This window comes from Phoenix dactylifera, unplaced genomic scaffold, assembly GCF_009389715.1.
Source record: "Phoenix dactylifera cultivar Barhee BC4 unplaced genomic scaffold, palm_55x_up_171113_PBpolish2nd_filt_p 000090F, whole genome shotgun sequence".
Lineage (NCBI taxonomy): Eukaryota > Viridiplantae > Streptophyta > Magnoliopsida > Arecales > Arecaceae > Phoenix > Phoenix dactylifera.
This window is the reverse complement of record NW_024067679.1, coordinates 1,510,647-1,571,594: the sequence shown is the minus strand read 5'-3', so window position 1 is coordinate 1,571,594 and position 60,948 is coordinate 1,510,647. Positions and strand designations below refer to the sequence as shown.

General features: G+C 40.7%; 2 protein-coding genes across 3 annotated transcripts; one reads left to right on the top strand and one right to left on the bottom strand.

The window, feature by feature from the left end:
- The first annotated feature begins 24,773 nt into the window (after positions 1 to 24,773).
- Positions 24,774 to 28,726, top strand: LOC103698037 (binding partner of ACD11 1-like). 2 transcript variants are annotated; one of them, XM_008779991.4, is made up of 6 exons: positions 24,774 to 24,915; positions 26,800 to 26,903; positions 26,992 to 27,067; positions 27,512 to 27,595; positions 27,694 to 28,258; positions 28,556 to 28,726. In XM_008779991.4, the coding sequence occupies exons 1-5, from the start codon at positions 24,910 to 24,912 to the stop codon at positions 28,255 to 28,257; spliced, it is 834 nt and encodes a 277-aa protein (XP_008778213.1). In that variant the 5' UTR covers positions 24,774 to 24,909; the 3' UTR covers position 28,258; positions 28,556 to 28,726. The 2 variants fall into 2 exon arrangements, with proteins under 2 accessions (XP_008778213.1, XP_008778212.2); XM_008779990.4 differs by lacking the exon at positions 28,556 to 28,726 and having other exon boundaries at positions 24,799 to 24,915; positions 26,786 to 26,903; positions 27,694 to 28,440.
- Positions 28,727 to 36,126: 7,400 nt separating this feature from the next.
- On the bottom strand, positions 36,127 to 44,488 carry LOC103720060. Its single transcript, XM_039116416.1, has 14 exons — positions 44,451 to 44,488; positions 44,304 to 44,400; positions 44,094 to 44,207; positions 42,686 to 42,790; positions 39,668 to 39,751; positions 39,012 to 39,127; positions 38,805 to 38,906; positions 38,610 to 38,723; positions 38,394 to 38,450; positions 37,223 to 37,289; positions 37,081 to 37,134; positions 36,710 to 36,784; positions 36,595 to 36,630; positions 36,127 to 36,396 (listed from the first exon to the last, which is right to left on the bottom strand). Exons 1-14 carry the CDS (start codon positions 44,486 to 44,488, stop codon positions 36,277 to 36,279), a joined length of 1,179 nt encoding a protein of 392 aa, XP_038972344.1. The 3' UTR covers positions 36,127 to 36,276.
- Between the last annotated feature and the right edge of the window lie 16,460 nt (positions 44,489 to 60,948).

Genomic DNA, 60,948 nt, shown 5'->3' with positions numbered 1-60,948 from the left:
AAACACGCTTCTGCTTTCCGAGAACACAATCCTCACAGAAGTCCATCTCAACACTCCTGAGACCCTGCAACTTTTCCAACTGGTGCATCACCTCCAGTCCCTGATAACTCATGTGCCCAAGTCTACAATGCCATAACTTGGTGTCCACATCTGCTGCAACAACTCCAATAGAGTTCTCCGTGCTGTTGGTGACATAAAGTGTCCCAACCTTCTTGCCACTAGCCACCGTCAACGAACCTCTGGATATCTTCCACTGATCAGCTGTGAAAGTAGCCTTGTACCCCTGGCTCGCCAACTGTCCAACAGAAATCAGATTTCTCTGCAGTTGAGGTACGTGCCGTACGTCCTCAAGCTCAAGTGAAGATCCAGAAACCAACTTCACTTCCGCGCTTCCCCTTCCTTGTATGGTGCAAGGCTCTCCATCCCCTAGGTAGACTTTGCCAAAGTCTCCCTTCTCATATCCTCCAAGAAGCTTCCGTTGGGATGTAGCATGGAAAGACGCGCCCGAGTCTATCACCCAAGACTCGTCACAGGTAGACAAAGATAGAACGAGGGCATCCATATCACCGTCTTCAGCAAGATTTGCCAGATCCTTGCTGACTCCTTCGGTGTGGTCGCCTTGCTTCCCTTTAGGAGATTTGCAATCCCTCCTAAAATGCCCCGTCTTCCCGCAGTTCCAGCACTTCGCTCCCTTGTTCTGAGGTGCTCGAGACCTGCTGGATCTCGACTTCGAGTCGCTTCGAAATCGACCGTCCTTCTTTTGTCTTCCCCGGTCAGAGGTGTTTAGTGCACTTCCAGACGACTCCGTAGCTCCAGAAGATTTCCTTCTTGCTTCTTCACTCAGAAGCACTCCCACAACGTCATCAAAAATCAACTTCCCCGTTGCCGAAGAGTTGCTCACCGCCATCACCAGGCCCTCCCAGCTATCAGGCAATCCGGAGAGGATTAGCAATGCCCGAATCTCATCGTCAAAACTAATCTCCACTGACTCCAACTGGGCCGTGAGTCCATTGAACTCGTTGAGGTATTCTGCTACGCTGCCGCCATTTTTCATACGAAGATTAAACAACCTCTTCATGAGAAATACCTTGTTTGATGCTGAGGGTTTCTCGTACATCCGCGACAATGTTGCCATCAACTCCATCGTCGTCTTCTCGTTTTTGATGTTGAATGCCACTTGGGATGCAAGTGACAATCTGATGGTGCCGAGCGTCTTCCGATCGAGGACCTCCCAGTCTTCATCGGACATCTTCTCTGGTTTCTTTGCTCTACCTCCAAGAGGTAAATAGAGATCCTTCTGGTAAAGGTAATCTTCTATTTGCATCTTCCAAAACCCGAAGTTCGTGCCATTGAACTTCTCAATTCGCAACTTCCCTTCATCCGCCATTGCAGAATAACCAATAGCTCTGATACCAATTGTTGTCGGCGCCCCACGCCGGAACCCACTCACACCAGCGCCGCCACCGACGTCGGACAAGCAAGAGAGATACAAACGGATAAGCACTCTCTCGCTCCCTCGACTCCGGACTCAAGGATCACCTCTTCGCTCCGCCTACGAAGGGCAAAAGATTACCCCGTGGTATCAGTAGGGTAAAACACTTGAGCACCGCAACGGATTATCAAAGATCAAAGGAAGAAGAAGGAAGAAAATAGCAAAGCAAACACAAAGATGTAACGAGGTTCGGCTACAAATAGCCTACGTCCTCCACCACTCCAAATCTCAATAAGGATGAACTGATTACAGAGATAGCACACACCCGAACGATCACAAGCGATCGATCTACAAGAGATTCACACAGAATTCCCTTTGCACAAGAAGTAGGATCCCAATCCTCTTCTTCTCTAGAACCCTAGCCTCACAAACAAGAGTATCTCTCAAATATACGGCCAATCACTTTAACCCTAGGACTCTCATGAGTCCTATATATAGTCTCAAGACCTTCAGATGATCATAGCCGTCGAAACGCCAACAAAACACCAAAAGAAACTCATCCGTATGATTTCCCGCGAGCCCGAGTCGACTCGGCTGAAGTCCGAGTCGACTCTGGCACGTCTGAACAACTTCCAGTTTAACTGGCACGATCTCGAGTCGACTCCACTGTATCTCGAGTCGACTCGACGATGCTCCGAGTCGACTCGACTGTAGTTCGAGTCGACTCTGACAGTCCAGACAGAAACATGTTTTTTTGCGGCTTTCTCCTCTCGGGTCGACTCGACAGACCTCGAGTCGACTCGACTGTTCCCGAGTCGACTCGACTGTAGCTCGAGTCGACTCCGACAGTCCACCAGACGAAACTATTCAGAATTGATTCTCCTTCAATTCTCTTCATCACTAAAGGTCTCCACATACCCCAACACCCTATTCCTGAGGGGGAACCCTCTCGCGCATTGCGATGGACAGATCGCATGCGTCCGGGGACCCTACACAGGATGGGGTTTCGAAAGGTAGAGGGGACCTGGGTTAGGAAGTCTTCCACCTCCACACATACCACCAGACATTCCCCTAGTCCTGAGCCAGACTCAGATTATCCTGACTTTCCCTCCACTTCTGCTCCTACCACCTCAGCCGGACCCTCCTCCTCAGCTCCTCAGCCCATGGAGGTCCGGATCGCTCCTGAGCAGCTCCGGGAGTTGCGCCAGGAGATAGTTAGAGACCTGCGGGATGATCTACTTCGGGAGCTCCGAGGTTCAGTGCCTGCTCCCTCTCCTGCACCATCTTCAGCGTTGGTCCCTTTCTTGACAGCCGTGACTGAGATGACGGCCCATGTGCGGGAAGAGATCGACAATGTACGGTTCCTGGTCCAAGCCCAGTTCCATAGCATGAGCGAAGTCTCGAGCACCACTCGAAAGATGCGCGATAACGTCCGACAGGATATGGGCACCACTACCCAGGGGGCCGAGCGCTTGGCGAATGTGCTCATCGACAAGCTGGACACACTTCAGAAGTCGGTGACCGAGCTCGATACGACACATAGCAGGGCCACCTCGGCCATTATCCGATAGCTCGAGCACGTCACCAATGCAGTCACACTACTTGCAGAGCGCATGCCCCGGGGACCCGCATCCTCCTCGAGGAAGCCTTAGATCATTTTGTGTTATTTTGACATGTACTTTTTTGCTTTACTTATTGTATTCTAAAATGCATTTACATACACATCAATACAATGAGTAGACATATTCTCTTCAATTGTGTGCAATTTGATCTCTAAGTGATTGTTTGTTCTGCTTACCTCCTTTTTGATATGATGACAAAAAGGGGGAGAAATATTTAGTAGATATGTAAATGGAATCAACATAAAAGAACTCAAAATGAGAATCAAAAATTAAAACATAATTTGTTCTTAGTGGATTTGGTACCTCGAGGCTCATTATCTCTCTGTTGGGGCTCCTAATGGAGTAATCTCCAGAATCTATTCAAGGGATATTCGGAGATTAGCTGAATCCTACTCAAGAACAAATTGACAGATTTTTCCTCTAAAAACCAAAAATTTCAGTTCAAAAACTTCAATACATTAAAAGAAAATTCAGAGAATCAAAACAAAGTTGAATGCATATGTTGAGGGGGAGAATCTGAATTTTTAAGAAAGCTAAATCATTAAATATATATAAGCCAAACAATTGATTGCATGATATGAAGGCTTATATAATTTCAAATGAAAGGGGGAGCTTTAATTCCAAAATTTATTGTTTCACACCTTTCAAGCTTGGATAAATTAAATAACCAGACACTTGAATTCATTTATGGATTTTATTTTCTTGTTTATTGAGCAATTTACTTTACATATACTCAATGTTTTGTCATCATCAAAAAGGGGGAGATTGTGGAGTGATTGATCATAACCCTATTTGATTTTGATGAGCTCAAAGCATCTGAGTATATCTCTTGTTTACTAATGAATTCAATTGAGTGTTTCAGTGAAAATCTTGTCTAAAGTGTTTCTAGACTTGGTTCATAATATTTTGGATAAGTTAAGAAGTCAGTTTGAACCAAAGTCTGAGACTCGAGTCGACTCCGGAGTATTACGAGTCGACTCCAAGCGTATCAGAATCACTGACACGGGCTCGAGTCGACTCCGGATCATTACGAGTCGACTCCGACTGAGAACAGACAGACGAGCAGAAAGCATCAACTCAAAACCTGTCAGCGAGTCGACTCCTGAAGTGCGCAAGTCTCCGATGTTTACCGAGTCGACTCCGGAGTAGTATGAGTCGACTCCAAGGAGTTACAGACAGAAAAGTCAGAGAGCAAATTTCGACCCTGAGATTCGAGTCGACTCCTGTGGAACGCGAGTCGACTCCGATGGTTGGTAGGTCGACTCCAAAGAAAGCGAGAGTCGACTCTCAGTGGTTCACAAGGCAAAAGTCAGAGAGCAGTTTTCGGACTCTGAGATTCGAGTCGACTTCCGCAATGCGCGAGTCGACTCCGAGACAGCGCGACCCCAAAAAGACAGAAGACCGAATTATTGTCTCTGAGAGCCGAGTCGACTCCCAGACAGCTCGAGTCGACCCCAAGGCAGCGCTACACCAAAAAGGCAGAAGGCCATGTTTCGGAAACTGAGAGCCGAGTCGACTCCAGAACAGTCCGAGTCGACTCCAAGACTGGACGAGTCAAAAGACAGAAGATCGGGAGTTCGGGCTCTGAGCGCCGAGTCGACTCCCAGGATTGTCGAGTCGACTCGAGTGGGCCAGATTGAAAATTGGCTCCGTGGACTTCATGGGATGAGCCGACTCCGAAAATGCCAAGTCAGCTCCAGAAGTTGGCGAGTCGACTCCAGGTCAAGTCGAGTCGACTCCCAGTCGAAGAGGCCACTTTAATTCAAATCCGGAACAGTTGCCGAGTCGACTCCAGAAAAGCATGAGTCGACTCTCGCTACAGCCGAGTCGACTCCTGATTGCGCGAGTCGACTCCGACCCCCAACGGACATATTGTCAGATTGTGCAGAGTGTGCAGAACGGGCAGAAAAAGGTGTCTAACGGCTAGTTTCCGTGGGGGATGGCTTAAATAGCCACAGAGGACTGTAGCAAGGTAGGGAAGCACCATTCCATTCAGAGAAATCAAGCATTCATTCTCTGCATACTTGTCTTCAACGAAAAGAAGGAAGAGCGCCATTAACTCCATCCAACTTCCTCTTTCCAGCATTTTAAAGAAGCCTCCTCCTGCATTCAAGTCGACCAGACATTCCAGAGGAGACTCAAAGTTCAAGAAGCCCTACTCTACTCCAACTCAAAAGTGTTTGAGGGCTCTTAACTCCTCTCTAGTTTATATTGTAGCAAATCTGCTTTTTAAGAAGCTCAGTTTTTCTGTTTGTTTCTTATTCTTTCCATATTGTCTTTGCTTGGTTCAATCGGGGGATTGAATCAAGGGTGTAGAGGTTGGTTGGTGAGTCGAGTGTAAAACCAACGTGTAAGGGTTCGATTGTGATCCCGGAAAAAAAATCGAGGTGGTTCTAGTCGGTGAGCCAGGAAAAACCGACCGAGTTCGTTGTGAGCTCGTAAAACAACAAGTTTGGTTGTGAGCTTGTAAAACAACCGGCTGTAATCCGAGGGGTTATAGTGAATTCCCAAGTGAGACTTGGGGAGTGGACGTAGGAGCAAGGGTTAGCTCCGAACCACTATAAAAGCCTTGTGTTTGTGATTGTGTGTCTCTTTCTTTTACTCTCATTTCATTCACAGCACATAGCAATTAATTAATCATCTTGGTAAAGCATTAATTAGTCATCCACAACGTTTTAATTGCAAAATTATTTTAAAACCCAATTCACCCCCCCCCCCCCTCTTGGGTTGTCTATCTGGGCAAGTCCAGTGCATCCATATTGGAGCCTTTGGGGTTCAATTCACCCCAGATTGGCTTATACGGTTAATTAGCCTGCTAATTGGTCAATATGCTTAATCCCAAGTTTAATTGGGTCAATGTGGCCCATTTGTGCCTAAACCAGGATCAGCCCGAGGTCAATTGGACTCAATTAGTTGAATTGGGCTTGAATTGGGCCTGATTTATATTCAATTGAGTCTGCTCAGGTCCACAACCTTAATTGGGTTCAGAGCAGGCTTAAATTGGTTTCAATTGGGTTCAGATTTCATCCACTTCGTTGTTTGGGTTCGCCCAAACAGATTGGGCTCGGTTTAATTGGGCTTACTTAACCCAATTGGGCTTTCAGGCCTAACGGTTGCGGGTTTGAATCCGGATTCGACCTGCAACCCGCTATCAATATTTTTTTCTCTTTACTTTTTCCTTTTTTTTTCTCTTTTTTTTTTCTTTTGGGCTGAACGGGTTGCGGGTTCGGATTCGGATCCGACCTGTGAACCCGTTATCAGGGTTTTTCTCCCCCCTTCCAGAGGCTTCCGCCTCTTCATCTCCCTTGCCTCCCTCTCTCCTCCGGCTCTCTTTCTCCTCTTCTCTCCTTCGTTCTCACCGGAAGTCCTGGGGGTTCCGGCCAATTTCTTGGCCTCCTCCTTTTCCTCCGGCCGAATCCACGGCCTATTCCTCCTTCCGACCTTTCCCTCTCCTTCTCTCCCTTTCTTTCTTTCTTTCTTCTTTGTTTTCGCTGAACCCTAGCTTGCGGCCCTTCGTCCCCCCACTGGAACCCACTGTCTCCTCCCCTTCTTCTTCCGCAGGCGACCGGGGACATGAGGCTCCTCCCGATCCACCGACCAAGGCGGGGTTTCCCCCTGGTGCACCGGCGGAAAGGAAGGCCGGCCCTTCCTCTCTCCGTAGTGATGCCGGAGAGGGGAAGGGGGCTTGGAGATGGATCGAGATCTGGGCTATACCCGAGAGCTTCCACCCGCTCCTTCCACGGCGAGGCATGGTCGGAGAGGATGAAGCCTCAAGGTCCGGTGAATTCTTTTTTTTTTCCTTCTTCCCTTCTTCCTTTTCTTCTTCTTTTTTTTCGGTCCTTCCCTCCGGCACCACCACCTCTTGCCGGAGAGGAGGCGGTGGTCCTGCCGGGGTTGGCGGCCTTGTGGCCACGCCGGTTGCCGGCTCGACCTGACTGGCGGCCTGGGGCTGCCCCCCGAGCCCTAGGGTAGCCGCAGCCTAAGCTGCGGTGCCCTGCTCATCTGCAGGCCGAGCCCGACTGGGCTCGGCTCGAGTGGCTGTGAGTCCGGCCCGGTCTGGCCCGCGGCCTGTGAGTCCGGCCTGTGGCTTTTTCTTCCTTCCGCCAATCTCCTCCTCTCTGTTTCACTGTTGAAACAGAGAGGAGAATACCCCACAGAGGGGTTTCTTTACTTCTATTAAATTCTAACCCTAAAAACCCCTTACCTTGGTCAGTTGCAGTCGGGCAGTGCTTCCTCCCTAGTAGTCCCTCCTTTCTCAGAGCTTTAGGGCTCCTTTGCCATCGGCTCCAGGGCTTCGACTCTCTCTTTCGTTCAGTGTTCTAGGGGGTCTGTGACTTGGGGTTGCCGACAGAGGCTTAAATAATTTGTATAAGGGATGAGACCTCCTCTAAGAGGTCCCATCCTCTCCTTCCCTCCTTGCTTCGAGACTGACAGCCGCCCCCCCGGTCTCAGGCGCGCCGGAATCGGCTGCCAGCAGGGGGGTTGAGGTGGCGGCTCCAGGTTCTGCATGGCTGGGGGTCCCTCAGTGAGGTCCCATCCCCCTGCCCTCTTAGCTCCGGGAGCTTCCAGCTGCCCCCCCTTGCTCTACCGTTGCGTCTGGCCTTGCCACGTGGGGCGTGATGTGGCCCTCCCCTGTCGGCCAGTTGTGGCCTTATCCTTTCTCTTCTCAGCATGAGGTGGCAACCTCTTCCCGGTTGCCACTCTGGTAGCACTGCCCACAGAAAAATTTGGGCCCAAACCCCTAACTGGGCCTATTTCTTATTGGGCCCAGTAGGTTTTGGGCCCGGACATTACACATCTCCCTTTGAAGAAATGAAGAACCTCATGTCTGATAACCTCCTTACTATCAACCACTAACCCACTGATGTCCTTGATTCTCTACAAACAATTCCTTTGTCTTCTAATTATAGTGGATTGGTGGAAGAACCTAGTGTTCATATCCCCCTCCTTGATCTATTGTGCCTTCGACTTTTGTTGCTAAACGATCTCATGCTGCCCCAGTAAGGAGTGGTAATCAACCATGCACCTCATGAGGTCTGCTAGCTCATTGGAAGATAATCCGCCACCCTGTGCCTCTCGAGCCTGGAGATTGGCAATAGAGGCCTCAATTTCTTCCAACCACCTAAAGATATCACCCATCTCCACTCGATTCCAACTCTCGAGCCTTACTTGTAAGCTCTAGCTTACGGGTGACCCTATACATTGGGTCGCCTCATACCGAAACCACCCAAGCATCTCGTATAATGTTCCAAGAGTAGGGGTAGGAGAGCCAAATCTTCTCAGATCAGAAGGGACAACGATAGACATTAGTAGCATCGGTACTAATCAATAATAGATAGTGATCAAAAGCAATTCGGGACAAGTGATGCACCTAGTTATTAGGGAACTGTTCGATCGAAGTGGCTATGGCAAGGGCTCTATCAATTCTCTCCCAAATTCTGGTGTAACCTAGCCAATTATTGCACCAAATGAACCTAAGCCCCGTGAAACCCATATTAACAAAACCATTCCCCTCAATGAACTGCCGAAATTCCCTAGTCCCTATCTTTTCCAAGAAGGTTTTGCCACCCCTATTCTCCTACGGTCCTAGGATACAGTTGAAGACTCCAGCCACCATGGTAGGAATTCCTTGCATGACCAAGCCGGAAACCTCATTCCACAAAAGTTTTCGTTCTCTATACTCGGCCTCCATTTGGCAGAGTTTTTGGTAAACTAGAAAGCACTTTCTGACTATCTAAAAGTACTTTTGAATGGAATAGAAGTGTTTGTAAAAAAAATTTGGAAGCTGGTTTAGCTTTGCTAGAAAGTTGAAAACGTTTGCTAGAAAGTTGAAAACTTTTACTCGAAAGAAGCTCCAAAATGAAGCATCTTTGGAAAAGTAATTTTAGCACGCACTAGAAAGCTGTTTTAGTTTTTTTTTCCAAAACTTAGTTCCTAAAAATATTATATAAATAAAATATTAATATATAATGATGATAATGATAATATTTTATACTGAAATATTGTATTATACTATAAATATAATATTCTATTACATTATATCATAATACATTGATATGTTATGTTATAAAATATCAAATTATGTTAATTATTATGCTATAGTATATAATATTATATTAACTATATTAGAATAATATTATATTATATTACAATAATATTATACTATATAATATATTTATATATTATTACATATTATGCTCTATTGTATAATACTATGTAATATTTTTTATGATCATTTTGTCATACTAAAAGTATTTTCTCAGTTTGGTTGTCAAATACATATTAAAATTTTATAGCACTTTAGAAATATATTACCCATCGACAAATAGCTTTTTATAAAAGCTCTACTTCAAAAAGTTTTACTATTGAAAGCTCTACTTCCAATAGCTTTGCCAAATAGGGCCTCATTGCTAGTATACACCACCAACAAGATCCCAGAAGACCTATTCGGTTCAGTAATCACTACCACCATCAGCTGATTACACATGTGAAAGGCATCAATTGCCACACATCTTACACACCGCAAGACAATGATACCCCGGACAGCCTGCAGGCCTCCACATCATTGAGGCGCCAAGTAGCTCGGAGCTGATGCGCGATGAAAGAAGACTTCCATAGGAGAGACGCATTTCAGAACACACAAATGTCAGGATCATGCAATTGGACAAATTTTACGAAAAGAGCCCATGGAGGAGTAATAGCTTCATCAGAATCACAGGGTCAATCGGGCAGCACCAGCCCCCTCACCACTCGTTTCCGCACACTGCACCTCCCGCAAGGCTCTATCACCCCCCTCCTCATCAGTCCCGCCGCTGGCCAATGCCGCCTTTATCTGCCTCCCCACAACACCATGATCAGAGGTGTCAACAGGCGGGGGAGAGGGCAGTCGCGGCTTCTCTGGCTGAAGCCCAGCTTCCCTAGTAACAGGGGACCTGGGTGCCTCTAGAGAGGGGGGCACAACACCTGCATCCAGGACAGGGCAGTCCAATCCCGCCGAGCAGAAGCCCGGCTCCGACACCGGGGGTGGGGGCAGCGCCGGAGAGGATAGACACAAAACCTCCCCTGCCCCCGCAAAAGTAGGTGCCATCTTCGGAGACTGGTATCGTCATGCCCCTGACTCGAGATCGCGAGCCGGGGGTCCGCGCCAACCGCCGCACACCCGTAGGAAACTCTCCTCACGAGCATACAAGGCATCTAAACCAAATATCTCAATTATATAACCAAAATAATTCAACTGAAATAAATGCAATCTTATTCCATTAACTGACACAAATTATAAAGTCTCACAGTTCTAAATACGCAGCGGAACAATAAAGATAGAACATTAATTTAAATAAAACCTAATCTAAGATAACTTGTGCCATAATCCTTTTATTCACTCTCCCATATTGTAAAATCCCGGATCGAGCTAATTCTTCGAATCTGTAAAAACAGTAAGAAATCATGTAATGAGCTAGACAACCTAGTAAGTAATAAACACCTTAAATAGTCAATTCGTATAATAACATAAAATATAAATTACAAATTTCGATGAATCAACATAATAACATAATCAATTCATTTTTAAACACAAATTTATTGAAATATGTATCTTTCAAATATCCATAGGCATAATCGTAAATCTGATTCGAAACAAATTACATTCATCTCAACAGCCTTTAACTACGACCACACTTATATCCTGTGGCTAGGCCAGAAATAGAACCGCATTTATATCCTGCGGAGTGGGCCAGAATACCGCATTTATACCCTGCGGAGTGGGCCAGAATACCACACTTATACCCTGTGATGGAGCCAGAATTGCCAATGCATAACCCCCAATTGGCAGGGTCCAGAACATAGTCAAGCTGAGAGTTCCAAATCTAATACACATCAAAATTCTTTTGTAACATAATAGATATATCATAATCCGATCTAAATATGCATATACGATGCAAAAACAGTAAATATATCCGAAAAATATTATTCCAATTCATATATCTATTTTTCATTCAAATCATCATCTCGTAAAATTCATAAATCACATATAAATTCATTGATAATTTATTCGATGCAAAAATTATATCATATAAATGAAGAGTCTAGAGAAGGTTCGATATACGATTTTATCCGATTTCTATTTTATTTATTATCCCTGATCCGGAAGTCACCTTTTCTTCTCCTTGGGCAGTACCTCCCAACAAGATTGATCCGTTTGGATCATTACTTACATGGAACGCGATCCACAACAAATCCAATTAATCTCATAAATGTCTCGCAGAACCTAATATCCAAAAATCATATTATTTTTAAAATTCATCACAATATATATAAAACTTAAATTTTAACATTCTTCCAGGGCCGACCTTGCCGAAGTGTCTAGCACCTCGGGTTCGGATTCGGATTCGGGTTCATACCCGTAAACCACCCTCTTCCTTTTATTTATTTATTATTATTATTATTATTATTATTATTATTATTATTATTATTTTCTTTCTTTCTTTCTTTTTCTTTCTTTTCTTTTCTTTTTTTCTTCTCTTTTCTTTTCTTTCCTTTTCTTTTCTTTTTCCTTCTTCTCCCGAAGCTTCCTCTCCTTCCTTTTTTTTTTTCGTTTTCTTCTTCTTCTCTTCTCCTCTTCTCCCGCGACCATGGAGGGGAAGGCGTGACCCCATGCAGAGGCTCGAAAGGGGCGGTGGCCAGAGGCCGGCGGTGCCTACGGCTGGTCGGCGGTGCCCGCGACTTGCGGTGGTCGGCCCTCTCTCCGTCCCGTGGAGAAGAGAGGGCTCGGAAGGGCGGCGACTGACCCTCTCTTCTTCCTATGGAGGAGAGAGAGAGCTCAAGAGAGAAAGAGTCCACGGCCGAGACCTGCAGCGTTGGCGATGCTCGCGGCCGCACACGGGTAAGTCCCCTTTTCCCTCTCTTCTTCTTTCTTTCTTTCTTTCTTTCTTTCTTTTTCAAATGGTTTAACAAAGAGATGAAGCTAGGAACCTTACCTCAGCCCCGACGAAGATCCGGCGGCTTTCTTGTTCTCCGGCGGCAAAGGAAGTAGCGGAAGACCACCCGAACCGAAGAGGAGCGGGGCTTCAGCGGCTCTCTCTCCCTCTCTCTCGGCTGGTAGCCCAAAGAAGAAGAACCCAAACTAGGAGGACGTGGCGTGGCGGCTCTTCTTCGGATGGCTTCAAGGGAGGAGGAGAAGCCTTAAAAAAACCAAAGGGCCGGCTTCTTCGGAACGATCATCACGCGCCCTCACGTGTGACACATGTGAGGCCGAATCTGGTGGCTGGGCCGGTCAAGTGGACCGAGCCCAGTTTTCGGTTCTCACATCCTTCCCCACTTAAAAGAAATTTCGTCCACGAAATTTTCGTACATGCAGTTCAAGAGTAGAGAATACTTCTTCCAAATCAAGTCATAACACTTTTCAAATCAAAGTCATCTTGTTTGATCAATATCAAATAATTCCATTCGCCACACTTCCTCTGCACACACTGATTTAAACCTCAATATACCCGTATCAAGTCTAGATTTTTTTTTTCTTCTAGAATTACTTGTTTACTGGCACATTCATTATTATGTCTTCATCCGTGTGAACATTTTTGAAATTTAAAAATTCATATTTTTCTTTTGACAATTAATCAAAAAAAAAACATTATGTAATTATTTAATCCTTTCTAGCAGCATAATGAGTTGTTTAACAAAGAGCAGTGGGCATGGCTAAACAATAAATAGAAATAAATGTTGGGACTAGATTAATACCTGTCGTTAACACCTTAGAAGCTTGTGCATCTTGCTGTGTAAGTGCAAATACTCTTTCTTGAGTCTTTGGTCCCTGGCTTCCTTCCATTGCTTGAGTAGGTCTATTCTTGTTTCTTTGTGGGCAGTTTGCAATTTTATGACCTATCTTACCGCATCTAAAGCAGGCACCGGTGTTCCAATGGCAATTCTTGTCAGCATGAGCCTTACCACATCTAGAATATTTATTGATATTCATCTGCTTAGGGTTGTCACTCGTTGATTTCTTGTTTGAACTTTCGGCGTTTTCATTGCTCTGCCCCTGAAATTCATTCGATATGTTCCTCTTCTTTTGATTTCTTTTCATTTCCAACCGTTCATCATTAACTTCCCTTTCAATTATTAAAGCCTTATTTACCACAACTGCATAGGTAGTCAATTCATAAGGTACCACTTATTTTCTAATTTCAGTCTTTAGTCCCATCTCAAATTTATGCGCTCGATCTAGCTCATCCTCAACTAACTTTGGAACAAATTTGGCTAGCTCGGTAAATTTAGCTTCGTATTCTGCAACAGTCATATTCCTTTGCTTTAGATGAATAAACTCCTGCTCTTTTTGCGTCCTTACACTCTGAGAAAAATATTTATCATAAAATGTTTCTCGAAATTTTTCCCAAGTGAGTGGCTCCCTATCCTGCTCATATTTATGTTCCAACATCTGCCACCAGTTGAATGCCTCACCTTGCATCATGTATGATGCAAACAAAATCTTTTTATCATCCTGGCATCTCAAGACAGCAAATACTTTTTCCATCTCTGTAAGCCAATTGTCTGCTTCCAACGATTCTGTAGTCCCCTTGAAAGCTAGAGGAGCCAGCCTCTTAAATTCAGCTATACTGCTACGCTGTTCACACTGTTCACCTCATCCTTGCTGTGGTTGTGTCTGGGGCAACTGCGCTTGTTGTTGGAACAACTGCTATTGCACCTGCTGTTGCATCTGCATAAGCCCACTATGGTCTGCATAACCTGGCCTAGGCCCGGTTCTTGTTGTCCTGTCTGAGTATCACTAGCAGGATTGGCGACTCTCTCCTGCTGAGGGGTGTTAACAACTTGTTGGAGTGTGCTGTCATTTTGCGGGTTGGGTGCCTTATTAGTAGCTCTGCGAGTAGTCTTTCTCATCCGACGTGGAGGCATCTTGACCTATGTCTATCAGATAGCAGCATGCCAATAATAAGCTTACCAGTTCATTACAAGTAGATAGAATGGTTGCTACAATCATCATAAACTAACGTCCCAATGTCCCTAGTGTCTACCCACCTACACTCATATCATGTCAGATTTTTTTATCTCATAATTTATCCAATTATGCTCTGATACCATATAAGTTGTTGATGAGAGCACAAAATTATGATCTACACATCACTTAAATTAGTATTATTGCTAACAAATAATGATAGAAGTGCTGTATTAATATTATATTTTTGTAGGGTGCAGGTGATCGGAAATCAAGCTAAAATGCACATTGGGTCCAAAAATATGCATCACTGCAGGTGATCAGCCAACCGCTTGTGTCAACCCCAGTTGCACACTAGAAGGAGGTCAAGTTCAGCTGTCCACTTCATCGCAGCTTCAGTCTTCTACGAGCCCAGCATGTGATCTCTCATCGCGTCCGTGCAACCTCCCAGCACCCAAATCTCATCCTGCGGCCAGCATTTCGAGTCCATCTTCTCTGCATATGATCAGCAGTCGACCGCGCATCCTTCGATTCATTCATCCACGCGTCCATCCGACTCCCAGCAAAGGCTCTGCCAACAGTTATCCCGAAATCCCAGCGTCCGCGTGCAACCCCCTTCCTTCCCGTCTCCTCCGCGTGCAACGATCCAGCTTCTTTGAAGTTCCAGCGCGTGTGATCAGCTCCCGGCCGTCCATGGCGATTCCACCGCGATCCAGCCTCTCCCAGACATCCCGCGTCCGTGATCTCAGCGTCCGCATCCCAGCTCTTTCGTTCGTGAGCGTCTCAAGCAACCAATCGTCCGCGTCCGTGACCTCCCAGCGTCCGCGTGCACCCCCTAGCAGGCCACGTCCGTCCAAGTCCGCTTCTCCCGAGATCCTAGCTTCTGCGATCAGCCTTCCTCCCTTACCGAAGATCCCGCATCCAAGCATCCGTTGGCGATCGAGAGAGCCCAAGTTTCCGATCCATTTGCTCTTCACGCATCCCAGCCGTTCAGCATCGCATGAAGCACCTCTCTTCAGCCGTCCACGTTCGAGCTCCTCACGAACGCACGCTTCTTCCGCCTCTTCCCAGCGATTTTCCAGCTTCCGAATCCCAAAAATCACGTTCCACCTTCGTCTCCGCTTCATCCATCCGTGCATCCCATCATCCCAGCCGTCCGTGTCACGCTCATGTCCACGTATCCCGTGGGATCAGGGATCCATCGCAAGGGTATAAATGAGGCTTCTGCTCGGCTGGGGGGGGCTCATTCTCTCCCATTCGAAAAACAGAGCCTCAACCCCTGTCATTGAGAGAAAAGAAGAGAGGGAAACAGGGCCTCCCCTGTTTCCGAAAAGAAAAGAAAGAAAGGAAAAGGGGAGAATGAAAGGGGGACTCATTTTTAAAATGATTGGCTGATTCCTTAGGTGAAGGGTGATGGAGGAACCTTTGATATATTGCTTTCTTTGAAGTAAATTCTGAACCTTTGCTCTTATTGATTTATATATTTGATGTGTTATGGGTTCTTGCATAACTATTTTGTAGATAGATTTTTAATGGTTTATGTTTATTGGTACATGGACTGCTTTAGTATTTGATTTGTCGTTGATGTAATAGGCACGATGAATGCTTAGAAATAGAGTTCATATGTCCATAAAATATATTTCATATTTTGACCTATTCTACTCTTACATCCTTAATCAAGAATCGCAGGATTTATTCTTGAATGCAATATTATCAAGGGGGATTCCGGATCCCTAACCATTTCTATTTGATTGAACTTTGTTCATAGATCTATTATTCTCTGTTTTTAATTTCTGAAAATCAAAAAATCATCTTAATCCACATATTTATTCAACTGAAAATTATATCTAAAAATTACGCTAATAATCTATAGATCGTTCCCTGAGGATTCGACCTCGGACTTCCGAGATTTTACTACTTGTGCGATTCTCCTGCACTTGGGAGAACAATTTTATTATTTTTGCATCAGTTGTCACGCCCCAGAACCGAGATCGCGAGCCGGGGGTCCGCGCCAACCGCCGCACATCCGTAGGAAACTCTCCTCACGAGCATGCAAGGCATCTAAACCAAACATCTCAATTATATAACTAAAATAATTCAACTAATATAAATGCAATCTACCTCCATTGACTGACACAAATTATAAAGTTTCACAGTTCTAAATACGCAGTGGAACAATAAAGATAGAACATTAATTTAAATAAAATCTAATCTAAGATAACTTGTGCCATAATCCTTTTTTTCGCTCTCCCATATTGTAAAACCCCGAATCGAGCTAATTCTTCGGATCTATAAAAACAGTAAGAAATCATGTAATGAGCTAGACAGTCCAGTAAGTAATAAACACCTTAAATAGTCAATTCGTATAATAACATAAAATATAAATTACAAATTTTGATGAATCAACATAATAACATAATCAGTTCATTTTTAAACACAAATTCAATGAAATCCGTATCTTTCAAATATCCATATGCAAAATCGTAAATCTGATTCGAAACAAATCACATTCATCTCAACAGCCTTTAACTACGACCACACTTATACCCTGTGGCTAGGCCAGAAACAGAACCGTACTTGTACCCTGCGAAGTGGGCCAGAATACTGCACTTATATCCTGCAGAGTAGGCCAGAATACCACACTTATACCCTGTGGTGGAGCCAGAATTGCCAATGCATAACCCCCAATTGGCAGGGTCCAAAATATAGTCAGGCTGAGAGTTCCAAATCTAATGCACATCAAAATTCTTTTGTAACATAATAGATATATCATAATCCGATCTAAATATGCATACATGATGCAAGAATAGTAAATATATCCAAAAAATATTATTCCAATTCACATATCTATTTTTCATTCAAATCATCATCTCGTAAAATTCATAAATCACATATAAATTCATTGTTAATTTATTCGATGCAAAAATAATATCATATAAATAAAGAGTCTAGAGAAGGCAGTTCATTACTTACATTAAACGCGATCAACAACAAATCCAATTAATCTCACAAATTCCTCGTAGAACTTAATATCCAAAAATCATATTTTGTTTTTAAATTCATTACAATATATATAAAACTTAAATTTTAACATTCTCCCAGGGCCGACCCTGCCGAAGTGTCTAGCACCCCGGGTTCGGGTTCGGATTCGGGTTCATACCCGTAAACCACCCTCCTCCTTTTATTTATTATTATTATTATTATTATTATTATTTTCTTTCTTTCTTTTTCTTTCTTTTCTTTTCTTTTTCTTTTTCTTTTCTTTTTTTCCTTCTCTTTTCTTTTCTTTCCTTTCCTTTTCTTTTTCCTTCTTCTCCCGAAGCTTCCTCTCCTTCCTTTTTTTTTTTCGTTTTTTTCTTCTTCTCTTCCCCTCTTCTCCCGCGACCATGTAGGGGAAGGCGTGACCCCATGCCGAGGCTCGGAAGGGGCAGCGGCCAAAGGCCGGCGGCGCCTGCGGCCGGTCGGCGGTGCCCGCGACTTGCGGTGGTCGGCCCTCTCTTCGTCCCGTGGAGAAGAGAGGGCTCGGAAGGGCGGCGACTGACCCTCTCTTCTTCCAATGGAGAAGAGAGAAAGAGAGCTCAAGAGAGGAAGAGTCCGCAGTGGGGACCCATAACGTCGGCGATGCTCGCGGCCGCACACGGGTATGTCCCCTCTTCCCTCTCTTCTTCTTTCTTTCTTTCTTTCTTTCTTTCTTTTTCAAATGGTTTAACAAAGAGATGAAGCTAGGAACCTTACCTCAGCCCCGGCGAAGATCCGGCGGCTTTCTTCTTCTCTGGCGGCAAAGGAAGTAGCGAAAGAGTACTCGAACCGAAGAGGAGCAGGGCTTCAGCGGCTCTCTCTCCCTCTCTCGGCTGGTAGCCCAAAGAAGAAGAACCCAAACTAGGAGGACGTGGCGTGGCGGCTCTTCTTCGGATGGCTTCAAGGGAGGAGGAGAAGCCCTAAAAAAAACCAGGGGGCCGGCTTCTTTGGAACGATCATCACGCGCCCTCACGTGTGACACACGTGAGGCCGAATCTAGTGGCTGGGCCGGTCAAGTGGACCGAGCCCAATTTTCGGTTCTCACAGGTTTACCACCGACAGCTCAACCGAACCTTGGCTGGGAACCACCGCTGCATCATCAGCCGCCCGCCGGGAAGTGCCAACGTCACTGCAAATCGGGGGGAGTGGACTCTCCACACCATCAGGATCAACGCCTGGTCGAACAGAAGACGCTAGCCCTTCTCCAAATCAGAGTCCACAGTTTAAGCGGTTCGTTTCAATTTGACATACATTTCAGAGAGCCGACAATCGAACGATTGGTTGTTCATTTACCTTATATGAATATAGTTATCCACCATGAGAAACAAAATTTGCTGTTTATTTTATCTAGAAAAAAATCTGAAAAAAATATGTTTTTTTTTTTTTTTGACTGAAAACGGGTTTTCATACAACACGCGTACGAATACACCCAATAAAGTCAAAAAACACTAACTCACGGAGAGCCAGTGGCAGCTCCCCCTCTCCCACCCAAAGGGTGTATCCTGAATGATGAGCCGCAAAGACAGCCTCCCAATTGGCTGCCCCATTAGCTTCTCTGAATACATGTTTGGTCTGGACGGCCACCCCAACCCCACGCATCATCCCTATATCCCGAACCAAGAGGTGGTCTGTGCCCTCAGCCCCTCCTGGATCCAACTAATAACTGTGGCCAAGTCGCCCTCCAAGACAATTGAGCCAGCCTACAATACATGCCTCGCATATCGAAGACCCGCTCAGGCAACTTATATAGATCTGTCGTCAAAAAGAAGAACTCACCACAAACTAAAAGTGTAGAGGGAATTGCTGAAGCCTCTGGCACGATGTGATATCGTCACTCTCCCCTCCCTTCTGCAACCGAATCCAATGCAAGGTAGGCAATGGGCAAACCACTCTCTTTTGGGAGGATAATTGGCTTTGTGAGGCTCCATTGAGATCTCTCCTTGCTAGCCTTTATCAAGCATGCAAAAATAAACCCCCTCTTTTTTTTTGATTTTAGGATAGCTGGCTGGAAGCTAAAAGTTCCTTCAACCTTGTTGCAAGTGGCATAGGAAGAGTTTCAAAAGCTTGCATCCCTTCTATCTGATTTTTGCCTTACCTCTGAGCTAGACCAGTTGATATGGAAGCATGATAGTAAGGGCCTTTTACCAATTCCTAAGCAAGTAGGGGTCAAGTGGAAGCATGCTGTTTCTCTTTGGAAATCAGAGTTGGCAATGAAATTTAAATACTTCCTGTGGCTTTGCTTGCTTTATAAGCTCAATACAAGAGACAATCTTCATAGGAAATTATGGATCATATCTTTGTCGAATGCCCTTTTACATTGAATATTTGGACTGCCATTTGTCAACAGTTAGGAGTGTGTGGACCTCTTGATTCATTCACAGATCCTTACTCTTGTAGGAGAACGAAATCCTTTGCAAAGTATATGCAATTACCCATCTTCACGCTTATTGCGACCATTTCTTAGGTATTCCTTGATAAAGCCTTCTCTGTTGCATCCAGTGCATTGAAAGGCATTACTTTCTTAAATGACTGGTTGTTGCTCTGCCATCACAAAGATTAAAAGTCACTGATGTGCAATATCTGGCGAGTGCAACTTTGCAAAGGGTTGAAATCGATCTTAAGGAGACACACATGGATATCCCATTGAAAACAACCCCTCTTACTGGCATTGATTTCCTCTTCAGGCTGGACTTCTCCTGAATTGCACTCATCATCTAAGCTGCAGTGTCTGACTCGCACGACGCCTATCTTAAAATCCATGCTCTCACACCACTTGCTTATCCCTTCTCGTTGAGGTTAGGATCCCTTGTTCACTCTACTGGCCCATGTTAGCCGAAGGTCTCCTTTATTTAAACACCTTTTCTTCTCTTTGGACTCTCCACCGATAGTCATCAGCTCTTCTTCTCTCTCTTTCTTCCCCTTGAACTCACGGTTGCCCATCTTTATGTTTGCTCAAAATCAAGGTGCCGAACACTACTAGAGCCGAAGTAAGGCTCTAGTCTTCCTCCCATTTTTTTTTTCTTCTTCCCATGACCTAGAATCAAGGTGGTCGATCGAGCAATCGGCCGATAATCGATCGAAAATCAGACCCCCAATTTTTCCCCTCTTTTTAGCTGGAGTTTTCTTCTATTCCGGCCATCGGAACCACCGTTTCTTGATGTCGAGGCCTTGGTTGAGTTGCTCGGCCTCCCTACCTTCATCCCTGGTCGGAGCCGAATCTCCAGCTGCCGGCGAGTGGGCTGGAACTTGAGAATCACCGATCCAAGAAACTCCTCTATTTGGCCCTATTTTGGGTTGATTTTTGCCGGCCGACCTCCGTCGCCGACCACCTTCCACTGCCCTCCATCACCTTCGGTTGCCACCACGTCGAACCACCATGACTACGGCTACGGTCGGCTGCCTCCTTCCCTTGTTCAGTCAACGAGAAGAAGAGAGAGAAAAAAAGAAAAAGTTAAAAAAGAAAAAAGAAGAGAGAGAATCTCTCTCTTTCTCTCTCTACCTTCTCTCTTCGTCCTCTTTCTCTCTTTAGAAGACCTATGGATCCCATTACAGAGTTCGTAAGGTTCTGTTGACTTGATCTACGAATCCGAGTTGACCCTTAGAAAGAGACCCTAAACTGCCCGAGTCGCCTACTGGATCAATCATCTTGATCCTATTAAGTATTCTTGGAACTCACTGATTATGAACCCTATCGAATGATTTTGGCCCTGATCGAGTCCATGTTCCATGATTTATTAGCCGAGTTGCTTAAACGTGATCCATCCGAAGCCGCCATACTCTATCACCTGACCAACCGTCTCCTTTCCTTATTATTTTAATTCAATGAAAATTATCGAATAGAAATTAATCTCGCTTTTAATATTTTTAAATAGATTTAGTAGATTGGTCTAGTGAAATTTGACGATCTAAGGTGGAAGAGGTATGTATATCTTATACTCCTTATTATCTTTCAAATTATCATGTTTCTCTGCATAAGATTTGTTGTGGAAATATCATGTTTTTTTTTAAAATTAAGGATCAACATATATGTTATAAAAATCATACTTTATTATGAAAAATAGTTCTATGAATGTTTTAATAAAAATAACTTTGTTATGAAAGACGGATTTGATCATGCTATTTAATATTTTTCATCTATATATGTATATATTTTAAGAAAAAAAATATTTAGAAGGCTCTCAGATAGTTATATATAATTTCTAGATTTGGAAAAATCAACACCTGAAGCTAGTATCCATACGAACATAGGCCCTACCAGCGATTATAAAGTTGGGATCCAAAACAAGAATGGGTATAAAGTGACCGTAGTATAAATATCTATAAGTAATATTTTAAAATATGATATGGCTAAATGGCAGAAAGTTAATTTATGAATTTATTCTTGGAACCATGTTGATGAAATATAAATGATTTATGCATGCATGATTGGATTTAAGACTTATTTTAACATACTGTACTATAAAATATTTTATTTTGTAATATCTGTTATTTTTTAAAATAATGCATTGACATAAAAAACTTATGCTTGATTCGGTGAACTAGAGTAAGATTTACTTACCGAGTTGCGTCGTTCATATATCTCTATTTTTATTTTTTTCTCTCTTCAGACGAATATGATCGATAGGAACGAAAGATGGTCCAGGCTTAGAGTTCGCGTTAGCAAGCTTGACAATTTTGTAAAAAAATTAATATTTTAAATTGACAAATAGAGTAAGATTTACTTACCGAGCTGTGTTGCTCATATATCTTTATTTTTATTTTTTTTCTTTCTAGATAAACAGGATCGACAGGAACGAAGAATAGTCCAAGCTTGGAGTTCGTGCTAGCAAGCTTGACGATTTTGTAGATGAATTTTAGTATTTTAAATTGACTATAAATTTGTAGTTAATGATTTTCTAAATATTAAAGATTATGAGTTTGGTATTTATGTTTGGATTTAGATACTTTGAACTAGTATTAGTTGCATGTAATAAATATTAAAATTAGATTTTTATTTATTATATTTTGTTTGAGATGAATTTGAAAGTTAAATAAAATATTTGGCTTCATGTTATCATGAATTATATCTCTTGGTAGCATGGCCGTGTTATGTCCCAAATTTGGGACATGACAACTCTATTCCTAGCTTACCCTATTCTCATTGCCTCACTCTCTATTTTATTTTGTAAGCCATCATCTACATTGTTTTCATTTAGTTTAAAGTGCGCATAATAAAAGCAGGTGATCGTGCTTCCCTCTCAAGAAAAATCTACTGATGCATATACTTGTGCAGCTGCGAGAATGTTACAATGTAGCTATCGTAGTGAATTTTTATGTTATGCTTTGATATTCAGATGCATGGTGAGACCCTCAAACATCAAATTTCATAGAATACCATAAATTATAGTTTGGTGGTATCAAGTTAGATGAGAGCTGAGTAGGATTATTCTTTGCACTCAAATTCGCCGTGAGAAGATCTCTCTCTCCTAGGACAAGTGTAATGTTTTTAAGATAAGTTGAATTGGTTTAGACTGCATTTTTACTCTAGACTTTGAGATTCATGCTTGGCTTATGATGCAAGCAAAGCCAAGCAAAGCCAGGGGACGAATGCTTAATCCCAACTCCTAAAAGAAAAGGAAGTACAAATGAAGCCACATAGGTGAGTCTACCTGATAGCAAAATCATCAATGACGACACCAGTACTAGTTTAGTTGTCAAACGCTCTTCACTTCTAAGCGTATTTTTGTATAATTATTCTTTTATTTTGCTAAGACGGATAATTCGGCACTGTTTTAATATGAATATATTCAAAAAAATAAAAATGTGACAAATACTAGAATACCCTCAAGGCAAGCATACAATCCGTCCAAAGCATATTATCAAAGTGATGAGCTACAAATGAAGCTACTTCGTCCGCAGCTTTATTTGTTTCACGGTAAATGTGCCTTACAATAAAGAAGGTGCTCTTTCTCATTAGGCTCCAGATATTTTATAGCAGGAGATATGCACCCACATCTCTAGCTTGCCCTTATATCAAAGTAATTACGGTAGCAGAGTCGCCCTCCGCAAGGATGAAACCGACTCTTGGGGTGCGCCGAGCATAGATAATGCCTGCACAAGTGGTTCTCAGTTTCACTCTTGGAACAGAGGTGTCGAAGATCGAACTTCTACCTACCAGCTATGAGTTCTACCTGCAGAGGTGCCATTCACCGATACACAGCCATCGAAATTTTTCTTGAGGAAGCTCGAAGATGGAGGCTTCTAAGAGATGAACACTATTCTGACTGCTTCAAGAGCTAAAGATGAATTGCGGAGCTATCAAAGATAATCCAACAGTATTTTTAAATAATTATTTTAAAAAAATATACATATGATATATCATGCGCAATATTAGAGGTCTGAGTTATATTACCATCCTGTTCCTTTGGAAAGCTAACACGTCATTAGAGTCCCCACACGGAGAGAGCGTGGTCGGCAAATATGGTTACCGTCCGTTAGCGGTGACCCAGGGCCTGGTAATCTTCCTCGCGAATAAAAATCCCAAACATCCATGCGGGCCAAACTGATCACCAAAACGAAATCTAATCCGTTGTCTAAATTGATGTGGTCGAATCCATTCTTGCCACGTCACTGGCGCATAAGTTTCTGGTGGGGCGGTTTCACCTTAGCCTAGGGGTGCAAATGGTCGGGTCGGGTCGGGTCCTAGGTGACCCCGATCCGACCCGTTTTTTTGTTCGGGTCCCAATTTTGGACCCGGACCCGACCCGGTTGAAGATCGGGTTGGGTCGGGTCGGGTCCGAGTCGGGTTCGGATCGGGTCCGGGTCTGATTCGGATCGGGTCGGGTCCGGTCTGTTTGGTAAATACTAGAACAGTCAAAAAAAAAAGAATAGCCAGAAGTTCTTGTTACTGTTTGGAGTGATTCAGAGGGCACCTGAAATATTTGCATTAGCAGTGTTTAGCTTCATTTCGATCTGGTTTCTTGGAGGGCTTGTTGTCTTTCATGCCTATCTTATCACTTTAAACCAGGTGCACTTATTAGTTTCTCACCTCTGTTAGTGTTTAATACTGGGGACTCAAAATCGGTGCAATTCTATACTCTTCTTGCCGGGAAGGACAACAATAAGTGGGCATTGCCAAGCGGAAGTTGAGCATTTAAGTAAATGGGGCTACCTTTCGATGACTGAAATGGTAGTCAGAACTTAATATATGTTGCAATTCATTGGACTACAGGAACAGTCACAAATAAAAAGCTAATGCAAATATTTCATGTGCCCTCTGAATCACTGACCAACAGTACCACAACCCATGCCAAAAAAAAAGAAAAAGAAAAAGAAAAAGAAAAGACTTTCTTTTGCTTTTTCCCTCTCTCTCTTCGGGTCCATTCGGGTCGGATCGGGTCCGTTTGGTAAACCCAGACCCGACCCAGAAAATGATTCGGGTCCAATTTTAGGACCCGACCCGGACCCGCGGGTCCTAAAATTCGAGTCGAGTCGGATCTACGCGGGTCGGGTCACGGGTCGACCCGACCCATTTGCAGCCTTACCTTAGCCCTCACGTTACTCGCGGCGGTCAAGACTCAAGATACGAATCATCCCATAAAATTAAAAGTGTCCGCATGAAAACCTCTAGGCGAGATTTGCTCCAACTTCTAATCTACAAGATGAAGAGTGAACGGCTAGATCTTGATAACGCAGAGAGATGTTATGCGGGCGTTCGGAGAGAGAAACTATTCCCTAGTGGCCCGGTGACGGGATCCAAAGACGGTAGAAAAAATATAGATATAAAAGGTCCGTCCGGCGAGAGACGATGGAGACATCCCCACGCTCTCTTCTCGGCGCCCTCAGGAAGCTTCTTTCTTTCTATTTTTCTTTCTTCTTTCTTCAAGATTAGGGTTTCTGGAGAGAGAGTAGCTCCGATGTCGGTGAGTACTGCTTCTTATTTCTCTCATCAGCTTCGGATCTCTTCTTCTTTCTTGATTGGGTTTTATGAGTTAAGGTTTGGATTCTGCGGCCATACGATCTGCTGCTGATGTTTCGGCTTTAAGAGATTTTTGTTCCAATTATGGGGTTCTTTTGAATCAAGAAAATTGGGAGTCAGCTTGGATCTGTTGAATTTTATTGTGATTGCTGAGCTCTCTGTTAGCTAGCCTTGATTTGATCTATCAAAAAGTAATGATAGTAGCAGTAGAATTCGTTCTGATTGCGAAGAATAGAGAGAACGAATTTAATCGCGGATGAATGGTAATCGAGTTGTACGCGGTGTATTGTTGTTAGAATCATGGGCAAGATTTGAGTGTAAATGCCTCAGCTACTGTGGCTGGTATGATTGATTAGATTTGCATGCTTAGAATTTTGTTAATTCTTTGTTCTTGCTGATCAAATTCGATCCTTATAGAGCTGGTCGAATTTCATTTGACTATTGTTCGCCATGCTTTGACTCTTTGTGACATATTCATTTAGGCATTCATATTGTCAAAAACCCTAGATTCACTAAATCTTGATTCTCTCCTTTGTCGATGAAGTCAATGAGTTGAAATACAATTTATTATTTTTTAAAAAAAGAATGAATGCTGCCTTCTTTTATTATTATTTCCTTTCTCTCGATATAAATATCTAGTTCTCATGCATTTGAAGGAGGACTTGATTATTGAAGTGGTTGTTATCAAATCTTTGCCAGATATTCTTAACTCCCTGAAACTTATGTGGTGTCAATTATCTTAGTGATGAAAACCCTAGGCTGAGGATATTAATTATTCATGATTCAGTTGTTGAAAGGCAATTTAGAACAAATATTCTCTGTACCTGCAAGTGAAACATTTTGTCTTGAATGATTGAACAGTGTTATATCAAAATTTGAACTTTAGGTTTGCTTCTCATGGTCTTTGTGATTTGTTAAGAGAATATAATGTGGCAAATCTTGCATATAACCCATTAATTATTATTAGGCTACCTGAATATATTTGAAGTATGTTCTTTCAAATACATGATCAGAACTTCTAGCTGTCGTTCTGAAAACTACTGATCAAGTCTATTTAAATACACCATGAGTTGAAGGAAAGGAACCTTATCAAAGTTGATGTTGCAGAGTTAGAGAGATTGAACAGAAGTACAACCTTGAAGTGCCCCAGAGAGCGACACTCTGCCTAAATCAAATGGATCTGTTCCATCCAGAAGTCTAGAACAGAATGAGTCTTTGAATCTACGGATGACTGTACCAATAGTGCCTTATGTTTCCTTAAAGCCCTATTTGGTTCCTGACTAAACCTGAATTAAGTCCACTTTCTTAGCATTATTCAGGTTTATTTAGCCAAACAACTATTTGGCACTTGGGTAAAGCTCCAATAGTGAGGGATAATTTTGGGATTTCAGAAAAAAAATGAAAAGTACCATGTTGGTACTTATTTGGCTTTAATGAGGGGCAAGCACTGTTTTTAGTGATTCTTTTTTGACTCTTTTCACTTTATATTTGATGAGGATTTATAATTGCAAGTCTTTGTATTACCTAATCAAAAGTTGTATGCATCAAAGTTATTTTTCCCCATATATGTGTTAGTCTACTGTCAGAGTGCTGGGGCTACTTTTGTTAATTTGTTGTTACTTACTTTATTAATTCTCATAGACAGTTATATATTATAAATCTCCATTGACAACAGTAGTTTGTAAATCTAGTTTTCACGAGCCCATATATGTAATATATAGCCATATATGTATCAGCATTTGCTAGAAGGATTTTTTGTATTTTTTTACTACTCCACTTAAAGAGATGGAAAGAATTCTGATTGCGATTGTTAGCTTTGGCATGGCAGGTAAGGACTGTGAAGGTCAGCAATCTTTCCCTCACTGCATCTGAGCAGGATGTCAAGGAGTTCTTTTCCTTTTCTGGAGACATCGAATATGTTGAGATGCGTAGGTTCGTGTTTACAATTTATCATTATATCTTAGTTTCTGATGCCATTTTGGTTTTCTGTGCCTAAACTTTAGTTTTTCTCTCTTAACAGTGGGGATGAATGGTCACAAATTGCATACGTCACTTTCAAAGATTCTGAGGGAGCAGAGACTGCACTACTTCTATCGGTGAATTAACTTCTCAGGGCTATATTGTTTTCATTTCCTTACATGCCATTCATATTTCTTAGATCCATTTTTTTATGAAGTCATCACTATAAAGCCATTTCTTTTTTCCCTCATATGCTTACTTTTTTGTCAACTTTTCTCTTGGATTTGAATTCATTATGTATTAGCTGCTATATTGCTTTACATATTGGAGGCTTCTCATGTATTGAGAGTTTTGGGTGTTTTTCCAATTGCTCGAATTTGTGTTACTATGAAAACAAGAGGGTTTTCTCGATCTTTTGTTTGGCGAAAAATGCAGGATATTAAGCATATACAGAAAGTGAGTACTTGTTTTGAAGTCAATCAGCATGCTTGTGTTACTCAAAGAACAAAGATATTGATCCTGATATGATATTTGTGATAATTTGTTTCTGTTCTAAAATATCATTTTTATTGGTGGTACAGGGTGCAACAATAGTTGATCTGTCTGTCATCATTACACCAGCCCCAGATTACCTATTACCTCCTATTGCTTCAGCTCCACCACTGGTAAACTGCATGTTTTTTATTCATAAAACCTATTTCCCCATAATGCCCTGCTTACAGCTTCTTAACATGTTGAACAAAATCGTTGTTCAAATTCTCAGTCCAAAGATGCTAAAGCCCCTGGTGGTTCTGGATCTGCTGTTCAAAAGGCTGAAGATGTTGTCACCAGCATGCTTGCCAAGGGTTTTATCTTAGGCAAAGATGCTGTAGGCAAAGCAAAATCTTTTGATGAGAAACACCAACTCACATCCACAGCCGGTGCCAAGGTGGTGTCTTTTGACAAGAAAATTGGTCTTAGCGAGAAGATCAGCATGGGAACCTCAGCTGTCAATGAAAAAGTCAAGGGAATGGATCAGAAATTCCAGGTCTCTGAGAAGACTAAATCAGCCTTTTCTGCTGCCGAGGAGAAAGTTAGCAGTGCAGGTTCAGCAATCATGAAGAACAGGTTTGTATTCACTGGGGCTTCATGGGTGACTGGTGCCTTCAATAAGGTTGCCAAGGCTGCGAGCGATGTCGGGTCAAAGACAAAAGAGAAAGTTGTAGCGCAAGAGCAAAAGAAGGGACTGGAGGGTGAGTTCGCCCAGGTTCCTCTATCTGAGACTGCAAAATCTGCTTCCAGTGAGCATTCTTCCAAGCCTGCACCTGCCCAAGGATTGATTCTTTAAGGTTAAAATTTCTGTAGAAAATATGTGTTGTCTTGCTTACATGATTTCCTTGCTGTTGTGATAAATGTAGAACAGAAACATACTATACCTTGATATTTGTTTGCAAGTGTAATTGATCGCATATGCATGGGAGTTTTGTGCATCTGTGCTTTATGTACCAATCAATACTCTGCTTTCTTGGTTCCTGATCAAGTTTTGTTTTTTGTTTTCTTTTGTTTTTGTTTTGTTTTGTTTTGTTTTAAGATGATCCCCTCTGTTCTCATCCTTACGGTAACTTGTTTCATATATTCCTTCACAGGGCACCTCTTCAAGCAAATTCTTCTCTCTCTGTGGCTGCCATTGTTATGTTTATAAAGGTCATGCAACCTGGTGTTCTTGAGCTGACTACTGGCATGTATTTCTCTAGTGTAGGGTGTTGGCAACGTTCATACCTTTAATTAGAATTGCTTGGCCGACCATTTGAGTATTATCTCTAGAGTAGCTGCAGTTTTTATGATTGATGCCTTCACCACATGATGGTAGCAGTGGCAATGGGTCGATTCAATTTGCCTCTAATCAGGTTGGACTAGGTAAATCCATGCCCACAGTAGCTGAAGCTGCATTGTTGCGATTGATGCTTCCAATCAATTAGGTTGGACAATGTAAACCCATGCCTAATCTACTTAAACATTTAGGAAAATATGAAGTTTTTATTTTGATACATCAGTATATTTAAAACCACCAATCTTTATATCCACAAAATTTATAGATTAAGGATTATTAGAATATATGATTTTAGATTTCTAGATAATTTTAGCAGTATAGATCATGATTAATGATGCCAGTTTTTGATTTGGATGTTTCATTATTGATTTTGGATTTGGGATAAGTAAAATCTCCCTTCTCTCAAGAGAATAAAGTCTCTCTTTCTCTCTCTCTCTAAATATAAATACTAAAACTATGTATTAAGTATATATTTATATTCAATATATATATATATATATATATATATATATATATATATATATATATATATATATATATATATATATATATATATATGAATCTAACATGGAAAAATCAAAATAAGGAAAATGCTAAAGATCATCCAAACAAATCATTGTTTAGTTCATCAATATGATGCGGAGACCGTTTGCTAGCTAAGATGTAAGTAGGTCTGATTGACGTACGAACCACACCTTATACCGCACCCTCATTAGCCGGGTAAATTGAGTGGTGATTTAAAAGGCGATTTATCGTAGGACTTAAAAAATAAAAATAGGTTGAAAATACAAAATTTCTGAAAAAAGAGTAGCAAAGGAGAAAGAACCTAGTCATAGAAACAAATTAGGGAAACATAAAAAAGGTCTAACTAGTGAATGATAAAAAACAAGTAGATGCATCTTTTATTACTCCATGAAGCTAGTTGTTGTATTGCTCTCTTTTATCCAGCAACAACTAGGGCTACAGATGTTGGGTTAAATTGACCCAAGATCTAGCTCGGTCTTGACTTGATTAGACCCAACCCTATCCTTATTTAACGATCTGTTGGTTGGGTCGGGCTTAAAAATTTGGCTCGATCTAATGATGATTTGGATCTAGATTTGTATTTTTCAACTCAACCCGACCTAACTTCTAAATCTTCTGGGACTAATTTAGGTCAACAATAAATGGGCTCGATGTGTCGTGATGATCCTTATCTGGCATGATAAAAGCTTGGATCATTTCAACCTCTATCTCCTTCACCTTACATATTTTTTCCAAATTCATTGAATGAGCTTTATTTAAACTAATTCCTCTTTTTTTCATCTCAACACTACATCTTAATCATCTATTTTTACTTAATTATATTTAAACATTCATATTTCATTGTTCATTTTCATGGAATCTTATTTATAATACCTTCAAGTATATTACTATATATTAAAAATATTAATTTTTAAATTTGAGAATGATCAATTATTTTGATGAAATTAAAAATTTATGAATGAAATTCAAGTTTAATTGGCTTTTGTTATTTTCTTTGTGAAATTCTCCATGATTTTGATTTAATTATTAATTATTATATTTTAATAACTAGATGTTTGACTCAAAGTGTAAACTTAACCTAACCTAACTTGAATATTTTAGGTAAGGTTTGGGTCATACTTGACCCTAACCTGTCTTATATGACCCACTTGGCCTAAAATCGTTTCTAGGGACCCAACCCGATTAGCTAATAGGTTGGGTCTAAGTTTAAAATCATGACCCCAACATAAAATCAGGTCGGGCCGAGGTTAACGATGCCCTGGTTCAACTGACCCTTTGTATCCCTAACAACAATTGTGGGAAAGAGGTTTATCTATATCCCTTCAATCTATCACAATGGAATTGATTACTTTAATTGCTTTGCATGGTTGAGATTTTCTTTGATTTCTTCAGAAACTCTATTGGACCGCCCTATATTAACCTCTCTAAGATTATATTTCTATGGGCTCTTTCTGTCTACATGCTTGGCTCTCTCCACTGTTAGAACATAAAGATTAGGCCTACCACATTCACTGTTAATGGGATGAAGACCTTGATTTTTTAGATGGTTTCCCTCTTTACCTTTTTCATCATTGTTGGTATTCCTAACAGGATGATTTTTGACCATCTTCAAATAACTTGCGAGTACATCTCTTGAGCTAAACTATCTCAACAATATCTACATTACCTAATCAACAAAAAAGGAAGCTACTAAACAATCATCAAACTTAAGGCCAAGTCAGCCTTGTCAATAGATCCTTCAAGATATTCACCATTTTTTTTTCCAAGTAGATTATTCTCTATCATGCCTCTTCTACTTTACGGATGTAGTTTACCTTCCTTGAGGCACAAAATAATATAGGAGGATCATGGTACCAGCCGTGGACCACTACGACCATATAGGGCTTAGAAGCACAATCCATCGCATGCAGGACTGAGTCTCGAATTGAAATTGTCAAGAAGTTATAACTTCTAATTTAGGTGAATATAGCGACATAGTAGAAGTCAAAGTTGATATAAGAATCAAAATCTAACTTTTGTATAAATTTAATAATATTTGTATATTTTTTATGTTGAAGATGTTGGTTTTAATGAGGAGAGAAGTTCAACCTAGATTCTAAAAGGATAGACCTCACTAGTATTAGTGGAGGGTACGGGTGGAAGTGGGCTGGGTTGGGCTAGGCCATGCCCCTATCCGCACCCAGCTCGAACTTTTTTTTAGGGTTTAGGCCAGGCTTAGGCTTGAGATAATCCTAGTCCGAACTCGATTGGGCCTGCCCAAATTATCCATTTGGGCCAAAAATAGGTTTGGCCCAAACCCAATTAAAGTTTAATATTTTATAATATTGCTTCAAAAAAAAAAAGAGAACTAGTTAAAATTTAGACTATCTCCTATAATACAAGTAAATGATGCATAATACATTATTCTTAGCTAAACTTATTTTAATTTATCTTTTACTTTCTCATTATTCTCTCTAAATAACAATATACAAAAATAAATTAATTCAAGCCTAAATGCAGACTCTGTTTCGAGCCTTCTCGAGCTCGGGCTCGGGCCGGGCCAGTGACATACTCGAGCCCGGCCCTAGTCCATTTTCAACCCTAGTGGAGGCCTTGTATCACAAACTTAAAAACATTGATAGGAAAAAGTAAAATGAATCTTACCCTATATTTCTCCTAATCCTTGTTTCAATTAAATGTGGAATTATACTTGGATTTGAATAATAACCTCACTAGCATAAATAGAGGAACTATCTAGCAATTTTTACCTATCTCTGATGAAAGAAAAGTTGATTTAGAACCCTACTTTCATAATTATCTTATTTTTCTATTATTCTCACGAAACGTCTAAGTTGAACATATCGACAAAAGTTCTTTGTTCTTCTGGATGGGATCAAGTTTGCTGTTAGAGACCAACCCCACCACTTGGAACCCAAGTTATGGATAGTAAGCTAACATGACTACTAGAGTAGTTTATGTCCTGAAAGCCAATTGCATGTAAATTATAGACATTGATTGAATTAATATATGGATTTTTCGTTTCCCATGATCCCACGAATGGTACAGAGTATGTGTCAAATATTGGCCACAGAGCTATAAAAGAGTCTATGAGTACTCCAGGATGTTTATGTAAGTAGATAGAGTTTTCTACAAGGAGGATTAGATATAATTAAGTACTCAACATATATTCACAACCATGAGAAAGGTTGGATATCGCATCTTCACAGCTATTGAGGTGGATAATGACTTTGTGGAGCTTCTCTTTCGTAGAGATCAGATGTTGCATTGACACGGGTCTATGCCATCACATTGGCAATCCATCTCACAAATCACTATAAAGGGTAGAGATATGAACTAAGTATAAAACTTTGCATGTAGTCCCTTGACTTAACTGATAGGATACCTTTTTGTATTTTGGTAGATAATAAATTTACCGCCAATCCTATGTATCGACAATCATGCTTTGGGCTATATCTTTTATGGAGAGCATAGTGGTTTACTTGGTCTAGATGTGAGGTCGGCCAAGCCGTCTAACATAAAAATCCATCAAAATAACATAGTATCCATATTAAAATAAAGACATGGTCATACATATAGGACTAGAAGCTTAAGCAGTAACTCTTAAGGATTTTCGAAAATAACTATTTTTATAAAATTATTATGATTAATAATTAACAATTTTGAAAAGGTTTTCATGCGAGCAGTTTTATAAAAGGATGTATGGTATAATCTAGTGTTCTAATGGACTATGACATCATACAATTAAAGGTTCGATAGCGCAATACTCAAAAGTCATATAAATATATGAAATGATGGCGGAATTAAATTATAATAGGACAGTTTGTGCAGAAATATAAAAGGATACATATATGTTAAGTAATACGTTATAGGATTCATGTCCCCATGTGGATATGTTTAATTTTTATAGCATATATTAGTATATTGTCTTAAAAAACTTTTGCAAATATAGATTGTTTAGCTTGATTATTTCTTCAAGATATAATATTTCATATTCGATGAACCTATCCTTCATTGGTCCTGAACCTAATACACATTTGAATTCCTTGAACCCTAGCTGGATCCAATTTGTCACTGGAACAGTATGGAATAAAGTTAGACCTAACCCAACACAATAGCACCCCTAGTCACGATAGTCCATATTATAACAATAGAGATTCAAATCAAAGAAAAATGTTATCTTGAAATTATTGTCACTTAAATTGAAAGAAAACATTTCTTGGCTTTGACATATCTGGTTCTATCTATTTAAGCACATTTTTTTGCATATATAATGCCTAACCGGTTTTGACTACATTGGATGGGTACTAAGGATGCAAGAATATTATTGGGCACATCATGTCATTGTAATATATCTCGTCTGAATGAATTAGTTGGTACGAGAAATGTTAGAAATAGTAAACAAAAAAAGTAATAAGAGGTGAAAAGGATAGAGAGACTTCCCAACCAGACATTTTCATTTCTCTTCTTTCAAGATCAGATTATTTTGATCCATCTATAGACTCATACTCCCCTAATAAGGCAAGAAAGCGAAAATTGCAAAGCGAAGTAAGATGGAAAAAGTGCTTCCTTTTTTTAAACCAATTTCTAAGAGGGAGAAGGTATTTTGGCAATATCAAGTGTACTACTAATCGATTATTTGGCCATTTGCGATCAAACAACCTATATGGAAATAAGGATGACAACTATAGCCTACATACGCTACCTAAATATCAATTTGTTTAACCCATCATTGTAGTATAGTGGGTTCAGTCCTCGGCAACAGCATTTGCTATTATAAGAAAAAGGTGGAGGATTAGATGAAAAGTTTTGATCCCACCTATCAAGATTCTTCTAATAAATTTGATAAATGCTCTTTTCATTTACTCTTCATACTTTTCTTTGTTTCCTTACAATAATGAGGTCGTATTAATTAGATTTGACTTTGTTTTAGCTGGGCCAACAATAATACCAGTTAATCTAATCAAAGCATAACTTTTTACTCAGCTTATTTTCCCCTAAAAATCTATCTATTTTGATACTTCACAAAATATCTGTAATATTTCTTTTTCATACTTGATGTGAGTATCTATTTAGGTCTCCATATTTACTATCACTGCCCAAAAGTTTAAGCATCTTTGTTTACAAGTGCTAATATGGTTTTAGTTTAGAGGAAATCATATGGGAAGCCCACCCACCACCAGATTTTCTATAGTTTAACGTCGATACTCCTGTTATTTACTTTGTTAGAATTGATTATTCTTTCTCTATTTTATACTTAAATTTATGATCACCCAATTTTCATCAATAGAGCCAACTAAATTGGAGAAAACAATAATATCTTAATTACTAAAACAGCCGATCCAGATAGACCATTTGATGAACCACTATCTCCCATTCATCCATTCGTTGGTTAAGATCAAGTTTATTCTAACCTTGTAAGGAGTTGTTAAACCATTTGATGCCTGAAAGCCAATTTTATGACCTTCGCTCTCTGTTTTCCAAAAAAGATGATCTGTGATCACTAACTGCTTATGTTCCGGGTGGAAATTCCCAACCTATGTTTTTCCTCTTGAATTAAACAGCAATATTCATGGGAGCAACAAGATAAAGCAAACTACATAGTGGCAGCAGGAATATTTATAGGAGTAGCAAGAAAAAGCAAACTACACAAATCACAAGATTTAAATAGGAAAACACTCAAGATAGAGCAGCCTGTCTTTTAGTAGAGATCATCCTTGTCCAATCCATCAGCAGAAATCTATTGGCCAAATTTCTGTTCCTTGGAAAGGATTCTTGAGTTTCTTTGAGAATGATGACCATAACATCACAACCCTCCACTCATTCCCAACCAAAAATAAAGAAACCACCAAAAGGTCCAAAGGTCAAAAAGAGTATTAGGAAGCGTCAAGAGTTCAACAAGAGTCAAAAAAGTGTTCCAAATAACAATAGAACATGAACATATCAAGAAGAGTTGAGAGGTAGTTTGCTTATTCCAAGTGTAAAGGTGGCAATAAGAAAAGCCCATGTGGATTCTGTTTCATCCACTTGTGGGAGAGATCTCAAGGGAGAATCTCCTACGGATGGCAAAAGCAAAAAAAAAGATCACAAAAAATAGGTAGTCAAGATTTTGAGGGGCTTTTTCTTTTCAAAATGAAAGAAAAGGTTGATTGGTACCACATTTGCGAAGAGGAAGTATTAGCGAGAGCTTCTCAGTCAAACTACTCTACCGAAACATTCATGAAGATTTGCAAGTAATAATAAAAAAAAAATGCAAACAACGCCTTGTTCAAATTGCACATATTATGCATGATAAAATAATATGATGTCATATTCACATCACTCGAGACTTTAAATAAAGTCTGTGAGTACACAATGAAGGATAACACAAGATATGAGCATGTTAGGAAATGTAGAATCACATTGATCAAAGATGAGATGGAGGACAATTAATAGTATAAGGTTGTCTGGGGAAGTCTTGCAAAGAAAGTTCTTAAATGTGTTGCATATTGAGAAACTGAGCAAAGAACTAGAATCATATGGATGATAAAGGAACAGTGCGAGACCATAAAGGTGCATATTTTTCCACTTTATGGCTATTCAACCAATGGAGAATGAAAAGAATTGATAAAAGATATATCATGAAACTTAAGGGCTACCTAGTGGATTGGGAGGCTAATCATTTTGGTTTTCAGTTCATGCAACTAAGAAAACAATCTTTAATACAATTTTCAGTTCCAAATATCTTCCTCACCACCATCGGCGTCCATCTCACGAATTTAACGAAAAAAAATCACCAATAATATGCGCATTATTGGTATAGGAAAACAGAGAGAAAATGTTTTAACTTCAGAGGGGAAACAAAATCATGCTTGGAGCAAAAAATTGAGAAAGAATGATAATAATAAGAACAACTACAAAATAATACATCTATCCGTAGCTACATACACTGCATCTCATACTACCTGATTTGCTCCTCGGAGGTCAAAGCCAAATTAACTTCAAAAATGTGTGTCTAGGCTTTTGCACTAATAATCAAAAATAAGGAATTGATGTGTTGGGGGGAAGGATTCCCTTTTCCATGTAATATGCATAATCAGCATCTGCCAATCGCTTTTGAAACATTCTCCATTCCTTCTTACACCGCTCTCTCACCTGTGAGATTTGCAACAGACAACATTAACAACAGCAGATTGGTTAGCCCCCCAATTCAAGGTCGCTGCGACCTTGGCACATATATTTCTACTGAAGTTCATGTGGCTATAAGGGGAAGGGAGGTGTCTCCTAGCCATCAAGGGCCACAGTGGTGCATATATAACAAAAGCAAAACTCTAAGAACAAGAAGGAACATACCCCTTCCCATGGCGCTTTGTACTTCTCTGCTTGCCCCTGCGGAAAACAATGAACAAGATGATATAAGCCACCTAGAAGGTTCAGTCACCAGCAACAGATGATGTGTTTTACCTACCTGGTTCCCGAGCGAAGGAATCACTTCATGAGCAATCCACTGAGCATCTACAACTCCAATTTTCTCATGAGCCGGCTAAGTTGAGAAATAATTAGGGAATAGAAACATTTTAGCCAACAGAGGAAAAACTTGAAAGCCAAGAGAATATAAACACAAAGTACAACAAATGAAGAATGCATGCAAGATAGAGAGAACAAAGGTTCAACTCAATCTTCATCAGGAAAAGAAAAAGTAGTAGAAGATGCACCTCATAAAAAAAAACGTAAATATAGTAATTATCCTCTAAAAATTATCTAATTCATACATCTGATCTCCGCTTGGCATGCAGGTAAATAAGTAATGCATTTTCATAAAACGAGCGTACAAAATACCTCCACACATTTTCTAAGCGCAAAATCAAGACCCCAGCCATGAATTAAGTCATTCTGCAGCAGCAAAGTGTGGAATTTAAGTAATGATCAAACAAAGCAATATAGCAATTGACTTGTGAGTGGTGAAGATGATCAACTCCACCTGAATCATATGCCATACACAGCGCCATGCATCCCGAGAGAACACAGTTGCCATTATTTCAACAAATCTGTACAAGAGATTAGATAAAAGACTAAAAGATGCTTTTTGAAATCTAGGACACAAATAGGATGATTGCAATGTTCCTATTTTCTTTAGATCAATAAGGATATATGCTGGATTTTGCAAGAATTATATGTTTCCATCATACACTTAACCAAGTCAGATACATAACAAATGGGATAAAAATAATTATGAATGCTGAAATCCATCTGTGTTGGATAGTGCATCTATTTCCATATCCACCTCCGAATTTGAAACTAAAAATTAACAAAAATATATTACTCTCTAAGATAGAACATATTAATACATACATGAGATAGAATTGGTAACATTCTGCTGAACTTGCAGACAGATCACATTAGGATAAGGTCAATATGGGGAAAACGAAAATCTGAATCCTATAAGGTGATACACAACATCTAAAATCATATTTTTTAGAGGTCAATTTCCTATACATCAAGTTTTCCAAAAAGCTATAGTTGCAAATAATAAAATATAATGTTTTAATTTGATTTTCGAATCAGAAGAATCAAAATTGTTGAATGTTGCTCAAATTCTTAATCTGTATATCTTGCAGTCTAACTTTGCACACTAGCTCTATTGATACTATCATTTTGGGACAATTTAATTCAGAAGGAACTTCCAAAATGTATGATTTTCAGTCTATAGACATTTAGATGTCTACATTTTCAATATATCCATTTCATATTCTCCATTACTTCATTTGTCCCAACCAGATTTGTCCTCAAAATGAATATATATAGCCTAGTCTGTACATGTATCTATTATCAGATTCACAAACATATGCCATAGAGTTGGATTATATGGATCTGGTTCGAATTCACAAGAAACGAAGATCACTCAACCAAGGTTTAAATTACCAGTACCTTACGATTATCGTACAGATCAATAATGTACGGTACCATACCAACACAAATATGCCTCCATGTGCTGGCGCAAAAAAAAAAGTGTTGTTGCACAAGTGTTGGTACAGTACGAGTACGCAGGGCTCACCGGTATGATCCGGTATGGCTGGTATGGACTGGTACGCACCAGTAATTAGATTCTTGGATTCGATAAATGTAGGAGAAACAAAATTTAGATTTCATACGCAGCACAAGGTGGCAAATGGGGGTCAGTGCACCAGCCTGGTTGCTCCTCAGTTTCCCTGCAAGTGTAACAAGACATATGTAAAGTAATAATAAAAAATGAAAAGATTGATTTGTTAAAACACAAGTAGCAGCCTATACAGAAAGTCAATTGGCGGCACTAAGGAAAGGTATAAGGTAAGCAAACTCATGTAGACATGAAGTGCTGCGAAGCTCACTTGTGGACTTCATGATCATCTCTCTTTTTGGTCATTTTCCATGTCAATCCTCTGTCTGGCTCCAAACCAGGCTGCGAGATTTCCAGCCCATGTTTCTTTACCAGTTTAATATACCTAGAAATCAAGATATCTTAATTCAAGCATGCAGATGCATTACAAAGAACTCACATGCATGCATAACCAACCATAACTTACTCTTCCGCATCAAAATGCTCAAGTCCTAGGTCTTCATCCCAGATGAATATATATTCATATGGGGCCACAATGTCGGGGTGCAAAAACCGTTTAGCATACCACCTTAAATAAGATTGAGTTAGATTCCGTAACAACGAATTCTCGATGATGCTAAGACACAATAAATAAAGAATTAATTACCATCTGATTCAAATACTAGTTTCTCACCATTTGGCTTGCTTCCTTGCACTCACATGTATAGCCCGCTTTGACCATTCAAATTCATCCCATTCACTAGTCCGGCCATCGTAATGGAACAATAAGATAGTGAAATTTTCCGAGAACTGCATGCAAGATTAATAGGACAAGGACAGGTGAAAATTAAAAATGTATGCTATAATCTTGATTTTGAAAAACCGACCGAGTTTGCAGGTCAGTCCAGGCCTGATTGAAAAGCAGCATTCACTTAATTTAGAAAACAAATGACACAGTCTAGCATCAGGTTTGGAGAATTCCTCTCCTAAGGACTAACCCATTCTTGCATCTTGATGCAAGATGATAAGAGCAGAAACTTATTGTCATTAATTCCAAGTCACGAAATGATAGGGCCTAATTTAAACTATAGTCTTCTAGATACATTAATATGTGCTGATGTTTGTTTTGGCCCTGTCATAATTCCATCCCTCTTCACCAATAAGCATCACTGAATGTACAAATTGGGAGTCATCAAATGATGAACTTATATTGAAGCTTTCACATTGTACAAGTATCAAATAAGCTAAAACTATATAATTTACACACACAAAAAAAAATCAGATCATCTACTTTAAGTTCATAGGTAGGTACTCCTCTATGTAAACTTCATTTAATTGGTGTTCACTTACTTTTTTGATGGCTGCATCAATATTATCTTTCTGCTCATATCCGACTGTGAATGTTACAAGATACTTCTGTCGGATAACAAGGTCCTGCATATTTCATTAACAAAAATGATTTTTAGAAGAGATAAAGTTAGTATACAGGTTAAGCATTATATATTAGTAAATAATAAATCAATAGCCAAATACAAAAAAGTAAAAAAAAAGGGGAAAAAGAAAAAGGAAAAGTCAACAAATTGATAGTGGTACTCCTAAGAAGAAAGTAGACACTTCTAATAATGATGAAAGAACAAATCTGCCCAGTAAGGGACCAAAATAAGTATTTATAAGCATGGATACAGACCAAACAAATGCTAATGAAATTGCCAGATTAAGTGTGAGGGGACCATCTCCCTATGCCACCAAAAGGGAGGAACTATGGGGTCACTTATGACAAGCAAAATGTCCAAATTTATTCCAGAAATAGCATGATGTCAATATCGATAAGGATGCGAGTATGTTCTTGCTAACTATATCAGTTTGAAAATAATTAATTATCAGGTAATCTACACTAGAAAGAGCATTTTGAGTTTCCTAGATATCAGGCAATCTACTTCAAACACTTTTTTTCTTTTTTCCTCTTTTTTGGAGTAAAGGCATTCAACTTCAAACTCATTACATCAAGACATCCTTCGTCACTAATCTTGTTTACTATAGCAGCTCCACTGCAAAATTAACTTCTTAGCTTTGATCCCCTTGAAATCAAAAGAAGATGCTCAAGCCCAAATTACCAATGAGAACCTAACCTCAACAACATATGCTTGTCTCACATGCAGAAGTTGTATAGAAACCTAATGCACAACAAATCACATATAAAACACAGCGAAAGATGGAGAAAATAGTGAGTTCCAGATGCAGGAAGATTACCATGCCATGAGCAAGAACAGGCTGGTTCAAGAATGATATCGTTATTATAAGAAAGCAAGTACATGCAACATACCATGTCTTAAAAATTATGCAATACACCCCCATTTTTGGTTGATATACAATCTCGTTTCTTTCTAAAATAGCATAGCAAGTGGGATCCATTTGATAGGGTCCATCTCTCTCTGTTTGTGTGTTTATGCATGCATGCGCATGATCTGGGATCAGGGGGTGGATATAGAAGCATGTTGCAAGAAAGCAATGGATGAAACTAAATACAACCAAACAAATGAGGTGCCTTCTTTCCCTGCATTCCTTTTCTATTTGAAAATTCCAAATTTCACTAAGGACATGAGAATGCAATTGAGAAGCAGCTTTAATCAAGCTCTTGCACTGTATATGGTGGAGACGATATATCTGAGAGTAAATATGTTATCATGGGTTTATTTTCCATTTTTGTCATTAATAATAAACTTCCAGATTTGGTCTATGCACCTGTATTGTTTCTTTGTAGGATAGTGAATAAAAAGAGATGCATCTAATAGAGAACTACTGATAGGAAGGTGAAATAAAACCAAACAAATTGAGCCCTCCTATGGAACCCTTTTTCCATTTTTTACCTTTTTGATCACACTGCTAAGGGGCAATCCGACCATGAGCAGCAATTTTTCTTGGATTCTCATAGTATATAGTACTAATTCAATTGGACACAAAGAGAGAAATAATTCAAGAGATTCATATAACTAGTCTATTGGCATATGTGCTAAAACAAATAAGCCAGAAAAAATATTATTTCAATTAATTTCATATTAATCATAAAGTCTCATACTATAACTTTACTATACATTGCATTAAACTTGATTTGGACTGTAATTTACTAGCAATTATTACTTATTAACATTGCTATAAGCAAGGTACACCATACCATACCGAACCAGGCAGTATGGAGCTATTATACCGTATCAGTTCGGTACCAATATGTAGTACAAGAGGCATACAAATACTCGATACGTCGAACTGGCTCCCATATTGGGCATATCAACATAGTAACAAGGTGGCATTGTTATGGGGTCCATACCAAGGCGGCGAACCTTGGTTGTAAGAGTATTTTTTTTCAATCAATGTTACAAAGATGAGAAAAGAAAAGCTACCTAGAAGAGGAGAAACAAAAGAAAACCGAAAAGAAGATAAACGAGAAGAAAAAAGAACAAAAAGAGGGGAGAAAAAAAGGCGGACAAGAGCTTCAGCCCAAACAGAGAATGTCCAGCAAAATCATCCGCAACTTAGGCCTCTCTTGGCCCATCCTAAGGCCGGCTCATATCCAATCGTATCGTCCCAATTAAATTCAAATATAAAAAACCAAAGATAGATCTTTGATGACCACAAATTCCAAATTTTCATTGGCAAGTGGCATAAAGCAGCTAGGTTATTGACAACATCCCATATCGAAGGTGGTTAATCCCACTCCACTCACTAGGCATTTGCTAGATGAAACCTTATGACATAAACACCCACATCCTCCCTTATGACGAAACCAAGCTTACTAGGCTACATCGAAAGAGAAATAGAAATCAAGATTTCAAACCTTGGACACTATTATACCATGTTATATGAAGACTAAAAGCTCTTAACATCTAGTGATAATCCAACTTAATAATATTCTTTTGTATATTCTATGAATGGGCAGCGAAACAAAGGCTTTAAAGCATGGTAAGCCGTACTGGCCCAAATCGGACAGTATGGGACGTACGGTACTGGTACATGGTACGGACGACGTACCGACACTCGATATACTAAAAAAATTCCGTACCCTACCGTACCAGCACTATGTGAGTGTGGCACCATTACGGGGTCCGGTATCGAGACAACAAACCTTGCTTTGAAGTTTACATAACAAAATAAAAGTATAAAAGGATTTTAATCATGGAAGGGTCAGTGGCATGACAAGAGGATTAAACAAAAACTATTGTTCTAAAGAAAGAAAATTTGAGTATTTTGTCATATTATAAGACTTTCAATCTGGATATAAATAAAGATTTTCATGCTTGTAAGAGGAGCAACACATGGTTGATACATCAAGTCATATCAGTATATGAGAGGCAGTTTGTAGCAGCTGCAAACCTCATCTGGGTTGCCCCACAATCTGCGCAGATAAAAATCTGATTCTGATGCAACGATACCTTTCGGTAGGCTTTCTGCGCCTCGAGGATTTGTAGGAACATAAATCTGTAAGAACATCACAGAGAATGACTCAATAATAGTACCAGAGGCAAATAACAGAAATCCTACAACAGAAGGTTGGCTGTTGGCAATGAAACATAGGTTGAAAGTATTAAGTATGGTTGACACATGAAGAGGATAAACAAGCAATAAAGTGCAGTTACAGCAGATTAAGTATCTCCAAAGCTACATGCAAGTTTTGCCAAAAATTGCTTATAAAATAACTGGGCTACAAACAGGCATAAAGAGACTGGGCTACAAATAGGCATGGTTTGCAATTAATACACAGTCAAATGCCATTGAGATGGCATTATAGTCTCTCTTGTCAATTAAAAACAAAATGTTCAATTATACCATTAGGAATAGATTACCAAGAATATCCACATAAATGCATATGTCAAGTGCCAAAAACTGGCAATCATATCATATCATATCCATAATATATAGAACACGGGTAGGTTTTCAGTAAGGTAGAGGTTAGAAATATAAGTCTCTGCACCATGCCACCCATACACTGCATATCGAGCAACATCTCTTTTCTTTTTTTCCTTTTGGTAGAATAAGAGCAATGCCTCTTTGACCTCGCAGGTGTATGTTCCACTTTCTTGTTATGAACCCACGATTGATCATTTCAAACAACCTTGCCCTTACTCTTTTCTGGTTTTCCTAAAGAATTTGAAGATGTTGTGAACTTTGGATGTGATAAAAAACAAAATCATGTTATATCAAATAAAAGATGAACTCAAGGTAACATATCGTATACGCCTTTCCCCAAGTACCCCCTAAAATAACCTTTCTGCAAAGTATGGAGAGTCTTGTCATTAGGAGATCAAGTAAGTATTTCCAAAAACAGGGCAACAATGGAAATGGAAAAGCTACATTTAACAAAAGGTTTAAACATTAATTTATTATAGGACATGAATACAAGAAAAGGGTACATGTCTGTGTGCATGCACCTAGTATGTACCTCTGTATGTATGTATGTATGAATCTATATAGAGATATATGCTTCCAAGCAATAGGATTGCCAATAACTATGACTGATTCCAATGTGTCCTGCATTAGCCCTTTGAAGGAGTTGCTTTGCTTCCTACATAACCTACAGGTGGATAGGGATCACCTTTGTTCCACTCAGTAACTTGATTGAAAATCCAAGTTCATTTTAAAGGAAATGTAAAGGCACTAAAATGCCATTTAAATTATATTATAACAGAATGCTTGACAAATAAGCTATTCACAAACTAATAGAGTTTAATGAACAAGAAGATTAAGTATGCAATTGATTTCAAGAGCAACAGATGAATAGCACCTTATAAATATCAGCGGTCGAATTTGAACTAGAATTATCTTTATTTTGATTATTTGCTGAATTCCACGAGTTCCGATCTCCACCATATGATATGGTGCCGGAAGTGAAAAAATGCTGCCAAATTCAGACAAATGTTATATAGCCAGGAAGCAATCACTAGTGAAGTAAATTACCAAAGAATGGTAGGAAAGAGATAAGAAGTCATGGTACCTTGTGTTTGATAACTGGAGGAAAGGAAGTGCCAATCCAGTACCCAATCACAATTCCGACAACTGTTGTTATAATAAGCCTCATACTCTCATTTGATCTGAAACATCCACTTCAAGCCACAAAAGAAGATGGATCTCGTCAAGATACAATGAATAAAAACACAAGCCTTCTGCATAGATAAGCATCAAATCTGTAAAAGAGTAACAAGTGCACACCTGCGGCTGATGTTTCCAAGTTTTGCCATGTTTATTTGCAACTTCGAAATCACAAAGACACAAGAATGCTTGCAACCAGAAGCTGCTCCACATTGTTCAAAAGCTTCATAACTGTCAAATTAACACAATAAATGCAGAGCTTTAAGACATCGACCAACAAACATGGTTAAGAAGAGGTTTGAATGATACAACGTAGCATTCATCCAGATGATAATAGAAACATGCATGAACATCATTACCATCATCATTTCAGGCCTAAGAGATGAGCATGCAACGTTACGGCGGTGTGTGCATTCATCATTGCGGATGGCGAGAGAGAGAGAGAGAGAGAGAGATGGAGACCTTAAACAGTGAGATGAAGAGGCAATGACAACGAGGGAGGATGCTATCGGACGGAGATGACGGGGAGGCACGGCGGCGAAGTTTGTCGCTGGGTTGGCGCCGGCGGCGGTCAGAGGAGAATAGACGCCGTGGCAAGGGAAGATGCTTGTAGCTAGCGGCAACGATGGTGATCCGAGGCGGCAAAGTTTATACGAAGTCTCCAGGGCTGGCACTGTCGATGATCGGAGGAGAATGGAGAGAGAGAGAGAGAGAGAGAGAGAGAGAGAGAGAGAGAAGGGAACGAGAGTTCCGGATCGCGGCTCGAGAGAGAAGGGGGAGGAGGGGAATAACTGCCACGCTGTGGGCCCGGAGGCAGTTGGGCCTAAAAATAGAAGGGCCGAGCCCGGCCAATAGTCCATTTAAAGAAGCCCATTAAGTTGTTACGGAGAACCATAATTATGGATCATGGGCCAGTTCTTATGATTGTATAGTATAGAAAAAGAAAAACTCTTCCATTGCAAATCAAGAAGAAAAATAGAAGGAAAAAAAAAGGTTTTTCCAAAGGAAGCACTAAGCAGCTTGATTCACTGAACTGAAGGACATAATTGCTTTCTTGCAACTCCTTAATGATGAACCGTCGATCACAACTTTGTAATTCGCAAGCTCATCAATATCCACTCTATCTCAAACATCCTAAGCCCTACGGGATAGCCAGTCCTACCTTGAATAGGCATGGAGAGCCAAGGGCCTAATCTTGTATGTGTCAAAAGTTGAACCAACTTGTAGAGTGAAAGACCCCCGCAGATCTTAGCATCACCATCAACGTGCGGATATAGAAATAATTAAGGCATCAACACTACTGTTCCTTACCACTCTCCTCCTTCTCCGGCAATTAGGACTTATATAAACTCGAGCAGGTCTCCATTAGATTGAATGATGGAGGTCCCATGTCGATGATGTGAGTCATTGGTTATGATCTAGTATCTCTATACTTCTTATAAACCAAAAATTATGGAATTTAAAAACTCCTAACTATACATCAAGTAGTCAAAAAATTGAATAGTCTTAATAACATGAAAGGATGTACAAGCTAGAGGTCTCCAAATTATATGATTTTTGGTATATAAATAATATTTAGGTATAGTAGATCATATTCAATAGCTTTGATTATTGATGTGGAACCTCAATTGTGTAATATAGATCTGATTGGATTTAAGTAGAGATCCACTTACGTGAAGCGAAGTCTACCTTATATATATATATATATATATATATATATATATATATATATATATATATATATATATATATATATAGAGAGAGAGAGAGAGAGAGAGAGAGAGAGAGAGAGAGAGAGAGCCTAAAGGCTCTTTCAAGGAGATGAGGGTCTGGTACACAAAAATAAAGGAGATGCGAGTCAGTATGTAGGATGTAGTTTTAGCATGCATTGATCGGCCAGTAGGGTCTCGTACAAAAGTTACCATACCCTACACCATATGTTCTGCATCAGTGGTGCACTACAAGCACAATCCGAGATGAGGTGATGGAGGGCAAGAATCATAAAATTTGTGGAGTCTCTAGAATGATGAACGGAGCTTACAGAAATAAGAAACCTGATTAGCATGGTACACCATTGACATGGTATATCGCTGACATAGTGCACATGATGTAGCATATAATTTCTCCTCCGGCAATGATGTTTGCTCCCACAAACCTATGATCACCATTAATAACTGATATCTCAGTTTTTTTCTTCTATCAATTAATTAGGAGTTCTCGGTTCCCACTGGACACATTTAGGTCTCACATATTTCTTATGATTTGTATAATGAGTGTTGAAATATTCTTCCATCATAGCCCATGCCTTCCGGGCTATAACCTGTGCAGCACTTCTCGTTATCAAAGCACAATGGGCAGGGGATTTCCATAAGGTACATAAATCAGTAGAGAATAAACATTGAGTAGTGGATAAACATAGACTCCACTCAAACTTTTGTACTCCCTACAAACGTTGTTCTTCCATTCATTAGGTGGAGTAGTCTTACTCTTTAAACCTGAGATAATTAAGTTTCCATATTTCTTAATGACAAAGATCATGTAAGATTGGCTAGCTATTGATGTATTTGGCTGCCATGGTCAACCGATGTCCTGCAATTAATTATTTTTTCCCATTACAAGAGTGGTGCATGGCACTCTGGTGTACTCTTTGTATCACTAAGAATGTCCATGTCCAGCTAGCACCATCCAAAGGAACCAAAATTATTGTTCCCAATGCGATGTTTAATTGATGATGAGCCCATTTAAGGCATTGACTGCGTAAACTTGCACTAATCGTAGCCATGAATTAATTCTTAGAAACAATATGCACCTCAATTGCTGTAGGTACCAGTATCTGACCATTCCTCATGCCTCTAATGTGATGACTTTTACACACATCAAATTCATTTTTTTCAACTACATATGGGACCGCTATTAATGTATGATGTAGAACAGTTTCCTGACATTTGAATCGATCAAATTCTCACAGAACCTGTCATTTTTGGTGGCTGATTCAGTAATCACAATTGTTTAAATTCTCTTCCAAGACTTGTCCACGCTTTGATATGAAATCCTATGTAGTTTTTAAGAGCATGCAACCACACCCTTAGTTATCTATATCTTTCCATGTATATTTACCTTGGAAGCCCCATGAGAACACCCTATTGCCGGGAAGTCTTGCAAACAAGAATACTTGTCTAAGGTTAATTTAATATTCGATTTAGTAAACAGTTGTATTTATTATAACTTGTAATGAAATGGGCAGGAAAGGACTAGCAAAACTTCCGAGATAGGGAGGCTTGTCACACGTTTGACTCTGTAGAGAAAGTAAGAATGGTTGAGAAGGAAAGGATTACAAAAGCCGAATCAGAAGCTGTGGTATATTGAGGGGACCCCTTTAGTCTCGTCATGTGGCGTTTGATTTTCAACATAAAGGCATGGATTTATTATTTGAGCCATCATCGCGACTGTATTCCTAAATTGTTTCAGACTTAGGGTCTGTCTGTCGGAGATGTTGTAGCTTTTGGCTGAAAATTTTATAATCAGATCAATGAGCACCATGATGCAAATAAATCTCATAAAAAACTTTATATATATATTGCATATAGCTAATGTGAAAAAATAAAATAGAATTAAATATATAATTGTTAAGCATGTTCCATCAAAAGAAGGGTACACTAACATCTACTAATACCTATCTATATATAAGCATATCATGTATGCTATTACGTATATATTTGAGCCATGAAGCTATCATCATGTGCCACAGTATTTGGTAGGGGCTCAACAAGAAGAAGAGAGCAAAGAATCTAATAGCACAGAAGATGATGAGTAAATGGCTCTAATAATGAGAAAATTTAAAAGATTTATAAGAAGGAGGCAAGAAAGAGTGCCTTAGGCTAACATGGAGCAAAGCAAAGAAAAGAAAAAGGAGCAGCCGCGAGGATGCTATAAATACAAAAAGTAGGGATATTTTGGAGTGGACTGCCCATTACTTAAGAAAGCTCAAAAAAAGCCATGGAAGAAATCAATGGTCGCTACATTGAGTGATGATAATGAATCTAGTTTAGAAGAGGAGACCCAAGAAATAGTAAATCTATGCCTCATGGTTCATAAGAATGTGCTAAGTTCTGAACTTTTAAATGATTTCACCTTTCATGAACTTCAAGAGTCAAAAGAATACAGAACTCGGACTGAAAAATCAAATTCTCATAAACAAAAATAAAAAAATATTAAAAGTTAAACAAACATTATTAGAAGAAAATCAAAACCTAAGTAAAGAAGTAAATAAACTGAAACCAATTGTTGAAATATTTACTTTAAGTTCTGAAAAATTGAACATGATTTTAGATAGACAATAAGCTATTTTTGTTAAAGCAAGACTTGGCTATAATCCTCTATTAAAATAAAAATTATTAAAGAAAATATTTGTCAAATCATCAAGCAATCAAACAAGAAAGGCAACATGTTATAACTGTACTAAAACTAGACACAATTAATTTTTTTACCTGTAATCATAAAGCAAATAAGTTAAATGGGAAAGTAGCTATTAAGAAAAGATAGGTTTCAAAAAGAACCATAGTAGCTAACCTGTAAGGAACCAAAACAGCTTGGGTACTTAAGATAAAAATTTGAATTTTGTGTTGCAGATGTGTCTAGCAGCCCGTGGATCAAATAGAAGATAGTACTTAGATAGTGGGTGCTCCAAATACATGACAGAGGATGAATCACAATTCATTTTTCTAAAAAAAAAAGGAGGGGTGGTTAACTTTGGCGATAATGACAAAGGAAAGTGTGACACCTAGGCCCTTTTAGAGCTTAATTATGTACCAGGCTAGGTCCATTTGACCAGCCGAGAAGCATACTTCGGCCCAAAAAAAAGAAAACGAACGTGCTGCGCACGTGCGAAGGAGGAAAGAGGACTCCCAATAGGAGTCTTCTTTCTCTTGAATTTGTTGGATGGAATCCAACATCGAGGCAAATTTCGGTTGCAGCCGAACTTTATTTAGAGCTCCTCCTATCGTCCCCATCCTTTCCCACCGGAGAACCAGCCCCAATCAGAGTTTAATTGTCAGATTCTTCTCCAATTCCTTCCACGATAGTCAATCATTATTGGCACCATTGTCATGGCCAAGCATTGCTGGAGGCTAGGTGAGAGCTAAAATCTTTTAATTAATCTTACTTCTGCTCCTTTTTGAGTCATGGATCAAGCATATCGCAAAATTTTTGGTGGAAAAAGGATGATGCCCTGTTTACCCTATTTTGGTGAGTCAACCTGGCTTCACTTGTTTCCGGCTGGTTTCGCAGCTGGTGCTTGTCGCCAGGGCCTTCCTCTAGTTCCTCACAGTGGCTGGAAGCAATTGACGGAGTCCCTGCTATCTGTTCCATGGGTTAAGGTGGGCCAAAACTCCTATATTTGATGCTTTTAGGCATTGTTGGCTGCTAGTCACTACTGGCCGCCTATTGGCCAGCCGTGGGTCCTTAACCTGGGCACGATATGCAACCATCTTCTTTCCTTCCTTCCTTGGTTAGAAAGAGAGAAGAGTGCTTTCTCTCTCTTTCTTCTCTCTTCCCCATCCTTTCTCTCTCTTATTTTTTTCTCTGCAAAGTTTTTCTCTGGACTCATGGGCCAGACATGTCATTGATCCAAATTGACCTATGCCCTTGACAACCAAATCGAGACTCCTGATTGAATCCGAACTGAGATTCTCTCAATTTTTTATCCTTTCTCAATCTTTATTCCTTCTCTCTTTATTTAGACTTCTCTCTCTATTCTCTCTAGAGATGTTAGGTCTAGCATGGCACCTCTCTTTGTGATTCTGAATCCACCTTGGTAAAGGGCCTTGATCTATGTTTAGTGGGTGGCACACCAACCCCCATCTTGTCCCTTTTGGAATACTATTAGATTTAGTTACCTCTGATCTCTATTGAACCATCTGTAATCTAGTTCGAATATGATCAAATGAGTTTTGCCTTGATTGACCAATCGGGGGTGTCGGGCACTTTTGCTTGGTCAGCCCTATGAGGATATTGGAATTAGAGTTTTTATTTTTGGAATGAACATGATGAATTCTGATGAAAATATAATTTTTAAATACTAAAATTTTAGAAGGATTTTTTTGAAATTGATTGGACTGATATTTTGGATTTACTCGCAGAGTAAGTAATGTTTCATATTTTCTAAATTTATAGAAATCATTAAATTATTGTATTCATGACTTCGAGTAGTATTATTCATAATATATAAATTTGATGGATAGTATATTATTATGTAATATATTATTTTGAAATATTATGATGATATATGATCTTATTATGGATATGATTGATCGATTTTGACACCTCATGATTTTAGAACTGAAATATGAAACTTAGAACTATTTGAATTTCGACTAAGCTATGTTGAGGATCCTGCCAATGGAGGTTAATACGTTGGCACATGATTTGTCCTGAAAGTTATCTCCAAGATAATTAGCAACATATCGCCAGCAGACCAACGGTCCTGAAGAACTTTATTACATGATGATGCGCAGCTCACCACAAGAAGTGTTGGGGTATGTGGAGACCTTTGGTGATGAAGAGAATTGAAGAAAAATCAATTCTGCATAGTTTTCTGTCTGGCGGACTGTCGGAGTCGACTCGAGCTTCAGTCGAGTCGACTCGAGGTCCATCGAGTCGACCCGGAAGAAGAAAGGCCGAAAAACCATGTTTCTGTCTGGACTGTCAGAGTCGACTCGAGCTACAGTCGAGTCGACTCGAAGCACAGTCGAGTCGACTCGAGATCGTGCCAGTCATACTGGAAGTTGACCAGACGTGCCCGAGTCGACTCGAACTAAAACCGAGTCGACTCGAGCTCGCGGAAATCATACGGATGAGTTTTCTTTTGGTGTTTTGTTGGCGTTTCGACGGCTATGATCATCTGAAGGTCTTGAGACTATATATAGGACTCATGAGAGCCCTAGGGTATAGCGATTGGCCGTATATTTGAGAGAGACTCTTGTTTGTGAGGCTAGGGTTCTAGAGAAGAAGAGGATTGGGATCCTACTTCTTGTGCAAAGGGAATTCTGTGTGAATCTCTTGTAGAGCGATCTCGTGTGATCGTTCGGGTGTGTGCCATCTCTGTAATCTATTCATCCTAGTTGAGATTTGGAGCGGTGGAGGACGTAGGCTATTTGTAGCCGAACCTCGTTACATCTTTGTGTTTGCTTTGCTATCTTCTTCCTATTTCTTCTTCCTTTGGTTTGATAATCCGCTGCGGTGCTCAAGTGTTTTACCCTATTGATATCACGGGGTAATCTTTTGCCCTTCGTAGGGATAAGCGAAGCGGTGATCCTTGAGTCCGGTGTCGAGGGAGCGAGAGAGTTATTCTCTCTTTGTTTTCCGACGTTGGTGGGCAGTGCCGGTGTGAGTGGGTTCCGGTGCGGTCGGACGCCAACAATTGGTATCAGAGCTATTGGTTTTCTGCAATGGCGGATGAAGGGAAGTTGCGAATTGAGAAGTTCAATGGAACGAACTTCGGGTTTTGGAAGATGCAAATAGAGGATTACCTTTACCAGAAGGATCTCTATTTACCTCTTGGAGGTAGAGCGAAGAAACCAGAGAAGATGTCCGATGAAGACTGGGAGGTCCTCGATCGGAAGACGCTCGGCACCATAAGATTGTCACTTACATCCCAAGTGGCATTCAACATCAAAAACGAGAAGACGACGATGGAGTTGATGGCAACATTGTCGCGGATGTACGAGAAACCCTCAGCATCAAACAAGGTATTTCTCATGAAGAGGTTGTTTAATCTTCCTATGAAAAATGGCGGCAGCGTAGCAGAATACCTCAACGAGTTCAATGGACTCACGGCCCAGTTGGAGTCAGTGGAGATTAGTTTTGACGATGAGATTCGGGCATTGCTAATTCTCTCCGGATTACCTGATAACTGGGAGGGCCTGGTGATGGCGGTGAGCAACTCTTCGGCAACGGGGAAGTTGATCTTTGATGACGTTGTGGGAGTGCTTCTGAGTGAAGAAGCAAGAAGGAAATCTTCTGGAGCTGCGGAGTCGTCTGGAAGTGCACTAAACACCTCTGACCGGGGAAGACAAAAGAAGGACGGTCGATTTCGAAGCGACTCGAAGTCGAGATCCAGCAGGTCTCGAGCACCTCAGAACAAGGGAGCGAAGTGCTGGAACTGCGGGAAGATGGGGCACTTTAGGAGGGACTGCAAATCTCCTAAAGGGAAGCAAGGCGACCACACCGAAGGAGTCAGCAAGGATCTGGCAAATCTTGCTGAAGACGGTGACATGGATGCCCTCGTTCTATCTTTATCTACCGGTGACGAGTCTTGGGTGATAAACTCGGGCGCGTCCTTCCATGCTACATCCCAACGGAAGCTTCTTGGAGGATATGAGAAGGGAGACTTCGGCAAAGTCTACCTAGGGGATGGAGAGCCTTGCACTATACAAGGAAGGGGAAGCGCGGAAGTGAAGTTGATTTCTGGATCTTCACTTGAGCTTGAGGACGTACGGCACGTGCCTCAACTGCAGAGGAATCTGATCTCTGTTGGACAGTTGGCGAGCAAAGGGTACAAGACTACTTTCACAGTTGATCAGTGGAAGGTATCCAGAGGTTCGTTGACGGTGGCTAGTGGCAAGAAGATTGGGACACTTTATGTCGCCAATGGCACAGAAAACTCTATTGGAGTTGCTGCAGCAGATGTGGACGCCAAGTTATGGCATTGCAGACTTGGGCACATGAGTTATCAGGGACTGGAGGTGATGCACCAGTTGGGAAAGCTGCAGGATCTTAGGAGTGTTGAGATGGACTTCTGTGAGGATTGTATTCTCGGAAAGCAGAAGCGTGTTTCATTCAACAAAGAAGGTAAACCTCGGAAGCAAGAAAAGCTAGATCTCGTGCACACGGACGTGTGGGGGCCTGCACCGGTTTCTTCCATTGGTGGATCTCAGTACTATGTTACTTTTATTGATGATGCTACCAGAAAGCTTTGGGTGTTCTTCTTGAAGCACAAGTCAGAGGTATTTGGGGTCTTCAGGAGATGGCAGGCAATGGTAGAACTCGAGACAGGAAGGAGGTTAAAATGCCTGAGATCAGACAACGGTGGTGAGTATTGTAGCAGGGAGTTTGAGGACTACTGTGCAGAGGCTGGGATCGTCAGGCAGAGGACAGTTCCAGGGACACCACAACAAAATGGAGTTGCTGAAAGGATGAACAGAACAATTAATGAGCGTGCCAGGAGTATGAGGATACATGCTGGATTGCCACAGCAGTTTTGGGCGGAAGCAGTTAACACTGCTGCCTATTTGATCAACAGAGGGCCATCAAAGAAACTTGAATTTGGGATTCCTGAGGAAGCATGGACAGCAAAGAAGATTGATTTGGCGCACTTACGAGTATTCGGTTGTACCAGTTATGTCCATGTTGATTCCAGTCAAAGAAGCAAACTAGACGCCAAATCAAAGAAGTGCATTTTCGTTGGATACGGAGGTCAACAGTTTGGGTATCGGTTTTGGGATCCCGAACACAGGAAGATCATTCGTAGTAATGATGTGGTATTCAATGAGAAAATGCAGCAGAGCACTGAATCAGAAACAAAACCTGTTGAGCCGTGTTTTGTGGATCCTGAAGAGGAGTCTACAAATTCTGGTCAGAAGACTCAGTCAGAGCAAGAACCTGAAGTATTGGCACCCCCTCCACAACTAAGAAGGTCCACTCGTAGTACTCATGGGAAGCCTCCTCAAAGGTATGATGGGACTCTTAGTTATTTGCTGCTCACAGATAATGGCGAACCTGAATGCTTCACGGAGGCATTGGAGGTTGATACCAGGAAGGAGTGAGAGTTGGCCATGGATGATGAGATGAAGTCATTGGAGCAGAATCAAACGTGGGATTTGGTGGATCTGCCCAAGGGGAAGAAAGCACTGTCAAACAAATGGGTTTACAGGCTGAAGGAAGAGCAGAATGGGAAGAAGCGATACAAGGCCAGGCTGGTTGTAAAAGGGTTTCAGCAGAGAGCAAGTATCGACTTCACGGAGATCTTTTCTCCTGTAGTCAAGATGAGTTCTATTCGGGCGGTGCTGAGCATGGTGGCAGAAGAGGATCTTCACTTAGAGCAGCTTGATGTGAAGACGGCTTTTCTCCACGGAGATCTTGATGAGGAGATATATATGCAGCAGCCGGAGGGATACATTGCAGCTGGCACGGGTGACTTGGTTTGCAAATTAAAGAAAAGCCTCTATGGTTTGAAATAAGCGCCCAGGCAATGGTATCTCAAGTTCGATAGCTACATGCTTAAGATAGGATACAGGAGATGTCAGGAGGATCACTGTTGCTACTTCCGGGACTTCGGTACATCTTACATTATCTTGCTATTGTATGTTGATGACATGTTAGTTGCAGGAGCTAGCATGCATGAGATTGCAAAATTGAAGCTGAAGCTATCAAGAAAATTTGCAATAAAGGATCTAGGAGCAGCGAAACAGATCCTTGGAATGCGGATCAGCAGAGATAGGTCTAAACATATCCTCAGACTATCTCAGGCGGAGTACATCAGCCGAGTACTCAGGAGATTCTGCATGGAGGGTGCCAAACCTGTTGGCACACCGCTGGGTGCCCACTTAAAGCTTTCCAAAGGGCAAAGTCCGAAGACGCGGGTGGAGGAGCTCAATATGTCAAAAATCCCGTATGCATCGGCGGTGGGGAGTTTGATGTACGCTATGGTGTGTACAAGACCAGACATTGCTCAAGCAGTGGGAGTTGTGAGTCGCTTTATGAGCTGCCCAGGCTTGGAGCATTGGCGCGCGGTCAAATGGATACTGAGGTATCTGAAGGGCACGGAGCACATGTCATTGTGCTATGGAGGTTCTGAGATCCAGTTACAGGGCTTTGTGGACTCAGACATGGCAGGGGACTTGGACGGCAGGAGAAGCACGACAGGGTACTTGTTCACCTTGGGCAGTGGAGCCGTCAGTTGGATTTCCAGGTTGCAACCAGTTGTTGCATTGTCGACTACGGAGGTGGAGTATGTGGCAGCCACAGAGGCGTGCAAGGAACTAATATGGCTTCAAGGCTTGATGAAGGAGCTTGGGAAGGAGCAGAAGGATTGCATGTTATATTCAGATAGTCAAAGTGCAATTCATCTGGCGAAGAATTCAGCTTTCCATTCGAGGACGAAGCATATTGACATACGGTACCACTTCGTGAGGTCATTGCTCGAGCAGGGACTCGTCAAGTTGGAGAAGATTCATACAAGTCAGAATCCTGCAGATATGCTGACGAAGGTCGTCACGGTGGAGAAGCTGAGGAGTTGTTCAGCTTCTGCTGGTCTTCATGCTTGAAGACGTTGAGGAGGCATCGTACCTATTTCACTAGGATGATTCAGTTTCAGTGGGAGCACAGAGGAGAGCCAAGTAACAAGAGGATATACCCAAGGTCTCCAAGTGGGAGATTGTTGGGGTATGTGGAGACCTTTGGTGATGAAGAGAATTGAAGAAAAATCAATTCTGCATAGTTTTCTGTCTGGCGGACTGTCGGAGTCGACTCGAGCTTCAGTCGAGTCGACTCGGGAACAGTCGAGTCGACTCGAGGTCCATCGAGTCGACCCGGGAGAAGAAAGGCCGAAAAACCATGTTTCTGTCTGGACTGTCAGAGTCGACTCGAGCTACAGTCGAGTCGACTCGAAGCATCGTCGAGTCGACTCGAGCCACAGTCGAGTCGACTCGAGATCGTGCCAGTCATACTGGAAGTTGTCCAGACGTGCCCGAGTCGACTCGAACTAAAGCCGAGTCGACTCGAGCTCGCGGAAATCATACGGATGAGTTTTCTTTTGGTGTTTTGTTGGCGTTTCGACGGCTATGATCATCTGAAGGTCTTGAGACTATATATAGGACTCATGAGAGCCCTAGGGTATAGCGATTGGCCGTATATTTGAGAGAGACTCTTGTTTGTGAGGCTAGGGTTCTAGAGAAGAAGAGGATTGGGATCCTACTTCTTGTGCAAAGGGAATTCTGTGTGAATCTCTTGTAGAGCGATCTCGTGTGATCGTTCGGGTGTGTGCCATCTCTGTAATCTATTCATCCTAGTTGAGATTTGGAGCGGTGGAGGACGTAGGCTATTTGTAGCCGAACCTCGTTACATCTTTGTGTTTGCTTTGCTATCTTCTTCCTATTTCTTCTTCCTTTGGTTTGATAATCCGCTGCGGTGCTCAAGTGTTTTACCCTATTGATATCACGGGGTAATCTTTTGCCCTTCGTAGGGATAAGCGAAGCGGTGATCCTTGAGTCCGGTGTCGAGGGAGCGAGAGAGTTATTCTCTCTTTGTTTTCCGACGTTGGTGGGCAGTGCCGGTGTGAGTGGGTTCCGGTGCGGTCGGACGCCAACAAGAAGATTAGTCGGTATTATGACCCTACTACAAGATGATGTGATCATAGCTCAGGATTGATAAGATGAATTAAATATTTAAAAAAATTAAATTCATAAATAGAATTTAATGTTTTAAAAAAATTGATTCATATATTAGTATTGCATATCTTCTTATTTTTTATAAATTATTATCTATTTGATTATATGATTTTGTTTAGTTAAAGTGATCATTGCTTATTGGGTTGTCTAGCTTATTATACGATTTCTTATTATTTTACAGATTCAACGAACTAGCCTGATCGAGATTTTTAATACAGAAGAGTGATTAACAGAGGCATAAATTATCTTATATTAGAGTTTATTTAAATTAATGTACTATCCCTAAGTTTTTTTAGAATTGTGAGATATTTAAATGTTGAGCTAGTTATTGAAATAAAGTTTGCATATTATTATTAAATTGTTCTGCTGTATATTTATAATATCATGTTGAGATGCTCTGTATGCTTGCGAGAAGGATTCTCTATGAGTATTTGGCAGTTGACATGACCCCTAATTTGTGAATTCGGGTCGGAGGCATGATAGAAGGATCATTGGAATTGGTAAAATTAGTATCACTCCTTCTACATTTATTGAAAATATATTTTAGTAGATGGTCATAAACATAACCTTCCTAGCATTAGCCAATTATATGATAAAAATTTTAAGGTAACTTTTGAGTCTTCTATATGCATTGTTTCTAGTTCCAATAATAATGGCATAAGGTTTACAAGCCATAGGCATGGTTGTTGGGAGAAAGATGGGAATATGCCCAAAATCAAGGAGAGCCCGTAATCTCCAGCAAGTTCGATAACCTGTTGGAGAGGACAATCCTAACGCGGAACTGCAGGATCTTACACCTTGCACGAGACGAAAAACAATACGAAACAAATCGCTATAGAAAACAATTAACACGACACACCAGAATTTACCGAGGTTCGGCAAAACTTGCCTACTTCCTCAAGCCCGCTCGATTCTATTGCAGTAGAACAATTACAACAGAGAACACAATCTCGAGTCAATCACAAACTGATTGCTCAAACAAAGGAGAAACAGCCTTCTTCCTTTTTCAAGAGAAAAAAAACTCTTCCCCTCAATCTCTCACGTTCTTAGGTCTTTCTCTCTATCTCATTGTAACCCTAGCCGTCACAACCTGTTATCCCCATAGTCTTTGGCCAAGAATTTATATCCTTGAGATTTTTCCAAAAAACACTCTTTACGCTCGTTTCAGCAATTCCGTCCGAGCTCGGGCAAAGCACGAGTCGACTTCCGCACAGTATGAGTCGACTCCAGATTGCGCGAGTCGACTCTCTCAGGCAAGACAGAAACATCCGAAATCTGGACAAAACGCGAGTCGACTTCGGCACAACGTGAGTCGACTTCGGCATGGTGCGAGTCGATTCCTGAACTGCTGAAAACCTATAGAAGCTTTCTACATCCAAGATTTCGATCTAGAATACATCCATGTGTAATCTGAAACACCTTGGGCCTCCACACACTCCAACAATCTTCCACTTGGAGACCTTAGGTGTGCTTTCTCATAGACTCTGGTCTTTTTGCTCCCACTGCAACTGAAATGGTACCTTCTCAATATCTTCAAAGAAGACCAGCAGAAGCTGAATTCACTTTCAGCTTCTCCACCGTGACAACCTTCGTCAACATGTCTACATGATTCTTACTGGTGTGGATCTTCTCCAGCCTAACAAGCTTCTGTTCGAGCATCGACCTCATGAAGTGATACCGTACATCAATATACTTCGTTCTCGCATGAAAGGCTGAATTTTTTGCTAGATGAATTGCGCTTTGACTGTCGGAGTACAACCTGCAATCCTTCTGCTCCTTCCCAATTTCTTTCATCAAGTTTTGAAGCCATATCAATTCCTTGCACGCCTCTGTGGCTGCCACATATTCAGCTTCTGTCGTCGATAGTGCAACAACCGGCTGTAACCTAGAGATCCAACTGATAGCCTCGCCGCCCAGGGTGAACAAGTACCCTGTCGTGCTTCTCCTACTGTCCAAGTCTTCTGCCATGTCTGAGTCTACAAATCCATATAGCTGAAACTCAGACCCTCCATAGCATAGTGGCATGCTTTCTGTGCCCTTCAGATACCAGAGTATCCACTTGACTGCTCTCCAATGCTCCAAATCTGGGCAGTTCATGAAGCGACTCACTACTCCCACTGTTTGAGCAATGTCTAGTCGTGTACACACCATTGCGTACATCAAGCTTTCTACCGCCGATGCATATGGGATTCTAAACATGACCTCTGCTTCCTTTCGTGTCTTCAGACTTTTTCCCTTTGAAAGCTTGAAATGGGCACCAATCGGTGTGCTAACTAGTTTAGCACCCTCTATGCTGAACCTTCTGAGTACTCGGCGAATGTACTCTACCTAAGATAGTCTGAGGATGTGCTTGAACCTATCTTTGGTGATCCGCATGCCAAGGATCTGCTTTGCTGCTCCTAGATCCTTCATTGCAAACTTTCTAGATAGCTCCATTTTCAATTTTGCAATCTCAAGTATGCTAGAACCTGCAACTAGCATATCATCAACATATAATAGCAAGATAATATAAGATGACCTGAAGTCCTGGAAATAGCAACAATGATCTTCACTGCATCTCTTGTAACCAATCTGAAGCATGAAGCTATCGAATTCGAGATACCACTATCTGGGTGCTTGCTTCAATCCATACAAGCTCTTCTTGAGCTTACATACTAAGTCACCCTTAACGTATCCCTCAGGCTGCTGCATGTAGATCTCTTCCTCGAGATCACCGTGAAGAAAGGTTGTCTTCAATCAAGCTACTCCAAGTGTAGATCTTCTGCAGCTACCATGCTCAGCACTGTTTGAATAGTGCTTATCTTCACTACAGGAGAAAATATTTCTGTGAAGTCGACACCGGCTCTCTACTGAAAATCTTTGACAACCAATCTGGCCTTGTATCTTTTCTTACCGTCATGCTCTTCCTTTAGCTTGTAAACCCACTTGTTTGACAGTGCTTTCTCAGCTTTGGGTAGATTCACCAGATCCCATGTCTGATTCTACTCCAATGACTTCATCTCGTCATCCATGGCACACTCCCACTCCTTCTTGGCGTCAACCTGCAATGCTTCCTAATAGCATTCAGGTTCACCACTATCTGTAAGCAGTAAATAGCTAAGAGTCCCATCATATCACTGAGGAGGCTTTCCGTGTGTGGTACGGGTGGATCATTTTAGCTATGGAGGAGGTGCATAACTGTAGTTTCCGTCTCTTGCCCGGACTGAACCTTCTGATCAGAATTTGTAGATTCCTCTTCAGGATCTACAAAATTTGGCTCCTTAGGTTTTTCTTCTGAAACTGGGTTCTTCTGCATCTCGTTCTCGTTGAAGATCACACTTTTGCTTCTGATGATTTTTCCATTTTCTGGATCCCAAAATCTATATCCAAACTGATGACCACCATATCCAACGAAGATGCATCTTTTTGATTTGGCGTCTAGTTTACCTCTTTTAGTGGAATCCACAAGGACGTATGCGGTACAGTCAAAAATCCGTAGGTGCGCCAAGTCAATCTTCTTTCCTGTCCATGCTTCTTCAGGAATCCCAAGTTGTAGCTTCTTAAATGGCCCTCTGTTGATCAAATAGGCAGCAGTACTAACTGTCTCTGCCCAAAATTGCTGTGGCAATCCAGTATGTATCCTCATGCTCCTGGCACGCTCGTTGATTGTCCTGTTCATCCTTTCAGCAACTCTATTTTGTTGTGGTATTCCTGAAATAGTTTTCTACATAATTATTCCAGCCTCTGCATAGTATCCTAAATCATAAATGTCAATCGTCAGCATATTGATGATTGAATTTTGTAAATAAATTGACAAATTAATAAAATATTATTTGGCATTATTCATCATTTCATCTTCAAATGAACTCTTATATGATGAAGTCCTTAGGACTTATGTTATGATAAAGGAGGATTTATCTTTGAGTCCTTAAACTTGTTCGCGACCAAATAATATGTTGTTACTAGGACGACAACATTATCGAGATTAGGTCGTTGTGTGACATATACGTTGGTTGTCCTCTTAACCAAGGAGTGTGGAGACACTGGTATGCCATACAGGTGAAGTCTAGGAGTACATTTCACTGAACGTGACCAATTCCGAAACGCTCTACTGTCGAGAGATGTTCC

Bases quoted from the DNA above. Each gene is read 5' to 3' on its own strand.
- LOC103720060 (XM_039116416.1), bottom strand. From the start codon at position 44,488: ATGCTTATCTATGCAGAAGGCTTGTGTTTTTATTCATT. The intron at 38,724-38,804 runs GTAAGTTATGGT...CTTGATTTCTAG, and splicing joins GAGCATTTTGATGCGGAAGA to GTATATTAAACTGGTAAAGA. The intron at 36,397-36,594 runs GTATGTTCCTTC...CAAATCTCACAG, and splicing joins ACAAAGCGCCATGGGAAGGG to GTGAGAGAGCGGTGTAAGAA.
- LOC103698037 (XM_008779991.4), top strand. The intron at 26,904-26,991 runs GTTCGTGTTTAC...CTCTCTTAACAG, and splicing joins GAATATGTTGAGATGCGTAG to TGGGGATGAATGGTCACAAA. The intron at 27,068-27,511 runs GTGAATTAACTT...TTGGTGGTACAG, and splicing joins AGACTGCACTACTTCTATCG to GGTGCAACAATAGTTGATCT.